The 72,089-nt window shown below is 39.8% G+C and overlaps 5 protein-coding genes across 5 annotated transcripts; all 5 read left to right on the top strand.

Annotated features, from left to right (window-relative positions):
* The first annotated feature begins 8,725 nt into the window (after positions 1-8,725).
* Positions 8,726-28,068, top strand: LOC137297951 (acyl-CoA-binding domain-containing protein 5-like). Its single transcript, XM_067829956.1, has 11 exons — positions 8,726-8,818; positions 12,473-12,593; positions 17,077-17,149; positions 18,069-18,288; positions 19,333-19,530; positions 20,710-20,837; positions 21,164-21,623; positions 22,423-22,628; positions 23,461-23,490; positions 24,199-24,308; positions 25,121-28,068. The coding sequence occupies exons 1-11, from the start codon at positions 8,752-8,754 to the stop codon at positions 25,134-25,136; spliced, it is 1,629 nt and encodes a 542-aa protein (XP_067686057.1). The 5' UTR covers positions 8,726-8,751; the 3' UTR covers positions 25,137-28,068.
* Positions 28,069-41,406: 13,338 nt separating this feature from the next.
* LOC137297959 (cathepsin L-like) lies at positions 41,407-45,063 on the top strand. The gene is made up of 7 exons (XM_067829963.1): positions 41,407-41,531; positions 42,253-42,358; positions 42,655-42,804; positions 43,399-43,522; positions 43,745-43,845; positions 44,068-44,339; positions 44,937-45,063. Exons 1-7 carry the CDS (start codon positions 41,407-41,409, stop codon positions 45,034-45,036), a joined length of 978 nt encoding a protein of 325 aa, XP_067686064.1. The 3' UTR covers positions 45,037-45,063.
* A 3,382-nt stretch (positions 45,064-48,445) lies between these two features.
* Positions 48,446-55,730, top strand: LOC137297956 (procathepsin L-like). The gene is made up of 9 exons (XM_067829961.1): positions 48,446-48,549; positions 49,269-49,390; positions 50,525-50,630; positions 51,359-51,508; positions 52,239-52,362; positions 53,388-53,488; positions 53,822-53,997; positions 54,976-55,071; positions 55,507-55,730. The coding sequence occupies exons 2-9, from the start codon at positions 49,269-49,271 to the stop codon at positions 55,604-55,606; spliced, it is 975 nt and encodes a 324-aa protein (XP_067686062.1). The 5' UTR covers positions 48,446-48,549; the 3' UTR covers positions 55,607-55,730.
* A 1,075-nt stretch (positions 55,731-56,805) lies between these two features.
* LOC137297953 (cathepsin L-like) lies at positions 56,806-61,680 on the top strand. Its single transcript, XM_067829958.1, has 8 exons — positions 56,806-56,917; positions 57,558-57,688; positions 58,709-58,814; positions 59,468-59,617; positions 59,811-59,934; positions 60,160-60,260; positions 60,599-60,870; positions 61,437-61,680. Exons 2-8 carry the CDS (start codon positions 57,558-57,560, stop codon positions 61,534-61,536), a joined length of 984 nt encoding a protein of 327 aa, XP_067686059.1. The 5' UTR covers positions 56,806-56,917; the 3' UTR covers positions 61,537-61,680.
* A 4,714-nt stretch (positions 61,681-66,394) lies between these two features.
* Positions 66,395-71,847, top strand: LOC137297954 (cathepsin L-like). The gene is made up of 8 exons (XM_067829959.1): positions 66,395-66,537; positions 68,279-68,409; positions 68,987-69,092; positions 69,371-69,520; positions 69,957-70,080; positions 70,311-70,411; positions 70,750-71,021; positions 71,611-71,847. The coding sequence occupies exons 2-8, from the start codon at positions 68,279-68,281 to the stop codon at positions 71,708-71,710; spliced, it is 984 nt and encodes a 327-aa protein (XP_067686060.1). The 5' UTR covers positions 66,395-66,537; the 3' UTR covers positions 71,711-71,847.
* Positions 71,848-72,089: the final 242 nt, after the last annotated feature.

Below are 72,089 nucleotides of genomic sequence, written 5' to 3'. Positions count from 1 at the left end.
TTCCTTAGTGCTTTATTCATCTATATGGCCTGCAATGTCTAATGTCTTCCTTAGTGCTTTATTCATCTATATGGCCTGCAATGTCTAATGTCTTCCTTAGTGCTTTATTCATCTATATGGCCTGCAATGTCTAATGTCTTCCTTAGTGCTTTATTCATCTATATGGCCTGCAATGTCTAATGTCTTCCTTAGTGCTTTATTCATCTATATGGCCTGCAATGTCTAATGTCTTCCTTAGTGCTTTATTCATCTATATGGCCTGCAATGTCTAATGTCTTCCTTAGTGCTTTATTCATCTATATGGCCTGCAATGTCTACTGTCTTCCTTAGTGCTTTATTCATCTATATGGCCTATAATGTCTACTGTCTTCCTTAGTGCTTTATTCATCTATATGGCCTGCAATGTCTAATGTCTTCCTTAGTGCTTTATTCATCTATATGGCCTGCAATGTCTACTGTCTTCCTTTGTGCTTTATTCATCTATATGGCCTGCAATGTGTAATGTCTTCCTTAGTGCTTTATTCATCTATATGGTTTGCAATGTTAAATGTCTTCCTTAGTGCTTTTTTCCTCTATATGGCCTGCAATGTCTAATGTCTTCCTTAGTGCTTTATTCATCTATATGGCCTGCAATGTCTAATATCTTCCTTAGTGCTTTATTCATCTATATGGCCTGCAATGTCTAATGTCTTCCTTAGTGATTTATTCATTTATATGGCCTATAATGTCTACTGTCTCCCTTAGTGCTTTATTCATCTATATGGCCTGCAATGTCTACTGTCTTCTTTGGTGCTTTATTCATCTATATGGCCTGCAGTGTCTACTGTCTTCCTTAGTGCTTTATTCATCTATATGGCCTGTAATGTCTACTGTCTCCCTTAGTGCTTTATTCATCTATATGGCCTGCAATGTGTACTGTCTTCCTTAGTGCTTTATTCATCTATATGGCCTGCAATGTCTAATGTCTTCCTTCGTGCTTTATTCATCTATATGGCCTGCATTGTCTACTATCTTCCGTAGTGCTTTATTCATCTATATGGCCTGCAATGTCTAATGTCTTCCTTAGTGCTTTATTCATCTATATGGCCTGCAATGTCTACTGTCTCCCTTAGTGCTTTATTCATCTATATGGCCTGCAGTGTCTACTATCTTCCTTAGTGCTTTATTCATATGTATGACCTGTGGTATCTACCATCTCCCTTAGTGTTTTATTCAATTGTGTGTCCTGCAAAGTCTTGTATCTCCCTTGATGGTTTCTTTAAGTGTATGTATGTGTCCTATCTCCCTCAGTGTTCAGCCGGATATGTGGCCTGCAATGTCTACTATCTCCCTTAGTATTTGGTCGGACATGTGGCCTGCTCTGTCTACAACCTTCAATGGTGATTTTGATGACGGGAGTTTCTAGTGCCTCGTCCCGTGTCATACTTAACAACCACTTTAGCCAGTGCTGTGTCAACCTTCTTCCTGTAATGATTATGTAAACTACGAGACCAGAACTTTGTGTTTTCTCCCACAGTTTGTTTCGCCAGACAATCGAGACTTGATGTTATCTAAAGTTTTTGACGCCTTAAGAAACCAGCGCAATGCATTTTGGGTTTTGTTAAACTGGGAGACTGCATTGTCTACCGTACTGCGTTAGTACTGTCATGTCCACCATCTTCTTGTAACAAAGAAACAAGTCTGGGCAGAGGTTTGATTATTATTTTATTCTAATACCAAACACAGTAATAAAGTCTCAGGACTTTCTGTGACCAGTGGCATATTTACCATCTTCAGGGAGTGTTTACGAACTGAGGGAGTTATACTGGACCTTTTGTAGTGTTTAGTTAAGTCTGTGACAGTGGTCACACATGCGCCTGAACACACGGACTTGAGAGAAAGTAGCTTGTTAGTGATTTTGAAAAGAATCAATTTAACCCAAAGAACACCTCTGTAGATAGTAACAGTGCGGCGAATATAACAAACGTTCTAATGTTAAGTTAGCCAGATTCAACGAGGAAGAAAGATAGCGAACCCACCTTCAGAAGTAAGATATTTGATAACAGCTTAACAGCATTAGGGCCTTCCATCCCGTTGAAGTGCTTAAGTAATCTATGTTGTCAGTGCCTGCAGGCACGGTGGGGTAGCCCATTTCTGATGTCCCCTTTGTGATATTGCTAGAATATTGCTAAAATCAGCGTAAAGCCATACTCAGTCAGTCTGTCGGTCAGTCGTGTCTACTATTTCCTGTAGTGTTTCACATAACCGTATAACTAATCACGGGTCTACTAAGTTATACAATGGGGTTTTGTCGCTAACACAAGTGTCATCACTGGATTTTAGTGACTCATTAATAATTTTTTAATCGCAGTTTGCCTTTTACACTTAGTGGAATCTGTTCCAGAGGATAATTGAGATGGATTGTTCTCTATCGTGGACCACTGGTAATCAGTAAACGGTACGACCTGCGCCATGCCTGCCATCTTCCTCTAGTGTTTTAACAAAGCGAGTGTTAGCAGTACCATGTCTTCTTTCGTCTTGTAATATTTTCAAAACTGATGATGTTTGCAGATTATATGGAGAGTGTTGTGTTTACTACCTCCGTGTAGTTATACGGTAGATTATACAAGTTTTGAGTTAGGTTTAGGTAGTGTGTCAATGAAGGATTATTTCAAGCTTATTTTGTTTTATAGACTTTGTCTATTTTCATGTCTTTTTAAGTGAACGAGTAGAATCGTATCTACTCTGTTCCTTTAGTGTTCATTTAACTGCATGACGAGTACCTTGGCTGCTATCTCTATTTAGTATTTCTGTAAACGGTACGAGGGTGTTGTGTTTGCCATATTCGTGTAGTTTTGCAGTAAACAGAGTAAGGGGTGCTTCGCGTGGCATGTCCTCGTCATGCTTTAGTAAATGGTTAAATTAGTGTAATACTTGTCCGTCTTTGGTGTTTAGTAAACTGTGCAAGGAGTGATTTGCGTGAGGTATTCCCATATCGTCCACCCTCTTTCAATAATGCAGTATTCTGTTGTTTTAATTTTTTTATTTTATGAATTATGTGTCTAGTGTATTTAACAGGTCAAACGTACAGGTAATATAAACACAGGTGTTGTTTCTGTCTGCTTGTCATATGTTGCATACCGGTGTAAACAATGTCAAATAATCTGACACACCGGTGAGTTGTTGAAAGCATGGACCTGGCCATATTGTGACGCGGGAGGAGCGACAACAACATGCTATTTTCTGATGTGGGAACTCCAAGGGTGGTACTTGATTGAGTAAAGAATGGTTTAAGGCTGCTTTCAGATTTATTCCAGGTACACCATTCTGGGATTCTGTTGAGAACAACTGGCTTCCCTCGGATGTCCATAGTATAGAATACAGGAGTGTCAGCAATGGGAATGTGTATAGTTTAGACAAAAGCATGTTTACGTATGCTTCATAACAGTTGAAATGAAACCATCAAAAATGTTTTCTTATAGTGATGGACTTTACGCGGTATCGTAAGTTAGCAATGTTTCATCCTTGGAGTATTTTGGATTATTCTGAGCAAATCTAATTTTCATGCGTAAACCTTCTTTCGCCCTTCAGCATATGATGTGACAGCGTGTGGGCGATATCATCACATTTTTTTCTCACAAAGCTGAATGCTTCTTTCGAGCCGGAGTTGAAATGCAACTTACAGTATACTTGAGCTGTTGTTCAACTTAGTTTCAATCACTAAAGCGACAAAAGCTAGCTCTACCTAGAACGTAACAAGTATTAATTTTCGTGTAAGACCATATACGCCACATCAGGTGACATCAAGCTGCATGTTTAGAAACAGCTGTAGCATGGTGATTCAGTTGTTGCATCTACACTATCTTCATGCGGTTTTACACTGACAGCTGAGGCTTAACTTTCACTAATGTTAACTTGAAGTTGAGGCTAGATCTACACTACCTGTGTGGGATGTTACACCTGAGGGTTGAGGCTAGATCTGCACTACCTGTGTGGGATGTTACATCTAAGGGTTGAGGCTAGATCTACACTACCTGTGTGGGATGTTACATCTGAGGGTTGAGGCTAGATCTACACTACCTGTGTGGGATGTTACATCTGAGGGTTGAGGCTAGATCTACACTACCTGTGTGGGATGTTACATCTGAGGGTTGAGGCTAGATCTACGCTACCTGTGTGAGGTGTACACCTGCAGGTTGATGCAAGATCTACAATACCCGTGTAAGGTGTTACAGCTGCTAGATGAAGTTACATCTACACTATCTGTATGGTTTGTTACCCCTGAACGCTGAGGCTAGATCTACACTATCTGTGGGGTGTTGCACCTGCTAGTTTAAGCTAGATCCACAGTATCTGTTAGGGGTTGTATACTTGCTCACTGGAGCTAGATCTACACCACCTGTGGGGGATGTTGCACCTGGCAGTTGAGACTAGATCTGCACTACCTGAGTGAGGTGTTACACCTGACAGTTGAGACTAGATCTGCACTACCTGAGTGAGGCGTTACACCTGACAGTTGAGACTAGATCTGCACTGAGTAAGGTATTACACCTGACAGTTGAGGCTAGATCTGTACTACCTGAGTGAGGTGTTACACCTGACAGTTGAGGCTAGATCCGCAGTGCCTTTGCTTTACATCTGGTAGTTTGAGACTTCATGTCTGTAATAGAGAGTGGGTGGGGGTATGGGTAGTGGTGTTACAGTTGGGGGTGGTTGGGGTGGGGAAGTGATATCACAGTTGAAGGTTGTGGATATACGAGTATATCCATGCTGCCCAGGCCTTACATCTGATAGGTGATGATTTACCTTCACTATCTTGGTGATCTGTTACGCCTGGTCGTTAAGGCTATATATCCCCACTGCCACGGGTGGGTGTTGCACCTTTTACATGGGATTCCATGGCGAGTTCTCGTACCTACTTCACGTCACGATAAGTAGACGGGGAACTCTCTTTACACTTCTTCATTACTTGAGAACATTTACGTAGCTCCGCTAACAATCTGTCTGTGGCAATCTCGAGTTTTGCTCGATTTTCGTTTCCCCTTTGTAGAGCACGCATGACAGACGGGCGTAGATACACTGACATTGAACTAGATTGGATATCGACTCTATGTAGCAAGCTACGAATCACACATGGGGCGGACCAGCCTTGTGGCGAATCTGTTCCCTCGTAGCTGCCAAGACAGTGTTCGATGTCTCAGATGGGCACGGTCGAAAACGCCCATGATTTTGTTTCCGTTGCCAAGATATGGATGGAATATTGCTGACAGAGACGTTATCGCCTTCTTTCCAACACGTTTGAAGCAAACATTTTAGAAAAGAAATGGTTATGTAAGATAAAATCGGACTGGTTGGTTGAGATATGCACCCTTGTCTTATCGTGATCAATGGCGCATTATACTTGCTGGTGTCACGCCCTTATGTGAGCGGAGTCGGATGGGCTCGGTTAAGTTGCAGTCAAAGGGAGGTAATCCACTTCACACACAGTTGACCATCACGGTGAATGAATGTATAGAGTCGAGTAATATCTTGATCGCAAGTGACAATCAACAGTGCAGGTTTACGTTCCTCCGTAGAGCCAGTATGATCGTGGGGCGATGTTTTAGCCAATACAGAATTGATTTTCAGTAAACCATGCTTGTCTTAAGAGGCGACTAACGGGATCGTGTGATCAGGCTTGCTGCTAGACTGACACGATCATGGGTTCCCAGTTACACGATTCGATGCTCATGCTGTTGATCACTGAATTGTCTGGTCCAGGCTCCAGCCATATAGCTAGAGTAGTGCTGGGGGCGGCGTAAAACTAAACGCACTAGTTCCTACCAAAATCATAAACTCTTATTTAAACAAAGAACTCAAAAGTTAGGCATGCAACATATAAGTATACACACGAAATGTTAAATATGAACGAACAAGAAATATGTGGACAGAAGTAATAATAAATGGAAGATATTTATATGGAAATGGCGATACCTGCTAAATCACCTGTGTCTTAATGAACATATCTAAATTTACTATCAATCTACAATAAAACATATAACGTAGTTATCTTTTTATATTGTAATCTTCACACAGGTGGATGAAATAACGAATATCTATCTCTATACCATCAAAGCCTGTCAACCTGGGGCCCGTTTCACGAAACTCTCGTAAGCTTAAGATCTCGTAACTTTTCTCGTAGCTCTTGTACCTGGCATACTGTAACATAGGAGGTGCAAGTGCTACGAGGAAAGTTACGAGATCCTAGGCTTACGAGAGTTTTGTGAAACAGGGCCCTGTATGTAGTATCCCGACGGCGTATAGATCAGTGCTCATGGTATTAATCACCGGATTGTTTTGTCCATGCTGGATTAATTGCTAACCGTTGTGATATTGCTGGAATATTGCTGGTACTGAAGAACACTGTGTAGTATCAAACAATAGCGGGGTGGAGTAGCCTAGTGTTTAAAGCGTTTGCTCGTCGCATCAAAGGCCCAGGTTCGATACCCCACATCTGTGAACCATTTCTGGTGTCCCTTGGCGTGATGTTGCTGGAATATTGCAAACAGCGGCGTGAAACCATACTCACTCACCACTAAACAGCAATTAAGGAACAAATAAAGATCTTGTGCAATCAAAAGTAAGACAACGGCAGAAAGAATTCTTATCACATTGTTCGAAACACTAGAGGCGTGCTGCCTTACTGACTTACAGTGTCTGCTAACACAGGATTTCTACGACAACAAACAAGTATATTTACACTGGGGAAAGCCTATGTGAGATTGGAGGATCAAAACCTGCGGAATATTTAGTCTTGTTTCCTTGGAGTGATAGCACTACATTAAGAGTAAGTGAGGTTAGGTTTTACGTCGCTTTTAGCAATATTCTAGCAATATCAAGGCGGGAAACACCAGAAATGGGCTTCACACATTGTATCCATGTTGGAACACGAACCCGTGACTTCGTCGTTACAAAAGAATGCTTTAACCACTTGGCTACCCTACGCCCCTTGTACATTAAGAGCTGAGGGCAGAGAAAATATACCAGTTGTCAGAAAGCTTACAGAGAAAGAGAATATCAGACATAACTTATCGTGAATTGCCATCTTTATCTCCAGTAAATGACTTATTTGGGACTCAATTGGGATGGCTGTCAAGTAATCAAATATTTCATTCCATGGCATTCAGCATTTCATAACGGGATCGGGTGGTCACCCTCACTGACTTAGTTGTTTATGTCACGCTCAGAATGAGTGATAGTCTGTCGTACAGACCCTGAAGTATATATATCCCACGCAAGTCTAGAAAATGTGGCAAGTCTAGATTTCCTTAGCTTCTGAAAATGAAGAAAGTCTCAGGGCTCCATTTCATTATATTATTTTTTTTCACTATGAACGTTTTTTCAGTAAAATATGTTCATTTCAGAGACTAGCTGTTAGTCTAAATGAGTGAGTTTAGTTTTACGCCACACACAGCAATATTCCGGCTATACGGCGGCCATCTGTAAAAAAATCCAGTCTGGATCAGAGAATCCAGTGATAACAGTATGAGCATGGATATACGCATTTGGGGTACGATGACGTGTCAACCAAGTCAGCGAGCCTGACCACCCGAACCCGTAAGTCTTCCCTTACGATAAGCATGGGTTACTGAAGATCAATTCGAACCCGGATCTTCACGCGTCAGCTTTTAGACTGAGCACAAGGGATGCGCATGCATACAGAATCTAGCACGACATCCACATCTGTGGGCACTACTGGGGATGTACTCTGCACTTGAACCAGTTCCTATTGAGTTTAACGCAGACATAGAGATAGCCTGGTGGTTTTTAAAGCTCTAACCCCCTGGTTGCCACAGGGACATATATGTCCCTCCTCTTCAAACCTTACTTTCAAATCCAGTAAAATTTTAAATATACCACGCACATGTACATACTTCACAGTTTTTAATTCTGCGGAAAATTCCCTGTTTGTTGATACCATCCTCTATTATCTCAGACCAAATTAAAGTGCTTAAAATTGCCCCGGTTCGATTCCCCTCTTGGGTTCGTTTCTGGTGTCGCTGGTCGTGATATTGCTGGAATATTGCTGGAATATTGCTGAAAGCGACGTACAAAAACAACTCACTTACTGGCATGCAGGGGTGTCTCTGCGGATGTACCCGCCTCATTTGTCTTATGGCGACACCGACAGCTTGACGAGAGGATGGATAATGGTTCGATGCCCAGGTTATCTCATACAAAAGGACGTGTATACGCAGTACTTGTTATTTTCCTGCCCGATATTTGGGACGATCATGTGTAAAATCCTTTCTCGTTGTTTTGTATAGTGTGGCTGGAAGGTTATCCATGTTACACAGAGGCATGGTGCACTTACTAAAACTGGTATTGATGGCTCCGACTGAATACGACCCCCACCACCTTTCATCCACGGGTCAAAGGGCAAAGGCGATAATGTACCCCAACCCTAACAAAACTAACCCAAAGGATCTTGGCGGCACGAGAGATAAGTGAAGCCAGACGCGTAGCGAGCCAGTATATTTTATAGTAAGCTCGATAGGTTACAAACCATTATATTTAGATAGTATTAAGGACTTGTCCAACCTTTTTACCAACAGTAATGGGTAAGCCCGGGCTCTTTTTATAATGGTAGCTATGCCCCTGGAAGCATTCTCTCTTCACACCTGTAATCATTTTACTGCACTTCAAAGAACGATCTTTTTTCAGTGGTGTAAGGGAAGCAACTCTGTGAAGCAAAACGGAAGTCGGCGAAGTCACGTGATACAACAAGTAAACATGGATGCAACTCCAAAGGCCAAGTTTGATGCGGCTGTCAAAGTTATACGATCTTTGCCGAAAAATGGTAAGCAAAGCCGATATTAGAAATGTCATGAATTACAGAGAACGGCGTTCTCAGTGGCAGCGCTTCTCAACGTAACGTTTGTTGAATTTAAGGCACAGTTTTCATTGCAGGTCGGATCAACTCGTCTAGCCCAGTGACAACTTAGCTTATCAAAGTGTGGATGATTAGATTGTTAAACTGTCGTATGTTGTACACCTTGGCCTGTTTGATGTTGTATATTTCATGTCTCACATTTGATAACTCAGAAGCTACCATGTGTCAGCAGTTATCATATCTGTCTGAATCTTCCGTAGTCATGCAATAAAGAGACAAACTGGTCACAACAAGAAATAAGTGACCAGTTTATCAACTCATTATTACTGGAACAAGTTTAGAATCAGTATGGGAATCAGCTGCCTTACAACTGCCCTGTCGCCAAAACAACAAAAAAATTTGATAATGTTTAAGATTCTGATTGAATGATTAATTCACTGAGCTGCACATAACAAATCTTTGTAGGGACACTGGTCTGCACTTAGTGTATCCTGGCGTAATGTCAATTTGTGGACATTTATTTGCATGCACCTGTCACTTCTGGATTTACGCGGTCGCTACACATAATGATGTGACATAAGATTTCCGATTTGTATACAAGAAGTCATCGTATTTTTCCTGCTGTCATGATTCCGAAATCACAAACTTCAAAGTAGACTTTTTTTATCCAAAGTTTTCGAAAATAAATCCTAAAAAATAGTTTTCATTCATGACATCACAGATCTGCCGGTCATCTGTATTGGTAGGTAAATGGTAAGGCTAAAAGGTCATGACCCCAGAAGGTGGGTTGTTGTCTGGGAAAAATAACTGGGGAAGCTCATTTCAGACACAGTCCTTATATGCAACACATTTTCATGAAAGGTTCTAATTAAAAGCAGTTAATATGACTTTTTATGATCAAATCAGATGGTTTTAATTAATGAATTACGAACATATGCATGTGTTTATTCAGTAAAAGACTCCAAGGGTATGTAGAAAATTTAAATTTTCATTCAAGATTACTGGAAAATTTACTTGTTTCAAAATCCTTATTTATGAAAAAAGTCAAAAGGAGACAAATTCTGAACATTGCCTGACAAAAAGCCTTCTTACCAGCATAGTGAGACATGAACATCAATATTACATCGGTATCAGCTGTTGGCATAAAATATTCACCATACTGTTTGCCCAGATTTTAGCTATCATGAATATTGACTTTGATGTCGTTATAATGCAATTGACTTTGATACTGTTGTGTGGATGATGACTTCATCTCCTGCTATGGTAGCAATGTGTCAAATGCTGAAACTTACATATTTATGAACATTAAATATTGATGAAGGTTTGTATAATTGTTGATTTTCATGTTCCTTTGCAATTCTGCATACTGTGCCGAAATGTGTTAGGTGTGTGAACATTGATTATGCGAGGCTACCTATGTCAGGATTCGATTCCTGGGTCTTCGTCATGACGAGCAAATGCTTTAAAGGTACCCCACCACCCTTTTAAGATCCTGACAAGTCCTCAGCTTTTTTGGCTACTGAACATTTAATGATGATTTTGGTTTTGATTATCTCATAGTTTATCAAAGTATAAATCAGAAATTTAAATAAGAAGTTCACCTGCCTTGAAAGATCAATACAATTTCCCAAATATTGAAAAGATATTATCCCCTTCATAACACTTGACTCATGATTTGTAATTTTGGATTACTGCATTGATAACTTTTCAAAATCTCACATATGTATCCAGTGAAATTCGACCACCTAGGAAAAGTGGCCAACCAGGGTAGAAACATTTTCAGACTGTTCCTCAATCAAGTTCGAATCAACTTCTGTTAAACAGCAGTGGAAATTGAGACCATGAAAATAGAACATTTCTGATGACGAACTGTACAGTTGTCACCATCATATGCTGGCTAGCGAACAATTATTGCCATATTTTAGTGGCATTTACAAAATTACTCTGCTGTTTGTGAAATTAATGAAACATAATTAATTATGATACTTAATTAGCTGTTTACTGATGTGTCCAGCCATTTCACTGCTACCGATCATGTTTTAATGTAATGCTATGGAAGGGAATCATGACTGTACAATTCTGCAGATAGATGTTTTCTCTCAACTAACTGCAACAGTCATCACTGTTTCCTAATTTCTCATGTCATTAGTGAAATAATGTCTGTTTTTATCATGAAGTAACCTCCAATAACTGATTCGCTGATTGTGTAGAGTAGTCTAGTGCCAGTAGTGGTTAAAGTGATCGTGCGCCGTACAGAAGACTTGGGTTTGATTCCCCCATGCTTGATTAATCTATCCTCCAAACTCACTGTGTTTGAGTTTAATATTGATTTCTGTTCATTTTGGGAAATGAATTTTCCTATGTTTACTCAATTTTGGGTATAAACACAAACTTAAGTCAAAACTGAGACTTAAGTTTGTTTTGAGAATTCAGGGCCAGGACATTGAATAGATTTTACAAATTTATATTTTCCCAAAATAATGATATAACCTATTCATTCTTAAGCTATGAAACCTGAACTGATCAAGCTGCCGCCATGTGACATTGTGGAAACCTATTGTGCTTTATATGTCACTATTGTCAGAGTGATGAATCTAAATAAAGGCCAGACCAATTTTATTTATTGTTTTACGGATCTGCCTGCCATATTTTACCAAGAATAAGAAAATAATTAAAGGGAATATTCCCCACTCAAAAAATAAAATCCTATGGTTTTTAATGTCCAAAAATGTAAGCTAATTAGAAAATCTTTTTTCAGATTGTTTTTTCCCCTTTTATACTTCATAAATTACCAATAATAAAAAACTTTTAGTACTTGAATGGAATATGAGTTTGATTGGTGGTTTTATTTTTTGTTTTCCCCTGCCTTTGGGTTTTCTGAGGGTAAAAATCCCTAAAACAAGAAATAAAATTGGTCTGGCCTAACTTACTACCAAGCAGAAACAATAATTAAAACTATCCCACTATTAGCATGTTCATGTTAATGTTAACTAGGGTCAGTGTGGTAGCCTAGTGGTTAAAGCATTGGCTTGTCTGAAGTTGTCACACTGAAGACCCGGGTTTGATTCACCACATGGGTACAGTGCGTGATGCCCATTTCTGGTGTCCCCTGCCGTGATATTGCTGGAGTATTGCTACATAGGCATAAAACTAAACTCACTTACTGGTATGGTGATCTACCTTCAGTTGATGGCGATCTGTAAGCCCATTGTGATTGATGGTTATGCCACAACACCACAAAATGGTGTTGCAATCAATTCTTCATCCACTAGGCTACACTACCGCCTTTAATATTTCACAGACTATGGGCATTGTCAGTAGTTTGCTACCTGCGTGGACCGAGCTGATTTAGAACATCCCTTCAGCAATATTCAGGTGTTGACTCTTAGTAATATAATGGAGAGATTTAGCCGAATGTTAAGAAAAAAGATGTTCTACTATTAAAATGATGGTAGACAATAAACTTAGTTCAAATAAAATGGGACTTACATACCCTCTCAGGGGGACCCTAAATATCTCTCCTAACAAATTGTTTCATGGAATTGCATGCATACAACATGTGCATTAATGTAACTGTTTCAGATACAGGATTTTTGGTTTTTGTCTATTATTCTGTTTTAGGTTCTTTCCAACCATCCAATGAAATGATGCTGAGATTCTATGGCTTCTACAAACAAGCCACGGAAGGCCGATGTACCGATGTCAAGCCAAGCTTCTGGGATCTAGTCAAAAAGGCGAAATGGTTGGTATATAGTTATAATATACATGATATATTTTGCAGGGCTGTTAATAACAGTTTCAGCCTGTGAATATACATTCTCCTGTTATCATTCACATCGTGTATTGCCCATGCTGGCAGTTGTCTAATGGTATATTTTAACCCAATGTGTCAGGCTGTTGGGTAATTATTCTCTGTAGACAGTTAAGAGATCAATGTAATGTCGCTGAAAATTAGATGAATGTTAGACTGAATTGATAGTCTAGAAAAATTATTTAACGTCCCTACCCTTTGACAAAGTTCTCGCCTTACCCCATTTTCACACTTCATGCCACCATTTACCAGTTTGAAAAGGAAGATGGACTAGGATACTAATTTATTACTCGCCCATGGAAGATAGTGCAGTGTGATATTTTTTCGGCAATATTGCACAAGTCTAATATCACTTGATGATGTCAGAATGGTTCAAAGTTGTGATGTCACTGTTGCAGTTTTACTAGATCTTGATTGACTAGTGGAAAAGTCCTCATACTGTAGGCAATTTGGCTGCAGTTACTGTCAGTTTATGTTGGCGAAGAATAAACAGAATACTAATCTGGCTTCGGTGAAATACCATTTCTACTGAACTTGTTAAAGATTTAGTATCAAACTCGCTTTTTCATTAATTTGTTTGATAAAATGGTATTACACGGACGGTTGTTTCGTATCCTCTACCATGTCTACAGATGTAACAGTATGTAAACCATGTGTGAATTATGTGGGAGATGAGTTTCACTATATTCTTCAATACACATATTTTAGAAAAGAAAGATCAGTGTACATATACCAGCTTCCTTTATATTATAAAAAAAGACCAAATAATTTAAAGCTTAAATCACACTCTTTGCATGACTTGTGAAAAGATGTCTGTTTGAAATAGCTCAGTAAATTCTGTAAATATATCTTACAAATTGTAAAATCTTCCTTGTAACTACTAGCCCCCCATAATATTATCATTTATCATACAATGGATAGTGTTCTTGACTTGATAAGCCAACGGACATTTTCAATAGGTTTATGAAGATAGCAGTGGCAGTTCCCCAACCATAAGCGAGAGATTGGCACTGGAATCCAGGTGCACAGTCTAGTGGAAACATGAAACTGTATTTATTGTTCAAATTGGTAACTGACGGTTTTTTGAAGTTCCATGCGAGTTTGTTGTTATTTTGCAAAGGTAAGCCAAAACTTGTTGACAACAATACATGATTTAACATGAAAACTGACTGGGAACTAGATGACCTAACACATTCAGCTGAGTTATCAGTCACCAGGCTTGTGGCATCGTGTATTACTATGCACGTATATTGACATCATAGATACTTATATACCCACGTATAATGCGAGTTTTTCATACCTAGAATGAGGGGGTCAGGAATGGGGGTCGCATTATACACTGGGTATAAGATCATATGGTTTTCCCAGCTGTTTCACTTTCAGTTTTCACTGACGATGTCAAATGGTGTTTGATAGCCATCCCAGCACTTCACAAGAAAACTTTGCATTTAATCGGAAATAACTGTTAATATCTGAAATAAAGACCATTTGTGTCTCGTTTCCTTGTTTTTAATGTATATTCTCTGTAAATTAAGTTGAAATGACCATCAATCATACACATCCCACAAAGTTAACTTTCATGATCTGTGGCAAGTGAACCATTTTGTAGAATTTTAAGTGAGAATGACATTGCATGATAAATAGGTTATCACACTTTTTTGTTTTTGAATGGTAAATATCCTTCATTAGGAATAAACATTGTATTTATCAAGCCTTGGCGATATTAATGAAGGTTATTAACCATCCCCAAACACACTTGTGTGATAACCCAGATTTATTGTCATTTCCACTTCTTCATATGCTGATGATATTGGCCTGAGTATGATAAAGCTCTGTTCTGTTCTAGTATTTATTCAGTGGTCTGTTTCCTGCTAAGAGTTCCTAGTGTTCCTTAAATATCATACATGTAAGGGCCCATGGGCCCATATTTTCCCAAACCTAAAACAATACCAGCAGCTGTACATTGTAATTGAAATTGAATATTCTTATAATAGAATGTAATATGATAGTGAGGTTCTGTTACAATTGTGGAGATGAAAATCATGTAATTGTGTTTTTCGCACTTTAATAAATGTTTTATTATTAACATGTCCATCACGTCTGTTGTGTTGATGTTGGTGATCAAGCAAAAGTAGTGCGGCAGTGTTGTGTACGGGCGCAGTGAAGCGACCGTGCAATGAAACATTTACAATCCAAATTTATTGTATCTTAATTGTTATTTATTGTCCCATCAATTTCAAGTATTTCACATAGTCATAGCACAACATTTAACTGCCTGTTATTTTTCACATTGTGTATTGCCAATATTGACAGTTGTCTAATGGTATATTTTCCTTCACTGTGTCAGTTTGTGAGGTATTTTTACATCAATGTTCGGACATTTTCTTAACTGTTCTGCTTACAGTTGTGCTATAGTGAGTGAGTTTAGTTTTATGCCGCACTCAGCAATATTCCAGCCATATGGTGGCGGCCTGTAAATAATCGAGTCTGGACTAGATAATCCAATGATCAATAGCATGAGCATCGATCTACTGAACTGGGTACAAATCAGCAAGTCTGACCACCCGATCCTGTCTGTCACATCTTATGACAAGCATTGTTTGCTGCAGATCAATTCTGACCCGGTTCTACTCGGGTCAACATGTATGATTTGTTCGTCTGCCCCAGGTGTTCAACAGGTGAGCAGTTATCCAATAAAAAGAAAACAGTGTAGAAAAGCCCAGGCTAAAATACAGGCATTACTGCATTGCGATATACTCTTTGTTTCTGATTGGTTGTTAGGGTGCAAGGTCTCGTGCACAGTTAAGAGCATGATCACGTGACCAATAAAATTTACAAATGAGTGGTATTTGAAATGCTTCCACTGAGCTGTAAAAAATCTCAGTGGAAACACTGAGCTATACATCAGTGTTAGATTTGGGTGAAATTTTGAGTGGGTCCAAATTGATGAAAATAATGTTTCTGGACCCCCTCCAATGCTAAATACATGGGCAGATAGAGGGGGTCCTCACTTAATTTGATGAGTCAAAACACTCCAAAACCCTCTCTTGAGCCAACACTGATAGTAAGTAACAAGGATCAATAAATAGAGGATACTTAACAATGTAATACCATTTTTATTAAAGGAGTTAATGGTTTGGCATCAAACGAGCGGAAGCAAGTTGGATACTACATCTTTAACGAGTTTAATAAAAATGGTACTTCACGGAAACAAGTTTAGTATTCGGTTCATTACTCGCCAGCATAAATTGACAGAAACTGTGGTGAAATTGCCTACAGTGTGAGGACTCTCAGCTTTCCATGAGTCAAGCAAAGTCTAGTAATTGCGACAGCCACATTAGCAAATATTGTGACGTCACAACACTGAAACATTTTGACATCATTCATCAAGTGGTATTACAGTAGTGTAATATTGCTTTAAAAATATTACACTGGAGTATCTTGAACGGGCAAGTAATAAACAGTGATATAAGGGCAATGCTGTTTTTCAGGGCAGTATCATTTGCAGAAGCCTGAGGACTTTCATTAACTGCCTGATGAAGGAGGGCAGTTGAAAAGACCGAGGACTCCTGCAAATGATAATGCCCTGAAAAATGGTGTTGCTGTTATTATACTAAAATGAATCCAATTTTTAATGAAATAAGAATAAAAACAATGGCATGTGCTTTAGAACAAACAGCGGAGGTCACTGACACACTTTTTACAAATTTAGACACGTCGTAGAACAACACAGATGACGAAATTTGACTTTGACCTTTGCCCGTACTACCAGCCACCATAGTTTTCAGTGCTCAACAACGTTAGACTTCAAGTCGATATTTTCATTGCTGTATGTTGTAATTTATGGTACAACTGTTATGGTTGGCACAGGAAAGAAAGTGCATAATGGCACAGGTACATGTGACGAATGTGAGCCAGATGTATTGTAAATAATGAACCCAAGTTCAAACGAGCTGTAGGTGATTGAACTGCAACATCTGAGCTACTTATGACATCACCCTAACTACAGGCCTGATAATGGCCTGTCATCAAGCAGTTTACAGGCTTTATCAAGTTACAGTGGCCCGCTCATTCATAACATGCAGGTGTTTTAATGATAATTCTATCCATTTTAGCTTTAATACACATTACTCTCTTCTCCATGGTGGCCGGGCAGTGGGGTAGCCTAATGGTTGAAGTGTTAACACATCCCACTAAAGACATGGGTCCTCTTGCACCAAGCAATCTTAGTGGTACGATTGTCTTAAGCCTACGTTGGAGAATGGGAGTTACAATCATTGCAGCGCTAAGATTGCTTTGTGCAAGCAGGCCGTGGGTTTGATTCCCCACATGGATACAATGGGTGAAGCACATTTCTGGTGTCCCATTTTGTGATTTTATAAACTGTTGATGCCATGTTCTGTCTTCTGACCAGGGAGGCATGGAACAAGCTTGGGGACATGCCAAGAGAGGAAGCCATGCTGAATTATGTGGATGCACTCAAAGTTGTAAGTAACCTGTTGTTCAATAGACTTGCCTTTTGTTACTTACTGAATATATTGGTCAAGTTGTCAGCAATGTTGTCAGTGGGCTTACTTCAGTTCTGAAGGCAGCACTTTGTTCTGTATGTACATGCAGTATTATATCATGGTTAGATCTGCAACAATTCATCCAGACTTTGATTGAATTTGATTTTCAATATTGGACCCTAAATTTGATTCTGTATTGAAGTAAAATCATCAGATTTCATTTAGCTCTCGGAGTTCAAGTGAGTCAGCTTTTTAAGTGTGACGTCCATCAGCAACTTGGTGATGTCTACTAACAATAGTGCTCACTGGATAATCAGCCCAGCATCAACTTATCACCCTCCACCTTATTTCAGGTTTTGAAACTTCTCGAGTTGAATAAGAACTAATCTCCTCAACGTTTGGAAACATTTGAACTAGGTGTTCAGATATTAGCTGAAATAGTGAGAATGGTTATCAAAAGTCAAAAATAAGATATCACATTTCATTCTCGGTGAATCAAATCGTCAAATCATTGCAGCCATAATCATGGTGCTGCTTGTGATTAAGCTTGTGTAAGTGGGATATGTGACTAGTATGGTTAAAGTATGCTGTTGCCATGTTCGTAGCATAGACAGATATGGTAAATGTTTCTCACTTTTTTTGTTAGTAGTTCCACTTGTAATCTATCCAGAGATGCTAACCTCTGCGATTTTTAGTATTTTTGTGAGCAAGTAAGTTTTGGTCAGGGCTGGCAAGTTTTATTTCTAACCAGCCCTGTGGTCTGCCTGAAATTTTCTAGAGTTTCATATTCTGTTGAAAGTCACGACTAATAGAGATAGCTACATGTGTGTGTACAATATCAGTTATTTCACATGGAGTAAATGGGACGATAACAGACTTGAGACTTCTTTCATCGTAGATCATCGAGACAATGCCTCAGACTCAGATGGTGGCAGATTTCATGGATACATTAGGGACCTTCTATGAACTGGTGGATGACAAGTCTCCCATAGGCAATGCAATCAACAGCAGCTCACTGAGGTCATCGCCAGAACGTGAAGAGGACAAGGTGCTGATGGTGAAGGACAAGTTGCCATCCGACCAGGAAGATGTCCCTCGAGCCAATGGAGACATAAGTGGTGGGTATGGTATGCAGCATATTTCTTGTAGAAAATCCATTTAGAAATCAGTAAGAACTCCTGTTTTCATCAAGTCATATTTGAACTTTGAAAAATCCTGTCTTCATCAATACATGTTTGTCCTGAGAGGTGACTAACAGGATCAGGTCGTTGCTGACTTGGCTGACTCATGTCATTGTATCCCAATTTGTAGACTGATGCTAATGCATATCACTGGAATATTGCTGAAGGTGGTGTTAACAAGAAACAAACATAATTCAAGCTTTATGTCAAATTTTTTTTTATGTAGACCAATTTTCAGCAAACAGGTTTATGAATGAAGCCTTTCATTTTTGTGGTCAAGCGATAGAGTATTTTGATAAAATGAGACATCCGTTGAAAATATTGTTCATGTTCAACATGAGATATCATCATTAATGTCTCAGACTTTTATGTCATTTATCCCTGCATAACGGAAATATCTTGTCTGTCACAAGATGATGTAAAATCTAACTTATACAGATAGTAAACTAGTATGGATTATGGGATTTTAATCATGAGACATTTCACCTAAATGAACCTATTTTCTCTTCTTTTTGCGAGTTGTTAGAGCAACTGTGTAAATTTGTTGTCACATTATTTACATGGTATATATCATGAATATTTGGAAACTTTATTTAAATTTACTTTCAAAAATTGGTTCTGTTTTGAAATTGGAATGAACATGGGAATATTGGAAATTTACAACCATGAAAAGTTCGGTGGTCTGGTAGCTGTCTGAAAAGCTTTTGATACCTTTGAGGATAACAAACGGACAAAATTATGAGCTTTGGTGATAAGTCAGACTTTGTCACATGAAGTTCCTAACACTGATGATCGTGTTATGGATTAGTATCAAGATGCCTTTTTAGAGAGGCATGGTTAGAAGTTGGTGAATCAGATAAGGACTAAACTTCTTTATTCATGTAAATACAGAAGCTGCTCATCCATAAAGTTTTGTCCTTATCAGTACCAAGATGAGTTAAACATTCTTGGTTTGTATGAAGTGTTTAACATTTCACCCAGATGCATCTTCCACGAACCACTCAGAACTTGTAGAGGAAGCGTTGTTGCGGGCAGGATTGGGTGGTGAAGAGGCTGTCAATGAGGAAACATTGTCACAGACAGGCAGAGTTGAGGGAGAGGTCATAGGGACTGATGCCCACCAGATCAATATCAAATCACTGGACCAAAATGACAATGTTGATAGCAGCATGCAGAATGGTATTTATTATTATTGTCATTATTATAATAGCATATTTATATAGCGCACATATTCAGGCAACTAGTGCCTGCTCAAGGTGCTGACATACATTTCCCTTTATCATTGGAAGTCATTATCAACGGCCCATCATTTAATCAGTCTCTACTCCTTGGGGAATGTACACACTTTGTTTATAAGAATATATTATCAGCAAAAAGTCTTTTCAAAGTTGATATATTCTTGGCATGTATTAACAGTACAGAAAACTCACCTACGTACATTGTTCATGGAGACTGAAGAAAGGGAGGTAACTGATCTGAATTTGTCTCCCTTTAGCATGTTTATTCAGAACAACAATAACCAGTTTTTAGGAAAACAAGTTTCTTTTGTGAGTGCAATGTTTCAATATAGTGTTGTATTATTGTCAAGCAGGAATGTAGCATGAGGAAGAGGGAGTGTATATATTTACAGTTTGTAACAGAGAAAATAAGGTAGCAACATAATTAACAGAACACTGCTTAAGCAACAAGTTGATGATAGGCAGAGAATTAAGAAAGGGATACGAAATGGAAAGCAGGGATGTAAAATCAAGGGGATTGTTTAAAATGGAGATGTTTATACAGTTGACTGGGCATAGTTGAGTCTGATGGGATGACACATCCTTGATCTCGGTTTACGGAGGGTGTTTGTCATCTGATGTGAAGAGCTTCCATCAGCGGGTTTGATTACTTGCTTGGATCATTGGATGATGATGCCAGCCCAGTTTATTTTGATGAGTTTAATTTGCTGATTCTTGTTCTTTCGCTCGAGTGCTGATCATGGGTCAAGGTGTTTCGCTCATGTGGCTCTTAACACAATCACAATTCAGGTTGTGAATAATATATTTCTGGTTGTTGCTGTTGATAGTTGTTGATTTACTTCTTAAACTTTGAAGAAGGTTCTTGAGACTGGAGGATGAATAGAAGTTTGATTCTATACCTGCTCATGTAGTGAACTGAAATCTTTAAATGTTGATGTAACTTGGAAAGTAACAGAGTAGATGCAAGGTTCTGTTGACTGTTTGTGATGGATAGTGGTTTAGTTCTACAAAGACTTTCTTCCAATGTTCAGGCTCTTCTTATAGATATGTTGAGCAGATGTTTCACCACATGATATAAAACAAGAAACACTGTTGGCAAAGCACATTGTGATTTTCACAGGAGAGGATGATGAACAGCCCTTGACAAATGGCATGGAGGGAGAGGGGCCGAGAGTAACCAATCACGTGAACAGTGAGACCGAGAGTGACAGTGAAGAGTTCTGTGACACATCAGACGAACCGGTTCTGGTAATCCTGTGACTGTATATTCCACTGTTCTAATAACCAAACATTAGTAACACAACTCTTTACTATTTTGGAACCATGGTAACACCAAACTCCCACCTGTATATTCAACTGTTCTTATACACAAACCACATTATGTTGAACTTTTCTAGTATCCATGTAAACAGAACCTTGTAGGACAAAGAGCTCCGTATTACCTGTGGACAGTGAGTTAGTCCAGTGGTTAAAGTGTTCACTCATCACATCGGAAAACCTTGTTTGATTCCCAGATATAGACCTATCAGACATAGGTACATATAATTACTGTCTGCTTTATTCTTGATCTTTAGGTGAATATTCCGCAAAAGGAGACCCGTCTCAGTGCTTCTACCCCACTCAACAAGGCCGGGAACCATGTACGTTTCAGTGAGACCAACATTGTCCACACTGAGGTGGAGGTACATTCGGGCAGAGTATCTCCCATAGAACCTGACTCGGGTCCAGTAGGGCTAGAGGTGGCCTCAATGCCAGGAACATTTCCCTTCAGGCAGGACCGCTACCTTTCGGAGAGTATGTTCGTGAATGCCCCATCACAGGACTCTATGAACATCTCAGCCACAAGCCAGCTGAGTCTGAGTCGGGCAAGACATGAGCAAGATTTCAGTGAAGAAAGTGTAATATCCTCTGATCTCAATCAGTCCAGCAGCGAGACAACACAGATGAGAGGAGGTGGGGATACGCAGACAGGACGCCAGGGGAGCTACCAGTCTTTGGACAAGGGACAAACTGGGACCACAGGTGGCAGCAGAGGTACGGTAATCTAGGATTGTGTATGTATGTGTCCCTGGGTGGGAGGAGGCTTTAAACAGGGGACAGACCAGGACTGCAGGTGACGTCAGATGTATGGTGATACAGGATTGTGTATGTATCTAGGGGTGGTAGGGGGGCTACCAGCCTTTAGACGGAACAAACTGGGACTACAGGTGGTGGCAGAGGTACTGAGATCTAGGAATGTGTATGTATATGTCTAGGGGTGGGAGCAGGGCTTACAGGCTTTGCCCAGGGGTCAGACTGGGACTATGGGTGGCAGTAGAGGTATGGTGATATAGAGTTGTGTATGTATGTATCTAGGGGAGGGAGGAGGGCTAACAGGCTTTGGACAGGACTGTCTAGGACCATGGGCGGCATTAGAGGTACAGTGATCTAGGATTATATGTGTATGTATCTAGTGATGGGAGGAGAGCTACCAACCTATTCACAGGGGACAGATTAGGACCACTGGTGGCAGCAGAGGTACTGTGATCTGGGATTGTATGGTGGGAAGGGGGTTGCCAGCCTGTAGGCAGGGGACATCCTGGGACCATTTGTGACAGCAGAGATAGGGTCTAGTTTGGCTTGAGAGGGAAGATATCTAGTTGCAGAAGGGCTACAGTCTGTAGATGGGAAAGCTGGGAGTATGTTGATACTTGTGAGAAACACTTTAATTTGTTGATGCGTTTCTGATACTGATTTGAACATGTGAATGTTGTCAGAAGCAGACATAAAATAATACCTATTTCAGGTTAAGCCTAGAGATAGTTATTCAGTTGGCACTTTAATTTCATTGCAGGTTCAAACTCAGGTTCAGGAAGTGGAAGTCGACGGGGGTTGTTTTCAGGGTCAGGTGGGGGTGGTCGCCGAGGGGACAGTGACCCCAGCAACCCGGGGGATGTAAATGAACAGATAGCCATTGCCATGGTGAGGCTGCAACAGGACATGAGTGGGGTGTTGTCCCGACTCAGCTCACTGGAGACTCTGTCCAGGCATAAAGCTGAGGTAGGTTGGTTGTGGTGTGTCAGAATGCTTGACCGGTGTCCAAGAGTTTGTTCTGGAAGATACTATTAATAAAACCTTTGTATCAATGTCATATGATGTTAATCCATGATTTGAATGATTAGATCAGATTATCCATTTCTATATTTAGATCCAGAAATGTAGATCAGTTATAAAGACATTGCAGATTTTTCTTCTGGCCAGTTTGCAGAATCTGTTCCCATGTGTTATGTGTTATTGTTTGCTCAGTACACTACATGGTTTGTACAAAAGTTTTCAATGAATATAGCTTTTAAGATTGTATTTTTCAACTTGTTTTGAGAGTTTGGGTTCTAGAAACCAGTCCAAAGATCAAGTATCACATTCTTTTGTGATACTGTCAAGAATGTGTATGTTATCGCTAGAATTTGGTGAATGGAACAGTTGTAGGACAAGAAGTCTGTTTGAACCTATCTTTATAAAGCTTGTTCACATGGTCCTGTTTTTCATGTGCATTTATCCAGCTTACTGAAATGAAAAGTACACAGGTTTATTGTAATTGACAAATTGATTTGTAAGTCTGTACCCATCAGCCACAGGTATCTTCAATGGATTTCAATGGATTACAATGGATTTCAAACCCTCATTTTGTTTATGGCGCTTTTAGCAATATTCCAGCAATATAATGGTGGGAGACACCAGAAATGGGCTTCCCACATTTTAATCATGTGTGGAATTGAACCCGGGTCTTCATTTCATCAAGTGAAGGCTTTAACCATTAGGCTACCCCATCACACCTCATACACGGTAACCTATTTCTGAAAACCATGACAAAGAGAGTCTTGTTCTCTTTCAGGAGGAGGTACAACGGCAAAGGTCAGCAAGGGTGAGTTCTGGCGATGTAAACATGCTAATTCCTCCATGATCCCATGACCACATATTTTACAGTGAGACGTTAAAAGCTGGTACGTGTTGTTACCCTGAAGGTGCTCAGCATCAGTGAGATGTTAGTGAGTGAGATCAGGTTTATGCCACTTTTAGCAATATTCCAGCAATATCATGGCTTGGAACATCAGCGTGAGTGAGTTTAGCTTTACGCTGCACTCCGCTATATTCCAGCTATATAGCCGCGGTCTGTAAATAATCGAGTCTTGACCAGACCATCCAGTGATCAACAACATTAGCATCGATCTGCGCAATTGGGACCCAATGACATGTGTCAACCAAGTCAGTGAGTCTGACCACCCGATCCCATTAGTCGCCTCTTACGACAAGCATAGTCGCTTTTATGGCAAGCATGGGCTGCCGAAGGCCTATTCTACCCCGAGACCTTCACAGGTTTTGGAACATCAGAAAGGTACTTACCAAATTGTACCCATTTGGGGAATTTAATCTGGGTCTTATGCTTGATGGGGGAAGGCTTTAATCCTTAAGCTGCCACACCACAGTTTGCAATGTTATAAGTGTGGAATGAAACACTTGAAAATCCACTCTCCTCTGTCAAAACCCTCCCAAACTTCCATCTTGATAAATACTCGAAACATCTCTCAAACATAGAAACAATATATACATATAAATATACATATTATTTCAGAAACCTAGTTGGTGGCCATTCCCTGATCTCTCTATGAAAAGTGCAGCTTTTGTCATACTGTGGCCCTTCATTGCTCACTACCTTATCAACGTGCTCTTCAAGAGGAAAGGGTAGGTTTGTTTATTGTAGTTAATCTAACTGATTATGCTGGGTTAGATTTTGCTGTTGTACTTATGTTTTTGTTGAAGTAGTTCTAGGTTCTTGCTGTAGACACAGGGATTGTTGAAGACGATGTTGGTAGATATAGTTGGTAAACATTGTGTTATTTAATATAATGTTAACATCATTATAGATGTTGCTGTGTCTGATGATTATGATGTAAACTTTGCAGTTGTACTTTATTTAGGTGTTTGTGTAGTTGTAGATGATGCAGGGACAGGTATTGTAGTGTCTGAAGGTTTTTTAAAAAAGATTTTGCTTTTTACATGATGTAGTTGGTGTAGTCATATATTGTGACTCTTGCTAATTTGTGAGACAGGAAGCTGAACACATCAAGCCAGTTCTGCACCATTTCCTACTTCCTGAAAATGTCTGTATACACATTAAGCATAAGACAGTAGCTCTAAATACGTAAAATTGTGGTCAGTTTTAATTACTGCATGGATGTGCTTGTAAGTAACAAAAATAATAAATACAATTTTACCCAATCACTGCTGTCACATGTCTCTATCTCTTCAGATGTATACATACGCATGTGATTCTAATTAAGTGTCATGGAACCTTCATATATTCAAAAGTAGATATTATCTTCCAAATCAGATTATTGTTTCAACATTTTTGGCATGGATAGGCAGCTTGACAGTTTAGGGTCTAACCCCTGTAAGATCAAGTACACATAGAAGGTTGTGTTGACAGTACTACAGGGCAATGAGTTTATGGATGAGGAATAGCTAGGTTCTAATGCTATGCCCTTCTATTTCAGGAGATCCGTGCAGTGAGGTTGAGCCCATGCATTAGGCTGACAATGAACCAGGATGAATGATAGCAGCTGTATGAGATTGTATACATTGGCAATGTTTTGTGTACAGCTTTTCACATTTTAGGAAACCTCAATGAAAAACATTCAGTTCATATCCATCGAGAAAAATGAGGGATATATTATTTCGAGTTTATTTGGAAAGACTTCATATATGTTTGTACAGTTTTCTAATTTGTGACAAAATGAATTCCAGTTTAGATTTAACATTGAATTCTAGTTTCTTCATCTTTTTCCCACCGTCTCTTTCATAAAGTTAAAGAAATGAGTCTTGATTCTCAATCATTAATAATTTGCTAAATAACAGTGTACTGCTCAAAGGAGTTAAAGATGACAGATGGTATGCCAGATTAACTACTGAAATGTGGAATAATTGATGTTCCGTAACTTCCATTGAGTTGCATATCGATTATGAGAAAGATTTGCGGGTGGGATAGCCTCAAGATGGGTTATCCCATGCAAAGGCCCAGATATAAATTCCTTCATAGACATAATGCGTGGATCATCTCCATCAGCCATCTCTTGGTACTGATATTGCTTAGATATTGCAATAGAAAATGAAAAATATGTAAGCAGTCCCATTTACTTATATCCTGTATATAGCCAGGATATACGTAACGATAAGTCTCCACTATACCCTGGATGCATCCACGGCTTGGCCAAAACGTTGTATTACCTCTCTTTGCTGACTCCGCATTCTCACAGTAGCCAATCAGCTTACACCTGAACCTGCCAGTGTCAACAAAGATAGTGGTTGCAGCTGCGAAGGTTTGTTTGCAGTCCAACTCAGATATTGGGGAAATCATACAGACATACAGGTCCGAAAATTTTTTAAAACTTCATGCAAGGCCTCCTTTCAGAGAACCTGTTCGTGACTAGTGTTGCTAAGTTTAATTGGTTAGATAATTTAATTCTAAAAAGCAAGAGTGAGTTGTGATTGGTTCGCCCAACTTCCCAGTGTATACACTTGATTGGATGAAAAGCCAGCCATGTCAGGTAGTAAATTTATTGGGCTTAGCCGTAGATGCATCCAGGGTATTGTGGAGATTCATTGTAACGTATACCCTGGAGATATCGAGAATGATTTTCGTATACAGTACCCAAAATATAAATTTTTATTACTGTGAACAAGAATTATCATTGCTTTTGAATCAAGTGTTTTATGGAACCAGTCCTGATTTTGTCATTTCAATATTGATTGTAAAGGGTTTATGTTGTAGATGTTCTAATGAGTTTTTTGTGCATATATTAATCATGGTAAGCAGAAAATCTTGCCATTAGTGCTGCCCGCATGTGTATGTTCAGTGATACAGATGAATGTGTTCTATGATCAGCTGTGATATTGCAGGTGGATTTTCAGTGTGTGTACATTTGAACATGAACATGTTTCCATTTCAAGAATGTAGTCACTGAATATTTAAATAATGCATAATAAAATATATAAAAGATGCATAGATGTACAGCTGAGAAGTGAGAAGTTAAGATTTTTTGAAAGGCATGTTTTTATACGATGTGAAATGGTAAATGGTTTGTGTAAACACAGAATGTGTTAACACCTTGCATCAATTTGAAGTATTCTTTGCTGTGTTCGAAAGTGTTTAAGAATAACCTTGTTGTGATCGGATGAGCTTACAGCTGAAAAAGCTCTGCTTTGATTGAATTTGATGTGGCCTTACCCACACAGTTTTTTGCACCAGTATGTGTAAATCCAGAAATTTGAATTAATGAACAATCAAGAATGACTTCAGTATGTCCAGCAAGCAATAGTGTTAATGTCACTGAATGTGGCTTGAGATTCCTGCTTAAAGACATAATTGTTTCACCTAGAAGATCTGCATATGTGAGCACATTTCAAGCTGAGCTCAGTAGCATAAATTGATGTTCATGCTGTTGATCCCTGGATTGTCTGGTCCAGATCTGATTATTACAGACCGCTGGCATATAGCTGAAATAGTGCCTGTAAATTTAAGCTCACTCACTCAAGCTGAAAATCATCATATTCAAGTCAGATTCTGTTAACAATTACTATACAATTCAGTGCTGTTCATCTGATTTTCCAGTGATAAGCCTTGACATTCAATAAAATATTTTGATAGTCATCAGAAATATTTAACAGTGTTAGTGAATGAATGGCACCTTCCTGTGCAGTCGTTTGTGTGTGGAGAAGAGAGATTAGGCTCTGAAGTGGAAGGCTGACAGATTGTTTACTCAGGACTGATGATTTGTTCAGTCTTATGTGGATGGAAAGTCAGTGGAGGCATGTTTTGACTGACAAACGGAAACTAGAGATCGGTTTGGATTAGTCAGGTGTAAAAGGATTTAAGTGATGAATTGAGTCCCTTAGTCATTCCAGGATCACTAGCATGGGTGCTGAAATCATAGATCTGTTGGAATGTCAGTCTGTGGCTTTAACAGCTTGTGTGGATTTTAATTTTTAACATTTAAGGTGTCTGGAAAAATAGGATGGGGCAGAGTGCACACCCTTGCATCCCACCTCTAAATCCATGGGTATGTGGGGAAACAGCTTTAAACTCTTCCCTCACTCACTGAAAGTCTGTTTACTCCTTTTGGAATACACCTTCGTGGTGCATGCCTATGTGTTTCTCCAGAAAGTAAATATTCCCTTGACTCATTCACCTTGACAGTTACCTAAGGCTGGTTAGGTGAGGTTGTGTTTCTGTGGCATTGAGTGTTGAGGAGCTGGTGAGAAACCTTGACTATATGATGGTCTTTATTTAGACTGACCCAGATTTGCTCACTGGATGCATCTGTGTATGTAATGACCAATACAGTCTCAAGGATCATATTGATGATGTACATACTTAGTTTATGTGTGTGTCTGTTGTACAGAAATATAATTATAAAAATCGAAAAATAAAATTTCCATGCTACAAGTTCAGTGTATTCTTTCATTTGTTATCAGATACCATTATGATGTCGAGTGACAGTCTTGTGACATCACATGAGGAAATACTTACGTTCAACCACTACAGTTTGCCTGAAGCGCCGAGTTCAGTGTTTAAAATTTACCATTTGTTGGGTTGGTTTAACATAAAGAGGATTTTTTCTCATCTCTAGATGATGTCCTATGTTTACAACATTATGTTATGGGGTTTCACATTATGTGAATATTTGCTGATCGTTGTGATGCAGCAGCTGCATGCAGTTGGTACTTTTATGATCCTAACCATGTGTACGGTTATGGTGCTTCTCTGTGCCAGCATGACTACCAGTGTCTGAGCCAGTGAAATGTTCCCTGCTGGGTTGGGTTCGAATTCCAGGCTCCGATTTCTCTACACAAACTTAAGTTTTTACTCAAATATCAAACTGAGTTTGACAAAATGAAACAGCTGAATTTTAACTCAGCTGTACTTTAAAAAATTTTTAAAAATACATAATTAATCGAGCTACCAAACTCAAATTGTCTACTGTGTTTGATTTCTATATGGATTTCAATATGAGTAAAAACACAAACTTGTTTGAGTAAACGCCAAAGTCTCCCTCTCTTGGTACGGTACTTCAGGCAACTCGAAGATAGAAACAGAGTCATCATATGATCAGTTCAACAATGTTGAATAAACTCGTGAAAGAAACGATCGACCTGGCCCCGATTTTTCGACACAAGTTAAACAAAAGTTTTTACTCAAATTTCAAACTGAGTTGGACAATTAGAAACAGATGAAATTTAAACTCAACTGCATTTTAAATGAAAAACAACCCTAACAATTTAAGCAACATATTCACAAAACACAAACTCTCTACCATTTTTTAGTTTAATATCAATCTTAGTACCATTCTGGTAAATGTATTTTCTAAAATTTCAGTAAAAACGCTACCTAAAGTCAAAACTGAAACTGAAGTTTGTTTCGAGAAATCGGGGCCTGGTTTGCTCCGATAGTGTTTCTTAACCTTGTCACCACTGGTGCGCATGGATTTCAATAAAGTTGTAAAGTCACTTTTAACTCCTCTCCTACTCAATCAGCAGTACTTATTACTAGTGTTGGGGATAGTGTGATGCCCGTTCTAGAATAAGGTTATTGTACAAAACCCGTCAAGAGTTGGTCTTCAGCAACCAATACTTTTAAGAGGCGACAACAGGATCGGGTGGTAAGGCTGGCTGACTTGTTTAACACATATCATCGTATTCAAGTTAGTGTAAACATATGTTTTTTATTTACCATAAATTAAATAAGGATTGGTAAACAAGCCGAAATGGTATATATGAATACCTCTCGATGACATTAATATACTCTTCACAAAATGTAGGGGATAATGAACTTTTAATTTGGAATGGAAGCGTAAACGTTAACAAACGTTTCAAGAACAGACATCTTATGAAGGCACCGCCATGTCCATCTCTTACCACCCCTAAACATAACGCATGGTATGCACGTGCACAAGGCAGTAGCCCCATACACGTGCATGGGGTCCCATTCTTGATTTTGACGAGAAAAAGGTCGAGAAATCACTTAGAACATTAATTTTGACGCTCATTTTGCATCAAACATTTGCTAGTGTTTGTTTCTCGTCGTTTGTTTTAAAATGAAAATCGTATGCATGCAAATTACATGCCATACACCAATCATCTTTGAAAAGCGACTACATTGCAAATAACTATGGTTGTAAGGAAGTGCAAATGGTGAGGCACTCTCAAAACATTCAATAATACCTTATCAGCACTGATTGACTCCGATAAATCTCCTAAATATTTTAATCGTAAATAAAAAAATGAAGATCCCCTACTTTATTTAAGAGTATATATGAATACAACAAATATTAAATGATATGCAGCATGAAAGGGAAGCAAGCAGTCTGCGTATTGAAGATCATTAATCATTCAGCAAACCTATGCGACTTGATTATAAAGGTATGGACATATTGTAGTATAAAAGAGTTTATAACTTCGGTTTTGTTTGGTTTTTCGTTTAAGACAGAATTTAAATGATACCCATGAACATAAAAATGCATTTAATATCTGATATTGGAATAATTAGGAGAAGTAAAGATGTAATGTTGAGTATCCCCATAGGGGTGTCCACAGATGCAGAATGGATCAGCTAAAACGTGCCGTTAAAACGTGCGCATTCAAATCACTGCACCCAAGTCTGAGGCGTGAGGGGATAATTTGGCAGAAAAGCGTACCAAAGTTTTTATCAAATATATTACAATTAAGCGGTTTTGATGATTGTAATAGATTTTGGAACTGACTCATATGTTCAGTCTCATACATATTTTCAGGCAGATCATTCCATTGTCTTATTGTATCCGGTAAAACGAATTGCTGTACAAATCACTACGACTTGATAGAGTTTGTATGTTATTACTATTTCTTAATTTATAGTCACTTAATTGTCAAACTTTTTCAGGTAGTAGGTCAGTTAAATAAACTTGTGTCATTTGATTAACCATTTTGTGAATTAATGATAGTGTGCTATTTCGTCTACGGTCTACTAGGGGCGTGGAGTTTGTTTCCTTATAAATTAAATCATGACTTGTTCCTCCAACTGCCCCGCAAATCACCCCCAGAGCATCTAACTGTAGGTTTTCAATATTTTATTCTTGTTCTTTAGTACAGTTATCCCAAAGGTGGGAACAGTAATCGAACGTTGGTAATATATTAGTACATAATTATATATTTGCTCTAATGATTTTCTTGATAATCTGTTTTTAAAGCTTAGAAAACAATTTATCAACGGATGAACCTTTTCAACTAATTCGCCAATATGAGAGTCCCATTTACAATCCGACTGTAAGGTTACTCCTAAGTGTTTGTGGTAGCTAACTTCTGTAACGTCTACCCCTTGCATGTTAAGTCTCTTGTTTAAGTCATCATTTAGGGAAGCGACAGTAAGAACATGATTGTCAACAATAACATACACCGAAGTATCATCGGCAAAAAGACGAATGTTACTATTGATGCCCTCAATGATATCATTTATGTAAACCAAAAACAGTAATGGCCCAAGGACAGATCCTTGTGGTACACCAGCAGTGACTTTCTTTAGATCTGAATTGTAATCGTCTATCGCTGCTCTCTGTAACATATTATCAAGATAATTGGAAAACCAGTCAAGTAACTTACCCTTAATACCATAAGCTTCTAATATCACCATGATTCACGTATGCCACACCTTGTCAAATGCCCTGCTTATGTCACAGAAAACTGCCTTAACGTCGTTGCCATGATCTAATGCACATCGTAGATAATCATACAAGTATTGCAGCTGCTATGCAGTACCATCCTTAGGCATGAATCGTGACGGTAAATTGGTCAGTGCATTATTATCTAACAAATGTTAAGCACATGTTTAAAAGGCTGGCTGATTTGTTTGACACATGTCATCGTATTCAAGTTGTGTAGATCGATGTTAATGCTGTTGATCACTGGCTTATCTGTTCGATTAAATAGAGTTCGATGCCATCAGAGACCATAAAATCTGATGGCATATTGCTGGAATGTTGATGGGTGAGTTAATAAACAAAGAAACACAAACAATACATTATTCAGTGACAGTGAAATGTGAAGGGATGTGTGATCTATACCACACACACACAGAGACACACACACAGATTATATATATATATATATATACACGTGTATATACACGAGAGAGAGGGAGTTTGCAGTTCGTCAGATGCTGATTGCACACTATGTTCAATGTGTGCTTAAAAACAGGGAACCCGCGTGATTTAAGACGATAACACGTTGCCTTGACTGTAGCGGTTGATGACGTGCTTATTAAAGATGCTGGTCACACTGAAGTCACACTGTATCACATTGTGGTCACCTGGGCTCTTGGCATGTGACCTATCTTGTTGGTACTATTTCCGACCTCACCATATCAGCATGTTGACATGTTTCACACCGAAAATAATACGCATCCTGCAGCGTCTGCGGTTACAGCGACATTACTGTGTTACGTGCACATCATCATGATTATAAGGCCTGTCAGGTACAGTAACGTCACACTCAACTTTTGAGTGAGCTGATTTTACGCTGCGTTGAATAATATTTTTGTCAATACGGCCTGTCAGTTTTGATATATGAAAAATGACCAAAGTTATATTTTTGGTATTGACAAATACAGAAATATGATCATGTTAAATTTGGGACCGAACGCACTAGGTCATGGTGTGGTAATACCCAAGGGACTCAACTCTGCACAAAGGAGAAGAGTGAGTAACTATAGTTTTACGACGCTTTTAGCAATATTCATGCAATATCAATTCTCTGGGGACACTAGTAATGGGCTTCACACATTGTGTCCATGTGGGGAATCGAACCCGGATCTCGGCGTGACGAGCGAACGTTTTAACCACAAAGCTACCCCAAAACTCCTCAGTGAAGAAGAGCTTCTTCTCCATGGGTTCACACCGAGGAATTTGTCGTATATATCTGCATATTTCCGTTTTAAGGCCACTGGCCGGATTAAGCGATAGTCCATTGACAAGACAATGGCTTGCAAATATTCAAGTCTGGGCCATGCAAACATGTGATCGATATTATGAACAGGCTGCCTGTGTTACAATGACACCTGATCCTGGCTTGCTGGAGACTAGTTCTAGACCAGGAACGCAGCAGAGAACGAGTTTTGTTATACTTTATACCCCAGCTTGATAACGTTTGTAAGACCTCAGTAATGATAATGTAATTATAGGAGAAAGTTGATATGGTGTAGTCTAAGTAAACTAGTGTAACGAATAATACTGTGTCTACGTTTACCTTTGTCACACTTTACATCGCAGCACGACAGCGTCTTTAAGACCCTAGCAATGATAGTAGACAGTACATAATGTAAATATTTCTTGACGCCTCTATTTTCACTGTATGAGGTCGGTGGAGTAGCCTAGAGGTTAAAGCGTTGCTTGTCAAGCTGAAGACCCGGATTTCTGATCTGCGCCAAGAGATCAGGAGGTACCACACCAAGGGCATCGAGAACAATGGGGAGCATGAACACAGTGTACTTGGGATGCAAGCGAGACATTTTCATGCTTCTCCCGAATCTTGCCAATCACGTTGCAGTCAAAATGGACAGAAAATTATTATCATTATAGCACAGAGAAATCTAATATTTATACTCCATATTCAAACAATCTGACACACGATAGAGTAAACAGACCCCAGTACCACGTCACGAGATACACTGTTGTGATCGGTGTAGGTGAGTTATGATGACCGCGCTAAGGACAAGGTCCACAATCAACATACAATCACTCGTCGCCTCGTAATCGGCAGATCTTATGCAAACCACTGTGTCAGTGTGTGCCGGGAACACTGTTTTTGTCTGAAGACTATGTCACATGTCTCTAGTCTCATGAAATACATGAGGCACTGGGAAATACGTCATCACCCCTCCCCTTCAAAAACAACAACAGCAAAAATAAAAATAAAATAAAATAAAATAAAAAGCAAACAAAATACAACTCCTGTCACAGCAGAGATCCTGGTGGAAGTACACAATTATGTGACTATGGCAGAATACAGCAAAGTCTCTACAAGTATGCATTCCAGTCTCGGCACAACTGTAACAACTGTAACTGCCATGCATGCTTTGAATAAAGCCAAACCAACCCCAACCCCAACCCCAACCCCAACCCCAACCCCAACCCCAACCCCCAGTTTGTAAAACTACAGCAGGCCACCACTGTGAGGACATGGGTAGTCTGCAATAATACATGCATCAGTACACACAGACACATATATACATGCACTTTGGCAGATCTACTGAACAGCAAAAGAAACGCAAGCTTCGAAAAAACATAAAATCTCATAAAAGAATGTCGTCATGTTCATGTCTACTATTAAAAAACCTTTGCGGTCCTTTTCCTGTTCAGTATATGTGCTTACCATTTCGCCCCATTGCATCATACCTATGACCCGTGAAGATCCTATTTAGAATTGATCTTCAGTAACCAAATGTTTGTCGTAAGAGGTGACTAACGCTACTTTTGTACTTAATTGTATGGTATTTGGAACGACAAATAAGTTGAACTGATCTTAAACACTTTTAAAACAAATGGTTTAATGTCTGCCAAAACAGACGAAGCAAACCGGTGCACAAAGAAAAAAAAACATTTCCCGAGGCGAGTTCATCCATTCCCTGACTGGGTGGTTTCAGTTTTGACAACAGAACATGGAAATTTACCGTTTTTACATGTCAAGATAACTGTTAATGTGTCATCTGACACGCTGACCTACAAGTCTCAGAGGTCAACTTAAAGTACATACATCATATCGTCTTAAGGTAAGTAGGTACAAGTGGACCATCTTGATCGCACAGTTAAACAACATACGCGGGTATTTATGTATGTTTTAGTCGCATAGAGGATTTAAGTGTGACTTAATCTTGCTTTCCGGTGACCGGGGCAGTTTAGTATCGGGTACGAGGCAGGTGACACCCTTCACATGGAGTGTCGGAATCTGCTAACCACCTAGTACAACACGACTTGAAGATAGAATTGTCCCCATAACTGATTATGTCTTTCACAATAAACTAAAGCCTGGATTGACATCTAGATTTGCGGAGTCATGTTGCTTTATCAAAAGTAGGTGAACTCATGGTCTTGTTTTGGGACTGGTTGTCTCTTTATAGAAACACAGGTAGTTTATTTTAGTTAACGAGAAGAGCTGAAATATGTATTCAACCAGAGATGGAGTAAATATTTTCTCAATGATTATTATTTCCAATAATTTTGTGATATTTACCTGTCACTATTATAACGGTTTAACGTCTACTTTAGTGATTCTTATCTCTTAGTGTTATTTGCACGCATAATTACGAACCCAACTTCACAGTTTTCTCAAAATGCACTTGACAGTATTCACTCTGCAGGTCAGAATGTCGACCACTGACGTAAACCTACAATACACGATTTGATTTAAACATATTTTATTCATTGAAGAAAAGGATTGGGCACTAATCATCCCAATATTTATAACAAATGTATTTATAAGAATGAAGATTTTTATGGATATCAACTTCTTTATGAGAGAACACAACGTCCTTCATCAGTAAGCATTAACTCCGAAACGTTGTGTTCTCTCATAAAGAAGTTGATATCCATAAAAATCTTCATTCTTATGTATTTTCACTTCTAAATGACATTCAAAGAAATGTATTTACATGAGAAACAAAGAAGATATACAAGGGGTACAATACATATTCCATGGCCCTAAATGGTTACATTTCAAGTACATGTACTGTAAACTAGAAACGATAAAGGAACTCCTGTGGACGCAAATTCATATAGAGGTTATATGAAATGGCAACTCTGAATATCTGAGACGATTTATTTGCACTTTACACTGCCGCGTAGAAACACAAGAAAAAGAAGAAGAAGAAGAAGAAGAAGAAGAAGAAGAAGAAAAAATCAAACTAACAAACCTCTATCCCAACAAAACCAACCAACAAACCAAAAAGGCCGCCCCCTAAACCTCCCCCCCCCGAAAACCAACAACAAAAACAAAGTTGAAATGGCAACTCTGAATATCTTAGACGATTTATTTGCACTTCACACTGCCGCGTACAAACACAACAACAACAACAACAAAAAGAAAACGAACCAACTAACCTCTATCCCAACAAAGCCGACCAACAAACCAGAAAGGCCGCCCCCTCAAAAAACCCCAACAACAAAAACAAAGGGGAAAGAACTTAAACAAGAGGACAAATAAGTAAAAAATAAAAAAAGACCGCACCCCCCAAAAACAACAACAAACAAACAAACAAACCCCCCAAAACCCCAAAAAACAAAACAAAACAAATACAATACAACAACAAACAAGCCCCCAAAATGTCCGTTTTTCTCATAACAGTTGTTTCTTACCGCCGCTAAAGACTTACTTACTGATTCGCCTTCATCCCCTCCTCTCCCACTCACTCACTCACTCACTCATTTACATCACAGGGGATAATCCCTAGTTATTCATTTATACAACTTTCACAGGTATTTTGCCCTCTACCTGTGGCTGCTGCCTTTGGCTGATAATCAATCCATAGCGATTTACAGGGATATAGACACAGAAATTACACATATGTTTGGCTCATTAACGCTGAAATAAAAGCAATATACCGAAACCATAAAAATTTATAATATTACGCCCACATACTTGTTTAACCCTGTACAGCTACGGTATCTCTACAAGAAGCACGTGCTATATTATCACTAACAAACAAGTCGCTCCAGGTGTCGGGTTCACAAATCCGGCTTTAACCAGCAGCATGTTACCAAGATGATCTAGATATTGCACAGCGTGATCAGTAAACAGTCGTGGTCAGAGAGTGCAAAGACTATTGTTGTCCTTTTATGAATACCATGTTAATTTCTCTGAATTCTTCTCATCTTATTTGTAAACTAGCAAACGGTTCTAAGAGACTGACTTCTGCCTTAAAACAACGTTAACCTTTCAAAATTCCAATATGCTTGACTGAATGTAAACTTGAAAAGGTTATGACACAATTTATTAAGTGTGAAATGTCTGTACAAGACGAAAGATTTGAAAGGGGGATATTTTTGGGAGAGTCTGTTCAGGACTTGTCAGCCAAGGTACCAAATCTTAAGATTAAATGTTAAATAATTTCTCATGATTAAATTCTCCCAATTACTGCGTAAACCCCCAAATGTTACGAAACGTGATAGAGTCTACTTTGTGTTGTATATAGTTGTGTATGTAATACACATCTTCTAAAGTTGTGTGTCATGTTTGGATGAGCTGTACCTAAACCTAAGTCACCTAAACACATATGACCCGTGAAGGTCTACCCGGGGTAGAATAGACCTTCAGCAACCCATGCTTGCCAGAAAAGGTGACTATGCTTGTCGTAAGAGGCGACTAACGGGATCGGGTGGTCAGGCTCGCTGACTTGGTTGACACATGTCATCGGTTCCCAGCTGCGCAGATCGATGCTAATGTTGTTGGTCACTGGATTGTCTTGTCCAGACTCTATTATGTACAGACCGCCGCCGGAATATTGCTGAAAACTAAACTCACTCACTCACCTGAACCTAATCATGTTATCAGTTATATTATATTCAACACTTTACATCCTAACCTCAGCCCTCTTAACGTCAATCTAATCGTAAGTGTAATCTATTTCAGATATACTCATCAGTACTTCCTGCTTTTCTTCCGGCAGTCCCTTTTATGTTAAAAAGAACACACTTCACGAGCGCCACAGTCACAACGATAAAAGAGAAACTAGTCTGTTTCGAATAAACCTATTGTTTTTCAATAAAAGGTACAAGATGTGCAGGAACGTCGGGTTTGACAACGTCAGCAGCCTCCGTTGACATGCACTTCGTTGGCACCGGTGTTACGAGAGGAATGGCGTCGCAGTCCAGTCATCCTAGCTTATGTATAACTCATCCTAGAACAAACTGCAATCAAAGATAACTTCTCTTTTTTTGTAATCCTAATAACATGTATTTTAAGATGTCAAAAGTAAAGGAATGTATATTGCACGAATATTTTATTGTTCCCGCCAAAACGCAAGTGCGTGTTTGTTCGCCCTGAGACCGATTGAATGATCACACTACACAGCTCAACTTATTCGTCATTATTAGTTTATTATTATATATAACAACAGGCTGATCTGCGTACATGTTACCGAAGGATTTGCAATCACCATGTTACATTTTATGTGTGTGTTGAACACCATACAGCATGAAAATAAACATTTCTGCAAGTATTTACCGTATTTACCCTATTTAATACGAACTTTAACTACTGTAAGATGATTGTTAGAGAATGTAGAAGGTACACTGACGTAATATATACTTTGATAAGACAGGAATGGATGGAATGAATGGATGGATGGAATGGATGGACTGAATGGAATTAATGCTTTTGAACAATCCTCGAATGATGATATGAAGTCAGTGACTGGGGATGTATCTCGTGACTATAATTACATTTAATGTCATCTTCAACACGCATAGAATTGCTGCATCTGACCCCGCTACAGAAACCACATGTTGTAGAGCACTCCGGATCAGGGTGCCGTTGTACAAAACAAGCTTAGTGCTAAGACTATGCTTATGTATGGGAGTTGCGGTCACTTTAACATTAAGATCGCTTTGTACATCGGTACCCATGTTTCCTACAGCTGCAGCGGGCTGAGCCACGGTCAGTGTTACAGTTACACCCGATGATCCTAAGCAGGTGTTTGGGAACTGGTGACAGACATGTGAGAATGACTCATAGACGACCATTTCAGAGTTACCATCCCCAGTTTTCAGGCAACATGTTCGACAGTTTATGTCTCATCCACTCCTGGAGTTCATAGTAGACAGGCATTATATGAAATCAGATATTTTTTTGCTGAAGCTGCAGTTGGAGGTTACTGTGTCAGCTCGACGAATGTTGAATATGCACCCACTTTTTAAAAAAAAGTGGACGGGACGCAATATATCTAGACCTGTGTCTGTGTCATCATTGAACAATGTCAAGAAAACCCTTCCTCCAGCATATATGATATCCCCCCTCTCTGCTGCCACACTGAATACAGATGTCTTTTGACGAAACGATATGTCAGAGACCAATTCTTTTACACCCGATCATTTTTCAATTCCAAACACTCTGCTTGTAGTGTCACATCCTGCAAAAGCGTGGATGAACAATATGTTACTGCAGATGTCTTCTCCGAGCTTACACTTTGTTTTCTTTATTTGCCAGACCTTACTTTTCTTTATAGTGTACTCTTTGCTTCTGTGATATAGTAGATTTGTGATGACTCTTCTGATCAACTAACGTGGTGTCACAGAAGTACCTGCAGGTCTGTGTCCTCACCCGTTACAATATCTATAGTCGTATGTTCCGTAACAAGTTCCACAACTGTCATGACAATTTGTAGGCCTGCATCACCGCATACGTGCGTGTTTCACTTTACATCCCTGTTCCTCTAAGGCTGTACCAGGGAGATTGTATGAACCTCTGTTTGTTAGACTGGTTGGCGAGAAAGTCTTCTTTCTTAGAATTAAGTAATAGGTTCTTTTTACACTTAATTTCAACTCCACCATTTGAGGTGAGCTATGTCCTTTGTTATTGGACCAGCTTCATATCGACAATGGTCGCCGTTCCATACCTGTTATGGACATTTTCCATGTAGAGCTGAAGGATGGTGTTGCAATTGTATCCTCTAGTGTTGCTTTTTTGGGCCGTAGCGGAAGACAGATAGGTTCAAATAGGCAGAAGGAATTTGAGTTCAAACTCAAACTCTGATGCTAGATTCTCACCCATGTTCCTTGCACTGGTTACAGGTCTTTAAAACAAAAGTTTAGGATCAACGTGAACTGTATTATTACCATCAAACTGTACAGTTGACTTCGTGTCAAGTGTACAAACTTGGTCTTCATGAGTATTGTCTAAAGCCAACATCTTTTGGAGATACAGACCATGGATAGAGTTGTAGACAAAATCACGAACATAGCAAAGACCGTAAGAAAAGGGTCGTGTCACACCAAAATTGCTTCTGTCAACATTGGGCGTCTGATAAAATCATTACAACACCTAAATTTCTCAGTTTATAATTTGAGACAAAATTTATCTTTGACGGTTACTAATGGGACGTGAACCATCCATGAAGTCAACACTGAGATGTAGAATGCCTGGTTTTATAACTAGTCATAATACGCTCAAAACAAACCTATGATACCGGGCCGTGAACGTTCGGGTTAGAATTGTTCTTCAGCAAACTATGTTTATCGTAAGAGGGATCGGGTGGCCATGTTCGCTGCTTTGGTTGGCATGTATCATCATATTCCAACTGCACAGATGGATCCTCATGCTATTAATCACTGGACTGTCTGGTCCAGACTCGATTATTTACAGATCATCCATACAGCTGGATTATTCCAGAGCGCGACGTTAAGAAAAGCCAAACCCAAATAAACAAGTAATACTACAGCGAACAATATTTCGTATCACACTGACACTTGAGTTATCTACCTGTCAGTGTACGGCGTTCAGAGGTAGCTCTTGTACTCAACATGACAGTCAGACATGTCCTGTGATCTACTGCCTGTAACCTACTGCCCGCTACATGCACGAGTGTAGATAAACCATCCACACAGAATTTGACGTAACGTCTTGAATACTGCTATGAAACTCCATACTTAATATTTCAGATATCTCAAAACCATAGATATCTGCGACACTCAACAGCATTTAAAAGTCTTTCTCATAGGTATCCTGGAATCAATCTGCATTTTCCTTAATCGTATTGTATAGAAATTGAATTGTCGTCAGTTGAACTTCCAAAACAACTATGACTGGGAAAATGACTTTGAACTTTGTTGTCTTAACTGTCTTTCCCTGGAATAAATGCAGAACATAATACCAGGAATACAGACCACTATAATTATGATTATGATTATTAATTTAGGATAATAACTCTATATTTATACCACCTTTTTTACTTTCAATCATAAGGAGGGGAGGGACAGTGCCGTTGTACCGTTACTCAGCTGAACGTTGTTTGATGTTGATGTCATGGTTATGCTTTTGGTGTTCAGTGGGGACAACTGAAAGTCGTGTTCTCTTGGGTTCAGAAACACCCAGTGACCCAGTGTTTCGGTTCAAGAAATCTGTACCAAGTGACATATAGCTTTTATTACTCAACAGGTATACATTAAATTGTGTTGCTAACTCCAGCACGGGCCCTTACCATGTGTACAATTGTTGGTCAATGACAAGCAGTTCTGAAAATTCGATAAGATCATGAACCACAACATATGGTCAATATTTTGATGTGAATTCCCACGTCTAACGATCATCAGTTATCGCTTATCTGGGCAATGACACTTGCACCAAGAACACGAGAAAGTCACATGGCAAGTTCGACAGATATAAATATTGGTGTTTCTTCAGCAATCGTCACTATTTGTGCGGAACCTAACCATCCTGACCGCAGTAAGTAGACAACATTTGTACTGATATCCACTGACTGAAATTCAGACTTGACTAACTCAATATTTTCTGATCTCATAACCAGTAACATTGAATCAAAAGTACAAATGTGCGCCTCCGACAAAATACGTATTTTATCATGCAATTTGATATCGATATTAATTTCGTTTAAACTAGATCAATCCTTCAAATATTCTGTGGAATGCGTACCTTGTATGAGGAATGACATTGGCATTGAAATCAGCAAAATATCATTGTAGATTTGTTTATTGGTGTATTAGGGGAAACGTCGAAAAAGGTATTAACACATTTTCATCACGAACAGATGTTTCGTCTGGTGTTAGCAGCAGTGTTGTTGGCAGTGGCCTTGAGTTACGATTTGACCGCAGAATGGAATCTGTTCAAGGAGAAATACAATAAGCAATACGAAGAGTCTGTGGAGACCCAAAGGTAGGCAAGCACAGTTAGGCTAGTCTGTCTCACAGTCCCTGAACCAATATTTTCCCTATTGCCCTGCCCTTCTTGCAATGTCAAAGCCCTAAATAAAGCAAGTCTCCATTCCCGTGGTAATCTCCCACCTCACTGGAGCTCCATTTCAATATAATTGGGTGTATTTGTTACTCGCAAAATTATACGTATATTCGGGGAGTAAGCGTTAGTCTAAGACTTGGTTTCGGGAAGATGACCCTGGGTAGATTTGAGCCAGCAGATACTGGTTCGACATAGGCAAGCACAGTGTTTCGGTTAGGCCTAGTAAGGAACAAAAGGGTAAAACAGATGTGTGTTTGGCATATTGAGGAAACCTAGCTATAAGGTGAGCAGAAGCAACACAGACATAGGGCAGCCAGAACATGGTAGCCATGGATAGAAGGCTCTGCGGTAGTCAACAGCATGCGGACACAGGGTAGTCACACGTTTGCAAGCCAAAGAGGAATAGGCCAGACACAAAGCAACACATCAGATATGGATACGGGGTAACAAGCAAGCGAACACAACTCGAAGATTAGTAGAGACATAAAAAGATGGATGTAGGCAGATCTGATAATAACGGTCCCAATATGGGTAGATATAAAACACAGTTTGATTCACTCCCACTAAACCCTTTTGCAAACATGTTTATTTTTACTCTCACAAACGTAACAGTCAAACACCACGATTTTTATATGTATAGGGCCTTCATTTTTGAGAAGAATTTGGCCTATATTCATAAACACAATCTGGAGGCCGACAAGGGGATGCACTCTTACAGACTTGGCGTCAATGAATACACTGATTTGGTGAGTAGAGGCAGTTTGAGATTGCTTTGGTGGTAAATGTGATACATTTACATGAATGAGCTAGTTTGATGTTAATATACACTATTATAGTGATGCCAAAGGTGTGCATACGGAATACAAGATCAGCAGAGTGTGATGTAGTTTGGTAGACAAAGAGTTCAGTTCGTTTCTACGATTAAGTAAATCCATTTCTGAAGGGTTAATCATCTTTGTAGAAGATAAGATGGTTAGACTTTTCAGGGTAAGTTTGGAAACAGTCTTAATGTCTGATATGATCATGTGGTTTTCTTTCCCAGGCACACGAAGAGTTCATTAAAATCATGAACGGTTACCGTATGGATCTGAAGACACCAAACTCAAGAGTCTACAGTAACGACTCTGTCAGCGAACTCCCCACCCACGTCGATTGGAGAACAAAGGGCTACGTCACCCCCGTGAAGAACCAGGTGTGTGTTGCTGATAGATTAAACTAAATGTAATCAAATGTAGAATTATAGGTTATGATCTTTCATGGAAAAGGAAAAGGAAATACCCAGACGAAGTTTAGTACTGAGTTGTTGGATATTCGTTCCAAACGTATATTTATATGTTATTGACTTTGAAGATAAGTGAAAACATCGATTCCAGTGTGCAGTTCACGCTATATTATATCTTGTGATCGTGATGCTACTGCGTAATATTAACGATACCTAGTGACTGCTAAAAGGGGAGCGTAGACAGCCTACCAATTCCATCTGAAAAGTACAGTGGAAGCTGTTTAAACCGGCACTCATCGGGACTGAAGAAATAGTTCGGTTTAGACAGCGTGCTGGATTGTAGAGCTTACGATAAATGTACAAGTCAGGTGTAAGACTGAGACTTTGTGCTGCTGTTGGCAACTTGCCGGATTGGACAGATGCCGGATATGACAGCTTCCACTGTAATAGCATGTCGATTTTTCACTTTGCAAAATAACGGATACATGTCAGACATTTTTTTGTCAACGACACCCCCGAAATGTAGTCCCTTCCAAAAGCATACTAAACTATTCCTCATTCCAGAAAGCATGTGGTTCCTGCTGGGCCTTCTCCTCAACTGGATCCCTGGAAGGACAACACTTCAAGAAGTCAGGCAAACTGGTGTCTCTGTCAGAACAGAACCTGGTCGACTGTTCTAGGAAAGAAGGTAAAGAACTGAATCAGAGCTGGTCCCTTGAATAAGTGGCCTTATCGCTGTCGTGTCACGACCTTTAAGGTAATGAGAGGCCTCTTCAGTCTTCTCTCGATCTAGGTCTTCAAAGTCTGCTACGGAACGTCCTGTAGTCCACCTTTCCCCCAGTGTCCGATCAGCTTCTAAATGAGTCTGTAAGTGAACCTATCCTATCAACCTATCCTCTGTCTCTTCCAGGCAACATGGGATGTGGAGGTGGTTTGATGGACCAGGCCTTCAAGTACATCAAGGTTAACAAGGGTATTGACACTGAGGCCAGCTATCCATACAAAGCAAGAGTAAGAACATTCATCTGCATAATGTTAATGTGAAGATGTAAAACAGTTTGTTGAACCTGATTACTAAAATCGAGTGTATGCTTAATAACATGGAAGCTTGTGTCTTAGTGTATATGGTATATCCTAATAAATCTGACCTATTTCTGGCATAGGTGTTCGGATAACTAAGAGTAATTTCCTGAATATTTGGTGTATTTCATGAACCTTATTATCTCAACTTAGGACGGGAAATGCCGCTTCAAGCGTGCCGATGTTGGTGCTACCGATACTGGTGCTGTCGACATTAAGAAAGACTCCGAGGAATCCCTTCAGCACGCCGTGGCTCAAGTGGGCCCTATTTCTGTCGCCATCGACGCCTCTCATCCATCGTTCCAGAGTTACCAAAGCGGAGTTTATGATGAAGTTGCCTGCAGTTCCAGAATGCTTGACCACGGTGTCCTGGCAGTAGGATACGGTGTTGAGGGTGGCCGTGACTACTGGCTGGTGAAGAACAGGTGCGTTGTGTAGTCCAACTTTGTCAGTTCTCTGTGATGCAGCGAACGGAGGTTTAGCGTCAAGATTACTGCACTTACATTACGATGTGCATGAACGTATGTGTGCCTGCACAATGCCATTGTTTTATAAGCAATGGACTTAACTCCATTTTCAGTTTCTGAATAGTTTACTCCGAGTCAATCTGTCCTTGCATAATCTGAATTCCAAACAGGGGTTGAAACAAATACCATCGTTTACTTCTTTTGATATGACGAAACCAGTGATAGAACCGCCAACCATCCTCTCTCCATGAAGATATTTTTCCAGCTGACCATGGAGGCAGTCGCTTCAGAAACTTCGACAATCGGATTATCGGGCTTCATGCTGCAGTTCTACACATCCATGTAATTCTTTTTCTCTCGGAGTAGGGTAGCCTAGTCGTTGAAGCGTTCCCTCGTCGCACAGGAGAACCGGATTTGATTGCCAATAAGGCTACAATGTGTGAAGCCCATTTGTGGTGTACACCGCCGGGATATTGCTAAACCTTCGTAAAACTACACTCACTGAATCTTTTTCTCCTTATGTTGCGTGACACTGTTATTTATGTTGTGTTACAGCTGGGGCGAGACCTGGGGAATGCAGGGATACATCATGATGTCCAGGAACAAGAACAACCAGTGCGGTATCGCCACCCAGGCCAGCTACCCAACAGTCTAAACATGGCTGTCATACCAGTCTCAGATCTCATCTCAATACACTACCACATCTTCCGTGTTCTTGTGTTTTTTCGTCTGTGATATAACGGATTGCACGTTCATATGTAAATAAAATATTTTTATGATAATTGAGTGTTTCAGAGGCGTAACTACCATGTAGCACTAAAAAGCACGTGCTTGCACTTCGAAATTCAGTGAAAGAATTATATTATATATCGAGGTTCCTGTAAAATGTTTCTCTATTTTATTGGCGACAGCCGCCGGTACGCACTGTTCTTCGCGGAAAAAGATTTTATCCAATTACACGATGACCAGCACAGTGTTTATATAAGTGTCAAAAATGTTTTTGTTTTTATTTAGTTGTGTGGCACTGGAGTCATTTGCTTCCGTCAGACCAAACACGTACGCCGCATTGTCAAGTTGTTAAAATCTATTCGCGTCAAAGTATTTATAACAAATTACCGTTTAGCAAAACTGCAGTTAATGCAGATAATCAATGAAATTATAAATTATTTGGTTTCCCACGGAAATCATGCCTAAAACGTTTAAAAGTGAGAACTGTCAAAAATGATTTTTGTTGTAAAAGTGCGGTCAAAAATCATGACTTCCAGTAACTGTTCTTTGTGCTCTGTCGAGGGAGATGGCGCGATTTGTAATCCTTCACTGGCATCAGATTCACCGAAACTGTCTTAGAGTTTCTCTGGTCCTGATATTAGCACGCACGCAGAAAGTGAACTACAATCAAAACAAATTTCTTCTACTCCTACGAAACATTTACTTTCAACAGATATAAGGGCTGACAAAACTCTAAAATATACTGTAACGGAACTTAGCTGTGTAAAACGGAAATTTAATTCCACACATATTGATAACGATATTTGGCTGAGATATTCTCCTTTAAAAGATGGCGTCATTTGCTTACCATGTGCTCATTTTGCAATCAAAAATCATGGTACGTTAATGATTGGGTAAATATCAGGACGCTTATAAAAAGAAATACCATCCTTGATTCCCATCAATTTTGTATCGAGAAATCTTTGAATTATAGAACAATTGTCAGTCATATACATGATGGTATTTGTTGTCAACTTTCTAATACGCACAAGGAAACCGATGAAAGAAATCGTTCAATTCTCAAGATAATTGGCAGATACTCGTTTGTGCGGGACACAGAAAATTGCCATTAGAGGTCATGATGCTGAGAAAAGCAATTTTGTAGACGGTTGCATTATTCGTTCAAAGCAAAGTTATTGAACAGCCATTTGCAAAACGGCACAAGCAGAAGGAAATATTTATCAACAGCCAAAATGAACTTCTTGATATTTGCTCGTCACAAATTACAAACCAGTTGGTACAAGATTACAATTCACAAACATGTTTTTCTCTCATTGCTGACTAGGCAACAGATTCCTCAACCAGAGAACAGATTTCTATCTCTGTTATGCACGTTTCATTGAACGACCAACGTCAAACTATACTCAAAGAATCATTTTAGGTTTCATCGAGGCTTACAGTACAAAGCCAGCTGCCCTAGCCGACTCATTCTTGTCGGATCTAGACTAGTAGATGTATGGGATTGGGCATTCTATATGATGGATCAAGGTTATGGTTTAAAGCCATCATAAGACCTCAGTACGAGGCATTCTTTGTTCGCTGTAAGTCTGACTGTTTGAATCTGACCTTGGTTCATGTATTTTGCATACCGTCAGTCAAGTATATTATGCTAACAGTAAGAAGCATTGCTTTTGCGTTTTTTTATTCGTCTCTTGGCATACACCAAAGAACTAGACTCAAATGAAAATGCACAGAAAGCAATGGGGCAAAAGCGAGGGACTCTGAACCCTGTGAAACACGTTGGGCAAGTCGTGCGAGTTCGCTGTCCACTTCAAAGCATCATTCGATGATATAGTTGTGAGTTTGATTGCCATTGGGCAAGATGGCAACTCTACAGCGACGTCCCTTACATGTTCCATTCAGTCTTTTGGCTTCATCTTTGGACTTGTTGTTACTCAACACATAATCCATTATATGACCAAGGAAATAGGTAGGTGAATATTTGCACGGTTCAATGAGCTGAAAGAGAACTCACATGGGCCAAAAAAGTAGAAATCAGGCGATGACAATCACTTTGGCAAGATGTTCCAGCCGAGGAGAAACCATCGTGTTTTTTTGGGAACACTGGACTTATCCAAAGATCTTTATCCAAATATCCATATCAACACTCTTGCACCAATGCCAGAGTCTTCGGCAACTTCAGGGTACTGAGACGTGATAAAACGTATCTCGAGTCTACAATGGTAACGGAACTGCTTACTGTACTTGCAATACTTCATATTCACAGGGATGTTGATATCAACTTTGATAAGGTAGTGAGTGATTTTGCAGACGGAAAACGCCTCAAAATGGCACTTCTCTTCAAGTAAGGCTGATGCATACAGTAACTGATGCCAGCAGAATTGTTCCTGGCTGTTTCAAACAATTTCATGGTTGATTTTGCTCTTCTTATTCTTGAAGCCTTTACAACGTTCATGTATTTCTGAGAGTTCCTGTTTATTGTTTTGTGGTTTATCGTGCGTGTACTTTATGAGTCCATGCTAAACAGTTGCCCTGCTATGGTATTTGAAATCGTTATAAATTGTTTCACTGCGTTATTATCACTCATGGTACTAGTAATGTTTGTTAGGACCTGCCTTGTTTGGTTCGCCTGATGCTTTAGTCAGTTTGTAGTAATCGTTCTTCAAACGTCGTGCTTACAACTAAATGTTTTCTAGTTACGTCCCATATGTTGATTCGATGGTAATTTTCAGCATGTGTAACGGTTTGTTTTTGCAAACTTGGTGTAGACTCTATTTGCTCGGTCGTCGATATTATAAACGATGTCGGTAGTTCTCCACAAACCACAGATAAGGTGAAATGTTGTGACTTTCACGCAAGTTAAACTACATTTTTCAAGAAACATCATTGTGTTCAGATATGTCCGTGTTGTCTTCGGTGGTTCTAATTCAATGCTAGTGTTACTAAACGAAGAGCACTGTTAAGATGATTCTGACATGTGCTTGTACAAAGATGGCAGACATTTTACTTATAAAGTGCATGCCGTACCACTAACTGAAGATACCTGGGGAGTTTTCCATTTCAGTGACACTGGTTAGTCTATTTGTGTCAAAATATTACGATGAACTCCAAATGGGTTCATGATCGGTGTACAGTCGAAGAGTAGTGAAGGAGAATGAAGAATTTCCTAAGTGTATTTTCCTTTCATTGATAGTGCTTTACATTTGGCTGTCTTAGCCTGTGGTGAATATTAACCTCATTTAGAAAACTATGTGCTATGTTTACTTGTGTGTAATCGATACGTGTAATGTACCTCAACATCACAACTTGAAAGTCTCAGATCTCGTGGCTTGGGCACGAGGTCTCGGATCACGAGATGTAAGGAGGGTTATAAGAACGGCCGCTGCTGGTGTCTCGGCCTCACTTGTTGTTCCTCGTCAAGTCCAACACACTCAGAAAGGTAAGCAGCTAGAGTTACCCTTCTTGTACCTTGACTGCCTTAAATGCCATTTCTTTGTTTTGTTACCCGAACTTTGTTATGATAGTTTGAATGTTGTCTCTGGTTGAGAAGGACTTCATATTGTTAAGTGTACCAGTTGTTTTTTTAAATATTCCAACTTAATAGATACAGAAACTAATGAAGGAGCAAGAATTAACCTTGAAACGTCGTGATAAAGAATAAAAAGAAGTTGTTATCCATGAACGTGTTCTGTATTCAGGTAAGCCTTCTGCAAAAAAAAACAAACAAACAAACAAAAAACAAACAAAAAAACAAACAAACAAAACTTCTGCAGTTTAATGCCAACACTTAGCTAACAAACTGACCAAAAGAAATCATCATATTATGATGTGATAACAAGACTGCGTAGGCAGGAATTATTATTTATGCCATTTCATGCTCTGTGACTATTACCAAAGAGCAAAGAGAACGTAGACAAGAAGGGATAGCTAGGAAGTTCACGCGTTCCTGTTCCAGTGTCTAGCTTCATAGAACGGCATCACCTTAGATCCACTGTTATTGGTACTCACAGTGCTGTTTTCATCATACTGAAAGTCCTTTTACTTAAAGTTTGGTTTGTAATTCATGGGTATATATTCAAACCCATGGACTTTTATAAATATATGAATTTGATCTAATAAATAGAGCAATGTGTGAGACGTGTGTCTTCTATGTTGTAGATGTTGCGTTTCGTGGTGTTCGCTGCCGTTGTCGTGGCTGCTCTATCCTTGCCTGCCGCGAACTGGGAGCTGTTCAAGCAGAAACACAACAAACAGTATGACCTGTCCGAGGACATGTTCAGGTCAGTTCCAGAGAGTTCAGGTCTTTTCCTATGACTGTGTAATGCTTCAAAAGTAAACTTTCGGATGGTGCATTAACGCACCATTGACATTAATGCTGACCTAGTGATTCATGACAATGCATTCATGATTCACACAGAGAACAACGAAGGTGTCAGGTTTCTTGTAATATTTTGCAGCAGCCATCTAATGGCCTTTGCCCTAATTATTATGTGTGAGCCTGAATGTTGAGTTCAGGGGTGTGTATTCAAATGTAAATTGTTATCGAGGTAACAGTGTCAGTATAAGTGAATGGTGTTCTGGGTTACGAAGGGTTCGACACAAATGTGTACTAGATCGTATTCAGGCCTCGATTTCTCGAAACAAACTTGAGTCTAAGTTTTGACTTTGGTTAGAGTTTTTACTGAAATTTTAGAAAATACTTTTACCAGAATTGTACTAAAATTGATATTAAACTCAAAAATAGTAGAGAGTTTGTGTTTCGTGAATATGTTGCTTAAAGTTGTTTGGTTTTTTTTTCATTTTAAAAATCGATCGTTTCGTTGACGAATGTATTCAACATTGTTGAACTGATCATATGATGACTCTGTTTCTATCTCCGAGTTGCCTGAAGTACCGTACCAAGAGAGGGACACTTTGGCGTTTACAAAAACATCTGTTCGTGTACATGTACATACATTTCAGTATTTTACGTATTGCTGACAAAAAGTAGCAGAATTTTCCCCCAATTATAGCCGACCATATCCCAAATAATAGCCGAGTTTTCCACAAAGAAACAGTTGAGTTTTCCACCGTATAATAGGCTAGTTTTCCACTTATTATGTCCAAGTTTCCCCATATAATAGCATAGTTTTCAACATAATATAATCGCGCTTTCCACATAAAATAGCCGAGCTTTCCCCATGTAATAACTTAGTTTTCCACATATAATATCCGAGTTTTCCTCATACAATATACGAGTTTCCCCATATAATAACCTAGTTTTCCACAAAGAAATACTCGCGTTTTCCACAGTATAATAGCCTAGTTTTCCACATATAATAGCCGAGCTTTACACATATAACAGCACATGATACCTGAACTTTCTAAGTTTTCCTGAGGTTTCACATGACTTAAGACATTCAAATCAATTCCAGACGAGCCATCTTCACCAACAATCTTCAGGCGATCAAGATGCACAATGACAAGTATGACCAGGGCAAAGTGACCTTCAAACTTGGAGTCAATCAGTTCGCAGACTGGGTGAGTAGCCCCCATAACTGCGCCTGTGTTCGTATAGGAATATCAAATGTAGCTGTTTAACCGCCAATTTGCAATGTTGTTGGGCGTGAAAATATATATCTGACTTAAGGTTTTCCAGTTTTTTGGCTTTGCTGTGAAAATACCATTGCGTCGAAACTAAAAGAACCTGCATGAATATTTCGAGTTATCCGAAGTTTAACACAATCGGACATGTGGCGAAAGATTATATTCTGAGACGAAACTTTTCTTCAAGACAATTGTAACTACTTTTTAAATCGTGCAGTTGTCATACTCCAGGATAACTTGTTGGTTAAGGCGTCCGATCGTCACGCTGAAGTCTCAGGCTCGATTCCCCATATGTGTATAATGTGTGAAGCCAATTTCTATTGCTTTAGACCTCTGAAGATCCGGTGTAGAATAGATCTTCAGCAACCTATGCTTGCCACAAAAGGCGACTATGCTTCTCGTAAGAGGCGACTAACGGTATCGGGTGGTCAAGCTCGCTGACTTGGCTGACACCTGTCATCGGTTCCCAGTTGCGGAGATCGATGCTTATGCTGTTGATCACTGGATTGTCTGCTCCATATTCAATTATATACAGACCGACTCCATATAGCTGGAATACTGCTCAATGCCTCGTTAAACTAAATTCACTCACTCTATTGCTAGAATATTGTTTAAAGAGACGTACAACCATACTCACTCACTCACTCACTGATTGCTCACAGACAACTGGTGAATACGCCTACTATATGAACGGATACCGCATGAGCAACTTCACCCGCCACTCCTCCGTAGTCCACAGAGCCAAGGACACCGAACTGCCAGACACAGTTGACTGGAGGCCAAAGGGTTACGTCACACCCGTCAAGAACCAGGTGAGGAAGCAAAAGTCAATAGTTTACTTGAATTCACTTTACGAAATCAACATGTATCATCGGGGATCATTAGAACCACTGGTTTCGTCCTAAAGGCGACGAAACCCCATCCTCATCCGACCGGTGAAAAATCGGATCTTCAACAATCCATGCTTTTCGTAAGAGGCGAATAACGGATCGGGTGGGTAGACTCGCCTACTTGGTTGACACGTGACTGTATCCCAGTTGCGTAGGGCGATGCTCATGCTGTTGATCAATGGTTTGTTTGGTCCATATTTATAGATTGAGTGCGGCGTAAAACGAAACTCTCTCACTTACTTTTCTCATGCAAATTCCCTGCTTCGCCTGCACGATGTCAACTAATACATGAACTTGTGTTTGATAATCACTATATTATAACAGTGATACCAGATTGTGATTAAAGGTTGACCGCATCATACGTTTATAAACGGTGGTACCATTATAAACACATGCAACTACAGTCAATACACGTCTCGCACCTATACTCTCAGGGTCCAGTTTCTCGCAAGCATAAGTTCTCGAAAATGGGCAAACGATATCAATAGATCGTGAACCAAAATCATCTGAGATACGTTTCCAGGCAGAAAATTTCACACTTGTCTTTACACATTGGGAAGTTGCTTTAGAAAGTGTGACAGTGACTTAAGTTAGGTGGACATTGTCTGCCTTCTGAATCCAGAACTGATATATTAACTCCCATCACTTCTAGAAACAATGCGGTTCCTGCTGGTCATTCTCCGCCACTGGCTCCCTGGAGGGACAACACTTCAAGTCTACAGGCGAGCTGGTGTCTCTCTCAGAACAAAACCTGATGGACTGCTCCAGGCCCGAGGGTGAGTGACTTATGCACCTTATTGCATCTAACTTCCGTTTGGCTGCATAAGAAATAAATATTTTTCGAGCACATTTTTTTTTCAAAAGTGATGAGGACGGAAGGACTTTCTTTTTAATATTTATAGAACAAATGTGACGAGGGAGGAACACATTTATATATTTTTCTCTCAGAATACACTTTGGGAAGTTTAGCACGTGTTATTGAGTTGTAGATTCACTCACACTCGTTCTAACAGACATTGTTATTGTGGTCAAATGGATCATCGGGACGCGGCCAAGTCAAAATTATTTTTGTAAATGGCAATGAAAAATGTTTCGCTCACAAATACAAGTCACGCCTTAGGCCGAACCTGTTTGAAATAGATTGGGGACTCTTAAAACATCGGCCCTTCAGGTTGTTGTTCTTCAACACTGTGAGGGGACCGTTCATGACTTGTATCTAGGAGTGTGGTGTGATGTGGCGTGGTGTGATGGGGTGTGCTGTGTGGTTTGGTGTGGATGAGTGAGTGAGTTGAGTTCTACGCCACACTCAGCAATGTTCCAGTTATATGGCGGCGGTCTCTGAATAATCGAGTCTGGACGAGACAATCCAGTGATCAACAACATGAACATCGATCTTTGCAACTGGGAACCGATTACATGTGTCCACCTGACCACCCGATCCCGTTAGTCGCCTCTTCCGACAAGCGTAGTCGCCTTTTATGGCAAGCATGGGCTGCTGAAGGCCTATTCTACCCCGGGACCTTGGTGTGGTGCGGAAGAGTTGTGGTGTGAGTGTGTGATGATTTTAATGGAGAATCATGTACAGTGTGAATCACATACACGTACGAACGCACGCGCACGCTCTAAATTTGCCCCCATGTGTCAAGGTTTCTGTTAGAGTGCAGGTTTTGTCAAGAATAGTGCCTAAGATGATGAAAAGTGAATTCCTCCCGTGGTGTCAGGCAGTAAATATTGTATTCGTGTTTCGTTGCTATTAAATGAAATGCGTTCTGTAAAAATATTGATCTTTGTCGTATTTCAGGTAACATGGGTTGCCAGGGTGGTTTGATGGATCAGGCATTTGAATACATAAAACTCAACAACGGCGTTGACACCGAGAAGAGCTACCCTTACAAGGCAAAGGTAAGACTGGTTACATTTCAGTTGGTAGCTTATGAGCCTGGCAGCATTTGATAATCAGCAACCCATTCTTGTCGCAAGAGGCGACAAACGGGATCGGATGGTCAGGTTCCATGACTCGGCTGACACATACATCGTATCGAAACGTTGTTCATGGTGTTGATCTCTGGATTATCTGTCCCAGACTCGATTATTTACAGACCGCTGTCATATCTCTGGAATATTGGTGAGTGTGGCGTCATGCGACTATTTTGTTCCTCATGGTTCCTCATGCCTCCACTGACAAGCAGATACTCATAATAATTTTTTGTTATAATATATCGAAGTCCTTTTCAGAACGGCAAGTGCCACTTCATGCGTGAAGATGTTGGCGCCACCGACACTGGTTTCGTTGACGTCGAGAGAGATTCTGAAATGGCCCTAAAGGATGCTGCTGCAACCATCGGCCCAATCTCGGTCGCCATCGACGCCAGCAAACAGTCCTTCCAGCTGTACGAGAGTGGAGTATACAGGTATGGACAAGGGGCGCTCTGCTGAAATGAAAAAAAAAAATTCAAAATAAAAATATCAACAATTTAAGCAATCTACCAAACAACTATCTTCATTACTGAACATCTTATCTTGAGGCTGGAATGGCCTTCTGACTAAAGCGTTCCTGATGCCGAAGATCTGGGTTCGATTACCTAAATGGGTTGGAGGGTAGGACAGCCCGGTGGTTAAAGCTTTCGTTCTTCATGGAGAATGCCAGGCTTCGATTCCACATATGGGTACAATGTGTGAAGCCCATTACTGTTGCGATGAATTACCGATACATATCGGAGCCGTACTTTTGACCAAACTGTCTGAAAGAAATTGAATCAGATGTATTTTACATCCCTGATCACTGGTTGCATGTTTGTATATAAAGACCTAAATATGTAGACTGTTTTCGAATATTTTAAAAGGTCTCTCACAAAAGTTAATGTGTGATATTAAGAATATATAATATAATTTTGTAATAATTAATTATCTTTCCTATCGGAGATATTTCCTATTATCCATCATTATAACCAACTCTAGATGATAATTCTGGAACATTAAGCGGCGTAAAACAAAACCCACTCACTCATTATATCTCGTAATTAACAAAATACGTTAAAACGTGACTGTGTCTTCAAAATAGATCACATGAGAAAAGAAAAAATGTGTTTTAAATGTCTTCCTGTGTAAAATTAACCTATCAATCTCTCAACGAAGACCCTAAACATAACAGGTTCTTTTTTCAAGGAAACACTTTGATGACCATATTTGTGGTTCGTAAACCTTTGTAATGAGGGTGGTGGGGTAGCCCAGTGATTAAAGCGTCCGTTCGCCACGCCGAAGACCCGGGTTCGATTCCCCACATGGATACCATATGTGAAGCCCATTTCTGGTGTCCGACGCCGTGATATTGCCGGATTTTTGTTAAAACCCCACTCACTCTTGTAATTGGCTTACTGTTTTCTGCCCAGCGACCCCGAGTGCAGCAGCACCCAGCTGGATCACGGAGTTCTGGTTGTAGGATACGGCACCGAGATGGGCCAGGACTACTGGCTCGTCAAGAACAGGTATGTCATCATTTCAGTAAAAATAATGTGCATTTTCTAATATAGCATTGTGATCGCTAAAATATTTTATGTTCGTATTATAAATTATATATCGTTTTATGAATTATATATATAAAAATATGTAATTATATTAGTGCAGTTTTATTTAAAAAGATCCAATAAGACAAGTGGCCTTTTCCCCGTTGGGTACAGTGTTTAGTGAATTACACAGTCCACAATGGCATTCTGTCAAATGACACTTAACATTTATAATACGCGTTCATCATCATCATCATCATCATCACCATCATCATCATCATCATCATTCGGCCATTTGGCAGGGACTTTTTTTTAAACATAAACCCCCACATCATCATCATCATCATCATCATCATTCAGCCATTTGGCAGGGACTTTAAACATCATCATCATCATTATTATACGTTTTGTTTTCAGCTGGGGTGAAACATGGGGAGATAACGGCTACATCAAGATGGCAAGGAACATGAATAACATGTGCGGCATTGCCACCTCCGCCAGCTACCCAACTGTGTAAAGTGCAGCCAATAACCCATAGAAGGACCGCTCAGGCCGATTTATGTTAAGATCTCCATATGAATCTATAGAAAGATTCCGCAATGTTTAATCACTTTCCCAATAAAATGTTCATAATCAAAAAATAGTTTTATGTTTTGATATATGATATGGCACGGGCTTAGAGACAAGTTGCCGTCGTCATATAGTTGGAATATTGCACTTCTGTGCTACATGTAAATACCCTGGAAACAAATCGGGAGCCGTACATGTTCATATAAGGTAACCGTTGTAAATACATGACGTCTCATGTATTGTGTCTGTAACATAGCCAAGCATGCAGTCACCAGTGTGAACTGATAAACGCAAGGTGGTTGGCAAGATGTAAAAATGTGTGCATGTTGCTTAATCAAATACGCAAGTCTTAGTGCGATACAGACAGCACACCGCATGAGGCAAGACCTTAAGATACACAATGTATGTTACTTAGTCAAGCATGCAGTTATTTGCGTGATACAGGCAACACAACGTATGAGGCAAGACGTAAAGATATAATGTGTGTATGACCTAGTCAAGCATGCAGTCATTAATGTGAGGCAAGACGTGCATGCATATTATGTTTAACATGTACGTGGTCCTAAGGCCTTTCTACTGAACAAAGCTGATTGATTGATGTGATGTGAAGTTTTAAGTTTATTGGGTAGTGAGATGCAAATGGGAGCAGAGTAAGGCACCTTGGGTTTGGGTGCTGGGTTGAGTTCGGAGAAATGACAAGTTTAGTCGGATAGTTGGTGAATTGGGTGAAGCCATGCTCTAGGTGTTTCAGTTCAGGTTGAGGGATGGAGGGTGTTTAAGTTCAGAGGATTGTTTGCTTTAATGTTGCGGACAAGATTATCTCACTGGCGTAGCGAGTCTGTGGCCCAATAACAAGTACCATCTGTAAAGTTGTTTGGCATACCGCGTCCGGGGATCGAACGCCAGATCTTTCACAATTAGGGCAGACTCTTTCGCCCCTAGACACTTTATATTTATATTGACGTTTCCAGCACTGCCCCAAAAGAGATTCTTGTGACACCATGAATGCTTCCAGGAAAAGTACAATGTAATGGAGTAATTTGTCACTGTCAGCAACCCCATTTTTAATCACGTGAACGTTGACATCTTGTGAACTGCACGTTCTGTCGTTATCAGTTGCCTCCTATCTTGGGTAACGAGACCAACTCAGGTGCAGATCACGTGGGGGTCACGAGATAACTTCGACAGATATAAATATTGGTGTTACTACCGCACTCACCACTGTTTGTTCACCAGAAAACAAGGCAATTTAACCAAGGTAGGTACCTTTATATCAGACAGTGATTACACCAAGGTGCACTTCCTGTGCACTGAGCTTACCTGGAACATAGGCGATGAGTTGAGTTCAGCTGAGTTGCGTTGAGGTCAGTGATCGGTTGAGTGAGTTAGTACGGGATAGGTGTCATTATATAATAACTTGTTCAGGTTATTACCATCCATTATCAGGTCATACTACTGAAATTAACTCATTTCCCCAGCACTGAAAATGTCAAATGTATTTACAGCGTCTTTCCTTGACAGGTGAATTATTGTAATTATATTCATTTATCAGCATTACATTTTGGTTTTTCTCGGATCACAATAACATGGATCGAAGAGTTGTACAGAAATTGAATTAAGAATGATTTGTAGCAGTGTTTATCAGTTCGCCAGCATAAATGAACTTGGACCTCGGTGTGACTTTAAGGCTATTCAGCTGCACTGATAGTTTCTTGGAGTGAAATTATTTGTGCAGCATGCTCCTATATTTCCCATGAGGCTATAACTCAATGAAGTTAATAATCAAAATTTGAGATTTTGTTTCATTTTCAAAAACGAAAGCCTGATATAATGGGATTTCCATCTGGATTTTAGAAAAGATGCATTCTCCTGCTTAAACAGTTTTTCATCCTGTACAGATGTTCCGCCTGGCGTTAGCCGTAGTGTTGTTGGGGGTGGCCCTGAGCTTCCGGACTGAACTGGACGCAGAATGGAAGTTGTTCAAGGAAACACACAATAAGCAGTACACAGAGAAGGAGGAGATCCACAGGTAAGCTGGGACTTTGTAGACTGCTTAGAAGCAAGCAGACACAAGATAAGTAGATACAGACGAGCTGCAGGAATCTGACACAGCGTGGCAGATTCAGGCAGGTAGACACGGTGTAGGTAGATATAGGATAGAAAGAAGCTAGCAAAGGGAAGGTAAAAAAATGGGTATCCTGAAAATGAGTAATAAAACTATTCATAAAAAATAATACGTAGCTCTACACAGGAGAGATACGGGTTTGGCAGACACAGAGTAATCAAACACGAACATAGCAGACACAGATCAGACAGAGCAATCAAATACGGACAAGGTGGAGACAGAGTGAACAGACACAAACCATACAGGCACAGTAATCAGACACAGGCTAGGAAGACTCAGAATAACCACACACAAGCATGGTAGAGGGAGAGTAATCAAACAGGATCTAATCAGAACAGTTTTAGACGGCATTAAGTATAAGTCAGAAAACACAACGTGGTCTTACCATTGAACGCTTTGGCATTAAATCGACATCATCTACAATGAGACGAACCCTTTAAATTGGAGATCTACATGATGAAACATTGAGAGTGAGTGTCCCAGTGAGTTTGGATCACTGAAATATCATTCTACATAAGTACTCCATGCCTAATCACAAATACATTCACGTTTATTGGCACGCTAACAGCCTGGCATCGTATACGGACCAAGTGTAGACTGACATGATATATGATAATCGAATTTGCTTTTCTGTTGCTAAGAGAGGCACTCAGCAACATCGTCGCTAAATGATAGCGGGCTGTAAACAATCAAGTCAGGACCAGACAATTCAGTGACTGGCACGCTGAACATCAGTTTATGAAAGTAAGGTTGATGACATGCATTAACCAAGTCAGCGAGTCTGACCTCCCGATCCCGTTAATCTCCTCTCAACAAGCAGACGGAGAACTGATGTTGAGAAAAGAGTTAGCTTATTGCATGATTACACGTTTGCATGTAAGCCTTGAAACCCGCTTTAAATAACCATTTCTTTCATCTTTGAAGGCGCATCATTTTCGAGAAGAATGTCAACTACATTCAAAGGCACAATCTGGAGGCCGACAGGGGAGAGCACTCTTACAGACTTGGCGTCAATGAGTACAGTGACATGGTACGTTCAGTAATATTTTTCAGCTATATTTCGTCAGTTGCCTTTTGTCTGTTATGACTTGGTGTAATCCTCGAACAAGCCGAAATGACCGTATATACCTGATGATATGACTTGGTTTAGGGGTTGAACAAAACTTGTTAAGAGTAAATCCGGTAGATACTCGAAACAAGATCAATGTTCTATTCACCTGGATCATCAACTTTATGCTTCTGACATAAAATACTATAATTTAGGTTCCCAGCATTCCATGCTTTTCGTCAGAGACTGAAACATGGATCGAACGTTCCTTTTCTTTGAATTGGTTATTGTGCGTCATGGTACCTCATGAACCGTTACTATATAGAACATTGTAATGCCTTGTCCAGTACATTATGTATAGATCGCCGTCACATGGCTAGAATACGACTGAATGCGGCGTTTATCAGCAAACAAACACATTTTCCATCTAGCCTTTGAAATATGCCTGCATGACACCTCATCCGCGTATGCTTGGAATTAGGTTAATGAATTTCCAATGGACAGAAACTCAACACAGTTCGAGCATGCTGATGGGCAAAAACGTTTTCGCAGATTTGAATCAAAATTGCTAGGAACACCAATAATCCCCGGGTCAGTCTCTCTTTAACTGTAATGTGTGTGGTTGTTATCCCCAGTCACACAAAGAGTTCATCACCATGATGAACGGTTACCGTATGGAACTGAAGGTACCAAACCACAGAGTCTACAGTAACGACTCAGTCAGCGAACTCCCCACCCACGTTGACTGGAGAACCAAGGGCTACGTCACCCCTGTGAAGAACCAGGTGGGTGCTGTCAATAAAATTCACCAGAAATAAACGTAAAGCTGAATACTCTCTCTGTTCTGAACGAATAACAAATATAGCATCGGTGTGATACGATTGAAAGTACACGTTACTACTTATAACAGTGTAAGATGTAACCAGAAAGTCATATAGTACAACAGGATACTTAAATGCACCCTCCTGACCTCTTCAGAAAGCATGTGGTTCCTGCTGGGCCTTCTCCTCAACTGGATCCCTGGAAGGACAACACTTCAAGAAGTCAGGCAAACTGGTGTCTCTGTCAGAACAGAACCTGGTCGACTGTTCCAGGAAAGAAGGTGAAGAAAATGAATCAGAGCTGGTCCCTTGAATTAGTAGCCTTATCGCTGTCGTGTCACGACCTTTAGGTTAATGAGAGGTCCTTCCACTCTTCTCTCGGTCTAGGTTTTCAAAGTCTGCCACGGAATCTCCTGTAGTTCACCTTTCATCAAGTGTGTCCAGTCAGCTTCTGTATGAGTCTGTAAGTGTGAAGTTTGTATCAATATATTCTCTGTCTCTTCCAGGCAACATGGGCTGCGGAGGTGGTTTGATGGACCAGGCCTTCAAGTACATCAAGGTTAACAAGGGTATTGACACTGAGACCAGCTATCCATACCTTGCAAAGGTACGAACGTCCATATAATGTGCAAAGTATACATATGTGGATACTCGTTTCTGAGAAAAAAACTAATGTGTACATGTTTTACAAACGGATTGTATGTATTACTTTTGATATGGCAAATATGGAATTTAAATATGTCATATTCAGATCTACCCTTCTCAAGTTTATTCCTATTCCCGGCATTTCTTTTGATTCTGCCCATAAATATTTGCCCGAATCTTCAGTGAACCGATATTACATTTCTTCTAGTTCTATCACTGTATCAGTACAATATACTCAAGGACAATTTCCTAAGCACTGTGAAATTAATGAGAATGTCCCTTCCTTGGTGTTCCTTTCAGGACGGAAAGTGCCACTTCAAGCGTGCCGATGTTGGTGCCACCGACACTGGTGCTGTCGACATTAAGAAGGACTCCGAGGAATCCCTTCAGCACGCCGTGGCTAAAGTGGGTCCCATTTCTGTCGCCATCGACGCCTCTCATCCATCTTTCCAAAGTTACAAGAGCGGAGTGTATGACGAGAGGAAATGCAGTTCCAAGATGCTTGACCACGGTGTCCTGGCAGTGGGATACGGTTCTCAGGATAGCAAGGACTACTGGCTGGTGAAGAACAGGTGGGGTCATCAGCATTATCATGATGATCATAATTATCATAAGCAATAGTGGTAGAAGGGGAATTTTGCGGATGATGTAAAAGCAATTCCCACTTCAGTCGCTCCCAGTGTGATGGAAGTGTATATAGATAAACCAATACAACTAAAGAACGACGTAGCTAAGTATGTGAACGTTCAAATCCAACGTTCCAAATCCAAAGGTTCTCATCTTCCACAATTAAGATTTGTGGACTAAAACGCAGAACCAGTTCTTCAGTTCTGTTATAAATTGAATAAAACTGAATAACACTGACAGAAAATCTGAACACGGACAACACAATTATGAAGGGCCACAAAAATCACACAACACATATTTCATTTAAAGACGATACAAATGAATGAGGACACAATTTATGAATGTCTACCCTTTTTGATACAAAAGTTGACATCAATAAACTCGCTCCCGATACCTTCTCATTACACACAAAAAGCAACAGTAAATAACTAAAGCTGTTTACCAATGAAATATCGACGAATTTCTAACACTGGTGGCTGGTAGTAGTAGTGACCTTGTATTTATGTTACAGCTGGGGCGAGACCTGGGGAATGAAGGGATACATCATGATGTCCAGGAACAAGAAGAACCAGTGCGGTATCGCCACTCAGGCCAGCTACCCAACAGTCTAAACATGGCTGTCATACCAGTCTCAGATCTCATCTCAGGACTCCGTGATCTTGTAGATACGCGCATTCTTGAGTCTGTATTTACTCTGTGATGTATTGTAATGGTTGTATGTAAATAAAACATATTTGTAATAGTTCAATGTTGTTTATGTTTGTCACGGTTATTGATTCAACATGTAACAAATACATGCGCCAGCAACTGGCTGTCAAGTCACTATGTCTCTGATATTCTCAGCCTATTCTTTATTCTTTCCAAAAATACGTTAATGCTTTATATTTCATTTTTATTTATCATTCAGTTATCAATATGTATGTTATACCGGGTTGTATCATTTGTTTTGCACATCATGATTTGTTCACAAGATGAGCCTGATTGAAAAGGTTGAAGATAAATCTTTGTCATTGATGACTAACATGAATATCGTAGATATGTCCAGTTTTCTTCTTTCCTAAAATATTTTTACCGTCGACAAGGATTGACGACCTACCAACAGCTCATTTAATTGCCACATATAATGTAAACTGAGGTAGAAATCTGCCCAAATCATGCACTGATGCTATAACGATGGCTTGTCTTTTTAACCTGAAGACATGTCCATTCCTCATTTGTACTGGATTACCAAAGGACATAAAACTGTACAAACAGGAATATATAGTGAGACTTTAATCTCTCACTAGAGGCCCACATCAACCATCTACATAATGTCTGCCATCACCACCTCAGAATCAGTAGCTCAATCCGCCAATACATCACTACAGACTGTGCCCATGCCGTAGTGAGATCTCTTGTCCTTCTAGACTTGACTATTGCAATAGCCTCCATGCTGTATTGAACTCTGTGCAATTACAGAAACTCTAAACAATTCAAAATGCTGCTGCACGTACTGTATGTCTAAAATCCAAGCGAGATCACACCACTTCATCACTCGTTTTCCTACACTGGCTTCCTGTTAAGTACCGTGTGAACTTCACAATATTGTGTCTTGCATATAAATGTCTCCACGGTCAAGTTCCAGAGTACCTATCCGAACTTCTTACACTATACACCCCTGCAAGATGTCTGGGATCCCAGAATCAGCATTTACTTACAGTCCCCAAAGTCAAACTTGTCTCCTATGGTCAGAGGATCTTTAACTACGCCGCTGGATTGATTTGGAATTCACTGCCTGCTGGCATCAAATGTGCCGAATCACTGAACTCTTTCAAGTACCTTCTGAAAACCCATTACTTCTCCATAGCCTTCTCTTAGATCTTTCTTCCTTTTCAAAAGTTCTAACTGTTAGTAACGTCATATATACTTTAGACATACATTCACCCTGTTTGTAGCACCTTGAGCGAGCATCGAATGCACGGATACAGGTGCAGTTACAAGTATTATTGAAGGATCCGGCGAATGAATATGTCCACAAATACCTGACTCAAAGGTTAACCATAATCCTTAATGGTATCAAAGAACGACTATCTCCTTAATATATTCACGGGGGATATCTGAGGCAAGCGGAATCGGTATCATGTCGATTCTCAAAAACTCAAACAAATTACAACTCAAACACCATAGTACAATCTCAGAAAAGGACGGATTTCAGTTTTGTAAAAAGTTTGATATTTCAACGTTATTCACCACTATCCCACGTAACAAACTCAAGCAAGGTATGTTTAAGAAACGTGTACTCATACCAACATATCTGTCTTCGAAGGTTCTGGACTATTTGTCAAAAGATTCATCTGAAATTTACTAAGAAAAGAAAATGTGAAATGTTGCACTTTCTCACTGAAAATTGGGGCTTAGAACAAGTAGCAAAATTAACACAGGGTAATTTGGCAAATAAATTTAACTTAAACTTTAATTCAGATATATGGATGTCAGAGTCAGTGAACGCCAACAAACACCAACAACTGAGTGATGCAAGACGATTGTTAAAATTTATGTTCTACAGTGATTAGAATGTTCGACTTTCTTGAAAGCCGTCAAGATCAAGAGTATCACTTAAAGCACGTGTAGGGTCTAATATGTTGTGCATGTGCAACCCATGCTTTGCGTTTAGGTGTGGTGATAAAGGGAAATGATGGTACGTTCATAATCTGTCTGTATTTGAGTGAGTGAGTGAGTTTAGTTTTACGTCGTATTCAGCAATATTCCAGCTATATAGCGGCAGTCTGTAAATAATCGAGTCTGGAAAGACAATCCAGTGACCAACAACATGAGCATCTACTTGCGCAATTGGGAACCGATGACATGTGTCAGCCAAGTCAGCGAGCCTGACCACTCGATCCCGTTAGTCACTTCTTACGACGAGCATAGTCGCCTTTTTATGGCAAGCATGGGTTGTTGAAGGCCTGTTCTACCCCGGGACCTTCACGGGTCGTCTGCGTTTATAAGTCCTATCATAGGTGAAAGTTCAGGTTCAAATATATTGTTTAAGAACATAATACTTACTTTCAATAACCACCAAACAGCAATAGACTTGTACTGATTTACCCACCTGACAAGTGAGACAGGCACTGTTGCTTCATATTTAGATCTACGCATGTAGTACCAAAGTCACCACTACTGATCAAGGTTATAACTTCCAGGACCTCAGTGAAGTTTAATGGTCGACATGTGCAGGATATTTAGAAAAGTTTGTTGAATTTGTCACCAAAATCATGTCCAGTTATATTCCTTATTTTGAGCCTTTTCAGTATAATAAATAGCATATACATGTGTTTACGGGCGAGACAAGTAGGATAGGATATGTTCGTTCGAAATGCTATATTGCTTATTTAGTAATATCTTTTCTGTCAGCGTCTTTAAGCCCTTTTAAAATGCTTTGATGTATTCTTACGTCAGTTCCCCTTTTTCTGAAATCACCCATGAAACGTCATTTCTCGGTTTGTCATTTGACGAGTATGATGACGTCACTTCTCTTATTCCAGTTGGTGCCAGAACTATCTACTCAGTCAAACTAGGATTTTGAAATCCATCTTACCTTGTCTCCGATGGTCTTTTTGAATCGTCGCGGACAAATACACATATAGATATGTGTGTCTCAGACGTTTATAGAATATATAAATTTGTCTGAAAAAAGTAATTTTTATTCAAGGCAGGTATCGTCCGTTTCGACCAATGCCAATTACTGAGATTAGTGAATTAGTTTGTTTACCAGAGGAAAGAATACTGGGCTGCAAAGTTAAAAGACGGTTAGTCCTTGTCGGTGTGTAACCCAGTCGTGCCTGGGTGTTATCCAGGAGAAAAGGATGTTGGAAATATGTGCGGTCGAGGGTGATAACCCTCCTTTTTATCGAGCAGAAAACCCAAAGAAAAGTATAAACCCAAGGGACCACATGGGCTTGCTGGAATATTCCCATTGTGGTTAGAACACACTGTAAAATCTACGCCTACCCTAGCGTGTACAAGTTGTGCTCAACAGTAACCCATCAAGGAGGAAATGAACTAGTCATCAAGAGAAGTAAATACTACGTTTATTTATTTTTTTTCTTCGACTGCAGAATCTATTCATGATGTTTTTGTAGTCAATCTAGCGTTGAGAGTGATACAAATTGTATGTTTTTGGCCTCTCTCTAAACTTGTTTCTGTACAAGAAATTGACAATTGCATCCCCAGCAGCCCTTCCTTGCTCGGTTAAGCTCTCTACAATAACGGTTTCGTATGGCATCGGGCCCTGGTACTGAAAAAGATTTGGACTCAAAGATGGTTCATTATGGTCATAAAGAACAATTTAACTTGTGTAACGTGCAATGGATTTGGAGGATTGTATTATTCTCTTTCATCAATCTATTTTTCTTCTCCCGTTTACGTTCTCTGTTCCAGACCTTTAGGGGAACCTATGATTTGAAGGTTTCGTCTTTGTTGTTTTGTATTTTAATTTCAGTTTTCTCCAAAATGACTTTTGCATTCTTGACATTGAGTCCAAGGTGTCCGATCTTAGTTTATTATTATCACCAGTGCGATTGTTTCAGCCGAAGCGATACAATAAGGGACTTATGAAGATGGCAAGGAACATGAACAAAACGTGGGCATTCTACCTCAGTCAGCTATGTAACTGCGTAAATAACAGCCAACACACATTCAACTGGCCAGACCGAAGCCGACTGCTGTCAGCATCCGCACATGAATCTGTAGATTCACTCACCAATACATTTTCCCACTACAAGTTTCATACTTTAAGTGCAGTTTCATTTATTGTTTCAATACACTGTAAGGCACACATACATGATGGAAATGACAGTTCATTTTATGTCTGTTATATACATGGGTACATTGTGTGAAGCCCATATCTGGTGTTCTGGTGCTTTACTTAGTAAACGTGTCCAATCACCATTGTTACTTTATAAACAAACGGTAATAGGTGAAACGTACATACATACTATGTATCTGTTACTAGTCAAACATGCAATCATCATTGTTACATAGCTTAGTTAAGCTTGCCAGAATAAGATGGAACATATTTAACTTGGAGTCTTGTATTAGTCTCAGATTTAAGTCTGCGTCATAGTTTTTGCCCGTTGACATTCCATGTTCCAGTCACATAGAGCGTCCTCTCAAGTAAATTGCTGGGTAAAAACAAGTACCATCGGTTTAGGCACAACGGGGCCGGGATGCCAACGACAGACCTTTCTCTTTTCGGACGGATCGTCCACCCACTATACCAAGTCGACAGATTCTGACGTTTAGACATTTTGGCTGGCTTTACTTAAGCCTCACAACAGATTGGTTATATTGTGAATGCATAAAAATGAAAGTGCAATATAGTGAAGTACAGTGTGCCCCTGCTTCTATTTTCCAGGTAGCTTAGGTTCTAATCACATGCTCGTCTGACGTCTTGTGAACTGCACATGTGGTGCATGTTTCATCGTTATCAGATGCCTCCTATCAGGGGTAACGAGACCAACTCAGGTGAAGAACACGTGGGAGTCACACGATAACTCTGACAGATATAAATATTGGTGTTGCTTCAGCACTCGTCACTGTTTGGTCATCTGGAACAAGCTGATCTAACCACGGTAAGTACAGAGACTAGAGTTTCGAAGCTATTTTAGTGCTAAGTCTCAAGTTAATGTTGATGAATGGTACTTTCACCTATCTTAGCGTTGAGAGACCTTCGAAAACTAAGACTCAACATAGGTAGGTAAGAAGACAAAAGAATCTTCGGCACTGAGCCTGAGACATTGGCGATGAGTGTGTGTCTAGGATACGTTTCTTATGAGTTTCTTATCATCCTAGGATTCTCATTGTCCCGTTACATCTTAGGAATATGGCACAGATCCTTAAATCAACGTAGATACTTAGCTGACATACCGTTAAACTGCAAATAGGCAGAACGGGTTAAGGTGAAAACGGACCCCAACGTTACTGGAGAAAAAGGTCTCAAGAGAACCGGCCATCCTATATAACCGGTCAACTATACGCATAGTTTTTTCTGTACATACCGAGTACGTTTTCTCTGGGTTCGAAGGCCCTTCTCAGCGGGCAGTCCGGTGGCCGTTTTCTCGATTTCAGGAGTGGGGTCGTGTCCGTTTTCTCCGTATCCCGGCTGAACACACGCAACATAATAAGGCGGACAGAGGGTGCATTTACCGGGAGCTGACACAACTTTTGTGATATCAGTGTTATATACAAAGTTTCTCTTGGACGAATGTTTGAAGGGTAAAAAAGGGCTATGAACATATATTTGGTTGATTTATACATTTACATTGAACATACAACCTTCGAGCATGGTTGAAATGTGTACATTTGGAAAGATTATTGTATTCATCATCAACACGATTCCGTTCACATAATTTGCTAATATGATCACTCACTGGAGTACTAGTTCATCTTATTTCAACAGCAAAAGAGCAACAAGATGTTCTATATATGCTGGAATAAAGGATAACTTAACAAATAAATCATGGTTAAAACTCTTTGTCTATTCGATATGGTGAGCTTTTAGCTGAATTTGCAAGACCCTCGTTCAGTACTTGTGAATGTGTAATATTTTATCATATAGTTAATTGTGAAAGACTGAGATTTCTGAGTTTGGGAATAGTGACAGAAATTGCAGTGACAATATCACTTTGCCGGAACTACTACTTCTCGACAAATGTTCTGACCATTATCCAGATGTCTAATGTGAACACCAATGCATATGGTCAGCAAGTCTTGTCAACGTGTGATCAATCAAAGTAAACTGAATTTACAGTTGCGAGAATTTGGATTTCTTTAATCGGACTTTTCCGGATTAATAATGTTTAAGAAAAGTGGAAACATATACCACGTGTACATAGACTATTTCATCTCTCTATCAAAACAGCACGTATCTGTCATCAAGCGACGTGAAAAACATGGCATTTCACTAGAAACACAACGTATCTATGTATATTCTTCTGTATTATCCTTTTCTCTGCATAAATAACGATTCGATTACACTGATGATCAATATAGCTGTAAGTCAATAAAAGAATTGATTTGAACTACCTGCACTATGCTATTTTGTATACACTTCATATTCTACGGTTTCAGGTCGCCGATGACACAATTTCAGTACTTTCACATAATATCACAGCAAAAATGCGCTTCACACATAGTACCCATGTACTTGGAATGGTTACTTATCTCAGCTTGTTGTTCGTCACTGAATTGTCTGGTCCAGATTTGATTATTTACAACCATTTAGTTGGAATGTTGCTAAATGCGGCGTAAAACCTAACTCAGTCACTTTTCCGAGTTCAAGTGGCCATGTTGTATATTTTACATCCTTAACAGATGTTCCGCCTGGCGTTAGCTGTAGTGTTGTTGGGGGTGGCCCTAAGCTTCCGTTCGGAACTGGACGCAGAATGGAAGCTGTTCAAGGAGACACACAATAAGCAGTACACAGAGGAGGAGGAGATCCACAGGTAAGCATTGATACACACATACACTAAAAGAACACAAAAGGACAGGATACAGAGTGGCGGATACAGGAAAGGTAGGATACGGAGTAAACAGATATAGTGTACACTGAAGCAAGCAGAAGTAGGGTTGTGTATACAGTAGCTGGTAATGGAGTAGGCACTCATAGGATAGGTCTGTACAGGTAGACATGGACTGGGCAGACACAACAATGAAGCACAAACTAGGAGTGAGTAGCGACTGGCGTTGCAGACACAGTAGTCAAACACGAGCTAGGAAGATACAAAGTAATCAGGTGGGGCGAGGCAGACACAGCAAGCAAACTGAAACTGGACGGTCACAGTAATCAAGCAAGAGCTAGGAAGATGCCGAGTAATCAGGCAGTGTGAGGCTGACACAGTAAGAAGGCACGGGCTAGGTAGACAGAGACTAATCCAATCCACCGAGAGTGAGTTCGTGAGTCAGTTTCGGTCACGAGAACTTCAATCTCCAGATCTTTTTCTTACAATGGTACTTTATATCTATTACAATTCATGATGTCTACAAGGCTCACTATAACCACAGTTTCATTCATCTTTGAAGGCGCATCATTTTCGAGAAGAATGTCAACTACATTCAAAGACACAACCTGGAGGCTGACAGAGGAGAGCACTCCTACAGACTTGGAATCAATGAATACAGTGACCTAGTACGTTCAGTAATATGTTTCGGATAGAATCACATGAGTACATCAGGTAGTAAATCAAGGTTTATTTATCATGGAACGAATCGTTGGCAATGTACCTCAAACCCTTGAAGATCACTTTAATGGGACAGTTCTCAGTAGTTTTTGTCAGTAACTAATGGAGTGAAATAGACAACTCAATTTGATCATACATGACTTTGAACATAAAGCGTTGAAAGGACTGCCAATAATCCCCGGGTCAGTCTCCCTTTAACTATAATGTGTGTGGTTGTCATCCCTAGTCACACAAAGAGTTCATCACCATGATGAACGGTTACCGCATGGAACTGAAGGTACCAAACCATAGAGTCTACAGTAACGACTCAGTCAGCGAACTCCCTACCCACGTTGACTGGAGAACCAAGGGCTACGTCACCCCTGTGAAGAACCAGGTGTGTGCTCACAATTCAACTTACGTGAGATAATCATAAAAAACATCTATTCTCATGAGGCTATTTTTATCCTTGGCCAATAACTAGAACGCAAATAAAGCATCTGCGTGATATGATTCTAGAACAATGCATGAGGTTCTTTAGAGGGATATAGAAGTTTAATATTCAAGTATAAGATACAATTATGGATGTTAACTTCTTTTTCGATTGCATTCACAACGTTTCTAGGCGTTTCCTTATCCATTCGTCAGGTGAAAGGCAAGGAAAAGCCCAGACACGCTGTAAATATTACAATGAAGGCGTTTACACTCGTAATGGTTTTTTGCATTATGATTATTGCATGTTTCGAAACATATGTTACTGTTAGTATGACTGCATCATGCATACAAAAGGTTATATGGTACAATATAACACTATAATGTACCCTCCTCTTTAGAAAGCATGTGGTTCTTGCTGGGCCTTCTCCTCAACTGGATCCCTGGAAGGACAACACTTCAAGAAGTCAGGCAAACTGGTGTCTCTGTCAGAACAGAACCTGGTCGACTGTTCCAGGAAAGAAGGTGAAGAACTGAATCAGAGCTGGTCCCTTGAATTAGTAGCCTTATCGCTGTCGTGTCACGACCTTTAAGTTAATGAGAGGTCCTTTCACTCTTCTCTCGATCTAGGTCTTCAAAGTCTGCCACGGAATCTCCTTTAGTTCACCTTTCATCAAGTGTGTCCAGTCAGCTTCTGTATGAGTCTGTAAGTGTGAAGTTTGTGTGGACATCAATATATTCTCTGTCTCTTCCAGGCAACATGGGCTGCGGAGGTGGTTTGATGGACCAGGCCTTCAAGTACATCAAGGTTAACAAGGGTATTGACACTGAGACCAGCTATCCATACCTTGCAAAGGTACGAACGTCCATATAATGTGCAAAGTATACAAATTGGATATTCGTTTCTGAGAAAAAAAACTATTGTGTACATGTTTTACAAACGGATTGTATGTATTACTTTTGATATGGCAAATATGGAATTTAAATATGTCACATTCAGATCTACCCTTCTCAAGATTATTCCTATTCCCGGCATTTCTTTTGATTCTGCCCATAAATATTTGCCCGAATCTTCAGTGAACCGATATTACATTTCTTCTAGTTCTATCACTGTATCAGTACAATATACTCAAGGACAATTTCCTAAGCACTGTGAAATTAATGAGAATGTCCCTTCCTTGGTGTTCCTTTCAGGACGGAAAGTGCCACTTCAAGCGTGCCGATGTTGGTGCCACCGACACTGGTGCTGTCGACATTAAGAAGGACTCCGAGGAATCCCTTCAGCACGCCGTGGCTAAAGTGGGTCCCATTTCTGTCGCCATCGACGCCTCTCATCCATCGTTCCAGAGTTACAAGAGCGGAGTGTATGACGAGAGGAAATGCAGTTCCAAGATGCTTGACCACGGTGTCCTGGCAGTAGGATACGGTTCTCAGGATAGCAAGGACTACTGGCTGGTGAAGAACAGGTGGGGTCATCAGCATTATCATGATTATCATAATTATCATAAGCAATAGTGGTAGAAGGGCAATTTTGCGGATGATGTAAAAGCAATTCCCACTTCAGTCGCTCCCAGTGTGATGGAAGTGTATATAGATAAACCAATACAACTAAAGAACGACGTAGCTAAGTATGTGAACGTTCAAATCCAACGTTCCAAATCCAAAGGTTCTCATCTTCCACAATTAAGATTTGTGGACTAAAACGCAGAACCAGTTCTTCAGTTCTGTTATAAATTGAATATAACTGAATAACACTGACAGAATATCTGAACACGGACAACACAATTATGAAGGGCCACAAAAATCACACAACACATATTTCATTTAAAGACGATACAAATGAATGAGGACACAATTTATGAATGTCTACCCTTTTTTTAATACAAAAGTTGACATCAATAAACTCGCTCAAGATCCCTTCTCATTACACACAAAAAGCAACAGTAAATAATTTTGTCCTGAACAAACACAACTAAAGCTGTTTACCAATGAAATATCGACGAATTTCTAACACTGGTGTCTGGTAGTAGTAGTGACCTTGTATTTATGTTACAGCTGGGGCGAGACCTGGGGAATGAAGGGATACATCATGATGTCCAGGAACAAGAAGAACCAGTGCGGTATCGCCACTCAGGCCAGCTACCCAACAGTCTAAACATGGCTGTCATACCAGTCTCAGATCTCATCTCAGGACTCCGTGGTCTTGTAGATACGCGCGTTCTTGAGTCTGTTTTTACTCTGTGATGTATTGTAATGGTTGTATGTAAATAAAACATATTTGTAATTGTTCAATGTTGTTTATGTTTGTCACGGTTATTGATTCAACATGTAACAAATACATGCGCCAGCAACTGGCTGTCAAGTCACTATGTCTCTGATATTCACAGCCTATTCTTTATTCTTTCCAAAAGTACGTTAATGCTTTATATTTCATTTTTCTTTATCATTCAGTTATCAATATATATGTTATGCCGGGTTGTATCATTTGTTTTGCACATCATGATTTGCTCACAAGATGAGCCTGATTGAAAAGG

This window comes from Haliotis asinina, chromosome 10, assembly GCF_037392515.1.
Source record: "Haliotis asinina isolate JCU_RB_2024 chromosome 10, JCU_Hal_asi_v2, whole genome shotgun sequence".
Lineage (NCBI taxonomy): Eukaryota > Metazoa > Mollusca > Gastropoda > Lepetellida > Haliotidae > Haliotis > Haliotis asinina.
Note: the sequence above shows the minus strand (reverse complement) of the source record. Positions and strands in the feature narration are given on the sequence as shown.

Excerpts from the sequence above, each read along its gene's own strand:
- LOC137297951 (XM_067829956.1), top strand. The coding sequence starts at position 8,752 with ATGGATGCAACTCCAAAGGCCAAGTTTGATGCGGCTGTCAAAGTTATA. Across the intron at positions 17,150-18,068 it reads ATGTGGATGCACTCAAAGTT|ATCATCGAGACAATGCCTCA; the intron begins GTAAGTAACCTG and ends CTTTCATCGTAG. Across the intron at positions 20,838-21,163 it reads CATCAGACGAACCGGTTCTG|GTGAATATTCCGCAAAAGGA; the intron begins GTAATCCTGTGA and ends CTTGATCTTTAG.
- LOC137297959 (XM_067829963.1), top strand. The coding sequence starts at position 41,407 with ATGTTTCGTCTGGTGTTAGCAGCAGTGTTGTTGGCAGTGGCCTTGAGT. Across the intron at positions 43,523-43,744 it reads CGACTGTTCTAGGAAAGAAG|GCAACATGGGATGTGGAGGT; the intron begins GTAAAGAACTGA and ends TGTCTCTTCCAG. Across the intron at positions 44,340-44,936 it reads TACTGGCTGGTGAAGAACAG|CTGGGGCGAGACCTGGGGAA; the intron begins GTGCGTTGTGTA and ends GTTGTGTTACAG.
- LOC137297956 (XM_067829961.1), top strand. The coding sequence starts at position 49,269 with ATGTTGCGTTTCGTGGTGTTCGCTGCCGTTGTCGTGGCTGCTCTATCC. Across the intron at positions 50,631-51,358 it reads TCAATCAGTTCGCAGACTGG|ACAACTGGTGAATACGCCTA; the intron begins GTGAGTAGCCCC and ends GATTGCTCACAG. Across the intron at positions 53,489-53,821 it reads GCTACCCTTACAAGGCAAAG|AACGGCAAGTGCCACTTCAT; the intron begins GTAAGACTGGTT and ends AGTCCTTTTCAG.
- LOC137297953 (XM_067829958.1), top strand. The coding sequence starts at position 57,558 with ATGTTCCGCCTGGCGTTAGCCGTAGTGTTGTTGGGGGTGGCCCTGAGC. Across the intron at positions 57,689-58,708 it reads GAGAAGGAGGAGATCCACAG|GCGCATCATTTTCGAGAAGA; the intron begins GTAAGCTGGGAC and ends TCATCTTTGAAG. Across the intron at positions 59,935-60,159 it reads CGACTGTTCCAGGAAAGAAG|GCAACATGGGCTGCGGAGGT; the intron begins GTGAAGAAAATG and ends TGTCTCTTCCAG.
- LOC137297954 (XM_067829959.1), top strand. The coding sequence starts at position 68,279 with ATGTTCCGCCTGGCGTTAGCTGTAGTGTTGTTGGGGGTGGCCCTAAGC. Across the intron at positions 68,410-68,986 it reads GAGGAGGAGGAGATCCACAG|GCGCATCATTTTCGAGAAGA; the intron begins GTAAGCATTGAT and ends TCATCTTTGAAG. Across the intron at positions 70,081-70,310 it reads CGACTGTTCCAGGAAAGAAG|GCAACATGGGCTGCGGAGGT; the intron begins GTGAAGAACTGA and ends TGTCTCTTCCAG.